Source organism: Panicum virgatum, chromosome 8K (assembly GCF_016808335.1).
Source record: "Panicum virgatum strain AP13 chromosome 8K, P.virgatum_v5, whole genome shotgun sequence".
NCBI classification, from domain to species: Eukaryota; Viridiplantae; Streptophyta; class Magnoliopsida; order Poales; family Poaceae; genus Panicum; species Panicum virgatum.
The window spans coordinates 6,888,606-6,960,694 of NC_053143.1; the positions used below are offsets into that span (position 1 = coordinate 6,888,606).

The 72,089-nt window shown below is 45.3% G+C and overlaps 1 long non-coding RNA gene and 1 pseudogene across 2 annotated transcripts; one reads left to right on the top strand and one right to left on the bottom strand.

Annotated features, from left to right (window-relative positions):
- The first annotated feature begins 18,956 nt into the window (after positions 1 to 18,956).
- Positions 18,957 to 32,489, top strand: LOC120643759 (annotated as a pseudogene).
- On the bottom strand, positions 20,793 to 28,655 carry LOC120643760. Of its 2 annotated transcripts, none has more exons than XR_005663164.1 (8): positions 28,074 to 28,655; positions 27,899 to 27,953; positions 27,390 to 27,471; positions 22,134 to 23,038; positions 21,688 to 22,053; positions 21,478 to 21,606; positions 21,018 to 21,287; positions 20,793 to 20,940 (listed from the first exon to the last, which is right to left on the bottom strand). It is a non-coding gene; the product is annotated as an uncharacterized LOC120643760 (long non-coding RNA). The 2 variants fall into 2 exon arrangements; XR_005663165.1 differs by having other exon boundaries at positions 28,197 to 28,654.
- Positions 32,490 to 72,089: the final 39,600 nt, after the last annotated feature.

Here is a 72,089-nt window from a genome sequence, read left to right on the forward strand (position 1 = left end):
GCCCCCGCCTCCCCTTCTTCTTCCTCCGGCCAAGGGCCTATGCGCAATTTCTTTTTAGATTTCAGGGGGTGTACTGCAAGATTGCAGAGACCCCGGTGCAAAGCTTTAGTTCTTGTTTTCATTCTTTTCAGTGAACTTGTAAACTCGTTTAAAAATAGTATAAAAATCATAAAAATGTAAACTTAATTTATCTGTGTTCCTTGCAGCTATATCTACAACTTTTGTTACATACACTTTTTCTTTTGATTAATAGTTTTTGCTCTATTTAAAATACAAAGAAAATGTAGCTTCTATTGTATCTCAAGTTGTATCCACTGAATGTCTACCATTTTTGGTCAGTATGTTGAATGTTAGAAGTTTAGTCATGTGTAAAAGTTTGGTGGCCAGTTGACACTCCTAGCTATAGGTTTTATTTAGGTCTTGATGTATGCCTAGAATAAATATTTTTATTTATCCATGTTGTTCTGTTATGATTCATGGGTTGAAACTTTTACAGTAGCTTTATCTTGGTTCCCAGTTTCTAAAGAAAAAGTTTGAGAATTTTTAGTTAACCCAACTGGGCCAAATGATTTTTGGTAAGGAGAAAAACATTAAATCATGGAAAATAGTTCCTGTATCTGGAAAAACATGATATTTTGACCATAGGTCTTTTATGTTCACATAATCACTCTGTAAAAATTTCAGGGTCATTATCTCAGAATAATAGTCTATATAAATTAATCTTGATCTATGCCACTATAGTTTGCTTTATTTCTCATGCCTTGTGTAATGCTTAGTTAAATCCGAAATTTTTACAGAAGCTTCATAATAGGATCATCAACACTCAGTTTAAGTTTAATTACCAGTACTTGCATAGTTTGGCCTATACAATTTAATCTTGATTCTAGTAGTAGCAGCTTACGCTAGTTTTAATGATTAATATACTTGATGAAAATGGCTGAAAATTTGACAGCAAGTTTGTACTCACGTAGTGTACTCTGCATAAAAATTTCACCTTCATAATTTATCCCTAGTAGCAGTTTTGTTTAATCCATGCTCACTTTTGAATATGGCAATTCTAAAATTACAACTCCCACTTGCTTAATGAGTTTAGTGAAATTTCTTAACTACTCAATTAATGAATGCCCATGTAATGATAGTAAGGTTATTCCATAGTTATAACTTGAGTGGTGTTGTAAATAGTTATATACCTTTTACCATCAATACAACTCATGCATGAGCATTTCATATAGATACGACTACTCTCGCTAACGGTACGTACGAGCTGGTGCCGGAGTCCGAGAGTGAGCAGCATGAAGCTCAAGTAAATCTAACTGAAGCCACTGAAAACCCGAACCAAGTTTCGGAAGAGTCCAAGGCTAGTTATGCCCAGGAAGGCAAGCCCCGGAGCATGACCTATTACTTTCAACTTTATGCCACTTATTGTTTCTATATACTTGTGCATTTAAGTTTAAAGGAGTTGATTGAAACCTTAGTTGCATGATCCTAGGTACCTATGTTTGAACACTAGTATGTGTAGGTCGCTAGATAGCTATGCTAATGATTCGGTAGAAGTCGAGTGATTTCCTGTCACTCGCGAGCTTATAGGAGTTGAATGTTTACCACCTACTGCAATCATAAGGCTCACGGCGGGATCATGGGACCCCGTCGGTTTAGTGACAATGTACTAAGGCCGCAGTGTGTGGTAGTGGTTGTTAAGCATTTGAACGTACTAATCACATGCCGAGAAATATGGTAATCGGTAAGCTTAAGTACCTAATTGGACCGGGGCATGGGACATACCACCCCACCGTCAGTGGGTGCAAAGTCATCGTACTTGTAGTCGAGGGCGGTGGGCCTGTCCCGCGAAACGAGAAGAAAGGGGAAATGTTGCGTGGGTGACTTCACTCCCCATACGTGTGAGTTAGGTTTGCCTTGCAAGGTTAATAAAATCGATTCGAATTGTTCCGCCGCTCACAGACAATGAGACTGTTTAACACTTTTGCCACATAGAGTAAGACGTGGAACAATGATGATGATGAATATGGTTGATTGATGAAAAATAATTATTTTTCACCATATATGCTATTGGATAGATGCTCACTTAGAAGGGTTAATTGAACTAGAATTTTGAAGCTAAAGTCAAAAATTAAAGATTTACTCTTAGTTGCTTTTCGGCGAAACAAACCCTCCAGTCAAAAGTCTTACATGTCTAGGTAGTGGGCTAAGTATACCCATAGTCGGGTAAGCCTTGCTGAGTATTAGTATACTCAGCCTTGCTTGTGGCTCAACTTTGTTTTCAGGTGATACGTTTGAAGATCAGATAGCTAGCTTGATTTGGCCTTGTACTTTACCTCCTGGTTGGTCGGTGGAATGGGACCCGACTCCGGCCAACGATGACAATGTCGAGTGATGTCATGTACGGGCTTCATCATGACATATTGTATCGTCGTTTAGAACTCGCTTTATTTCCACTGCAGTTGAACTCTGAACTACTTTAATTTTGAATTTCAAGTAACTTTTTGAGATTGCAAACTTGGTTTGTAATAATTAAGACTCTGTAATGTAATATATTTATGAAATGTTGTACTCTCTGGACTCATCTTCGTGTGAGTTGCATATAAGCTTTGGGTTTCGATCGACACATAAGTGGATTCTTCGGGATTTTATCCGACAGCACTGCCGGATTACTCCGTTTGAAGTGCGTGTTAACCTGTATTGCCTTTAGGGTGATGGTTAGCGCACTTAAGCCGGATTAATTTGGGCGGTTCTGCCACAGCTGGTATCAGAGCCGAACAAAGCGCACACCTGAGAGTGCGACAGGATTTCAAAAATTTTCCTTAAGACTTAGCCACAAAATCGAATGGAAAATGCGTTGGTTCGCTAAGGATTGTGCATAGTACGTAAAGCCCTAGAGAAAATTATGGGAGTGACTAGGTGGCTATCTAACTTATGATTTATTTATAACTGACTTCCAGCACCTTTCTTTCAGTACTTTACATTATGTAACGACGCACCTACACGAAGGTAAGATGGTAAGGGTCCTCAGTCAACTGAGAGAGCTTGACCTTCCCGTCGGTGATGTGAGACGAACGCTGCCCTCAAGCAGTGGCTTACTCGAGGTGCTGCCAATATACCAACTATTAGTTGACTATATTGGGAGTAAAGTATACTCAGTCAGCTGAGGGAGTCTGACCTTCCCGTCGGTGATGCGAACCGAATGCTGCGCTCAAGCAGTGGCCTACTTGAGCTGCTGCCAATATACCGACCATCGATCGATTATATTGGGAGTAAAAGAAACCGTGAATACATCGCCTAGGCAACGTATGAGCACTGTCCATGCAGTGTTGGACGCATGGATGCCGCTTCTATAGTGAGCGGTAATATATGGGAACGCTTTCATGAGTGCTGGCATGAAAGGTTCAATGGATATATATCTGTCAATTTTCTGCAGGTACACTAACCACGATTACGTAAATTAAGAACGGATAGAATTCGGCTAGATATATATGTAGGGAGAGACGTAAAATTGTGCCTTGCCACCGGCGCTAACCCCGTAAGCCAAAGCTATTTGGCATTTATTTTGTTTTGTGAGGGATGAGTAGGACGTGCATGCATCATGTCACCTTGAAATTGAATTTAAATTGATCATAAAATGATGTAAAAATGAGAAAGTTTACATGTGGGAACAGTTATAAATCACTTAAGATTTACCTAGCAATTCTATTACAAATCTATCACATCAGAAAGGATGAATTTATTGGATAGAGCAAAGGACCTTATCTACAGAAGTGCACAAGGAGAAATTTACTCCACTACTTGTCTACTGCCTGCTGTTAAAATTTGAAAGGTTTTGGATGAACAGAATGTGAGTTATGAATTTTATCGTAAGCTGCAGCTCCCTGCACACTCGTTTAACCAAGCCTTTTAAATTCTACATCTTTCCGCACATGTCATATTGAACCTTGGAAGTATTAGGCATCACCTTGCTCATGAAAAACTTTCACATTTTAGATGGTTGGAGCAACACGCGGTACCCCGAGTGGTTTTGGAGCAAGTGGCAGTGAACCATCGCCACCGCCACCTGGCTTTACGGAAATATTTGCCACCCAAACTGAGTTGCTTCGCTAGATTGTTCAAGGACAACAGCTCCATCAACCCCGAGCTGCAGGGTATCGAGAATTCCTGGACACTCAGCCCCCTCTGTTCAACCAGACAGAAGAGCCCTTGGATGCGGACGCTTGGATTCGCACAATCGAGTCCAACTTTTCTCTACTTATGGTGCCATGTTCTGATGCAAACAAGGACCGCTTTGCCGCGCAATGACTTCGCGGTACTGCTCGTCTTTAGTGGGATCATTACAATGCTATGCTCCCGGCTGATCATATTGTCACCTGGGATGAATTCCAAAATGCATTCAGAGCCCATCATATTCCGGAAGGGCTTATGGAAAGAAAATTGAATGAGTTTCTGGCTCTTACTCACGGAACTCGCACGGTTATCCAATATGTCCAGGCTTTCAATAATCTATGTCATTACGCGGGCTATCATACTGACACTGATGCTAAAAAGCGTAATCACTTTCGTAGAGGCCTAAGTACCAAGCTCAAAGAACGTCTTAACCCTGTCAAGGCAGATACTTATACTGAGCTAGTCAATCTGGCAATCACTCAAGAGGACTGCATTATGGCTCACCGTGCTGAGAAAAAGAGGAAAGCACCAGCTGAACCCTCTAGTGCTCCGCCACCGAGGTATCGTTTGGTGCAGAATGTTACACCTATAGCTCCTCAGAAAGCCCCTCAACAAGTGCGTTGGGTATTCCGGCCACCTCGGCAGTAGTGCGCCTCACACCCCCTACTCCTCAGCAAAGTGGCCCAAGGTTGAATGCTCCACCATCCCTTCGACCGAGCAGCACCAATCATTGCTTCAATTGTGGGGATCTGAATCACTTTGCTCGTAAATGCATGGAGTACTAAATGAAGTCTATTTGCAAAACCTCTTTAGGGATGGGTGTAACTTTTCGCGACGAATCTAATGGCGGTAATTAATCGATGATTGGCTACAGTGATGCTATAGTAACCATCCTCTAATCACGCGGTCAAAGGCCTCATTAGATTCTTCAGGGTTCCTAACGCAGGGGTTCTGAAGTTGGTTTTGTAAACTGTCTTCATTTAATACCCCTAATTAGCGATCAAAGTATGTTCTTGTACATTCTAGGACAAACCAAACAAGGCCTCCCTGTATCTCTCTCTTCCTTATCTCTTCATTCACCCACGCCTCCTAGTAGCTTCCCTACAGCGCCGCCCCTCCCCCCTTACCCCAACGCCGCCTCCCCCTCCCCTCCTACGGCGCGGCACTCGGCGGAGGGTGCGGCGCCATGTGAGGCTGAGGCATGTGGAGCTAGAGCGAGGTTGGAGGGCTCGGCGCTCAGCGGCGGTGTGGGAGCGAATGGGCAGAGGCAGTGCGAGGCCGCGTCGTGCGGCGCCCAGCGGTGGCACACAGCGGCGGCCCGGCACCCGGCGTCGCAGCGCGTGGAGCGGGATCGATGCAAGCAGGCGGGACGAGGCCGCTAGACCCTCGCTTGGCGCCGGGCGGCGTGGTGTGGAGGTGCGGCTCGGTGGGTGGTGGGGACAAAGGCTGCTAGCACTTGGAGGCAGGCGCGAAGCCCGTGCTCGACAGGGCCGACCTATGCCACCGGTAGAGCTTCTCGTTCGTGACCAAGGCAGGCGGGCGGCGCGTCCGCTTGGAGTGGCTGATGGTTGGAGCTCGGCCATAGCGACGCTGACAGCGTGGCCCTCTGCAAGATCTAGCAACGCCCCCACGTGCGTCAACTGGGGAGCCGCTGCCACCTCCGTGGCATCATCGATCGGGCGCAAGAGGAAGCAGGCCAGCGCCGCGGACGGCGACCCAGCAGGCGGCGCGAGGCTGGGGCGCCTGGTGGCGGCACGCGGCGCCCTTCGGTGGCTCACAGGGCCAAGGTTCACGGCGGTAGCTGTTGGCTTTTTTACTTTTTTATTCGATCTGTAGGGGCGGGTCACACCGTGCCCCGCCCCTGAAAATCTATTTCTAAGGGCGGATGAGAGCACGATCCGCTCCTAGAAATGGATTTTCGGGGCGGGTACGTTACGTGCCCCAGCAAACACAGCATTTGTACTTGCGGAAAGCAGGGGCGGGTATCCCATTCGCCCCTAGAAATACAATTTTACCCGCCTCTGCAAAGTGTTTTTGTAGTAGTGTTCGACTCTCTGACTTGGTGTGGAGCGGCGATGATGGCTTTCTACATGGGGCGTGGAGACTCCCATCCTTCGTGGAGAAGCTCCTTAGTGGAAATCGGGATCAAGGTGACCAAAAATTTTTGCGTGAGCCTTGGTGGCCTAACCTTGGTGGTCAAGAAGTAATACTCTTGATTGAGTGCTTCAACAACATGGAATATGGTGGCTTAGTGCCTATCGATACTATGGAATACATCCTTGTATCAAGAGTTTACTTTCTCTCATCCTCTTCTTTACGTTTCTGCATTTTGTAATTGCAACTTGCGTGCCTTTACTTTTTTAGAGTAGCATCAAGCTAAGATTGACTATAGGTTGCAAAACTTGTTTTAAGATGAGGGCATTACATAGTTGAACCATAGTTGCACATCCAGATAGCACGTTGCAGTTTATATTAGGTGCAATTATAGTTGGAGCCATAAGTTAATTTTTTAGTTTGCTTAATTCACCCCCTCCCTTTATAGGCTACGAGCACTGATTCCTTTCATAAGGATAGCTACGAGCACTGATTGCTTTCATAAGGATTGTCTATTGATGGAGATCAAGACCAGTGAAGCCTGCTCTGTTTGCTCTGTGTGCACGGCAAACTTGCAACGTGACTGACGAAGTACTTCTTCTAAGCTGGTTCTCTGCTTTGTTCTGAAAAATATTTGTGTAGAACATGACCATACCGCTGTTCTTTTGACTTTTATGATACTAGTAGGGTTGTCTGAAGAACGATGTTGTGAAAAAATAACCACATTAAATTTTAGTTGCAACAAGCATTTTTGAGAAACTACATATGGTGAAAACAAACAACGAGATCTCAATTATTATGGTCAAAATAGATAAAATATTCGAAACATGGAAAAATATATAATTATAAAAATAATTAAATAGTATGTATAAGATAGTGTATAATGGTATGTATGAGTATATAATTATAAAAATATGTTCGAAATATGATACCGCTACGAACACGGCTACTTTTCCAATAATGCATTGTGTTCTATTCGTTGTAAACGAACTGAATAACGCTCCAAATAGCAGATCTCGCCGAGTAGGAGGCGAAGTTGTATTATTCCCTAGGCCTCAACAGGCGATGTCTGTTGGCTTGCCACATGCTTTCCCACCGCTCGCTAGCCATGCCTCCCCCGTCCACACCACTGCTCGCCTCATATACGTTGTCACCGTCGATGCATGCTGCTCAGTTGCCGTCGTCAATAGTCATAAGCCACCGGTACAAAAATCTCTTGGGGCTTCCAATGCGTTTGAGGAAGGATTGGCTTCTGATGGAGATCAAGGCCAGTGAAGCCTGTTTCTTCTGCTAAACATGCGCGGCAGACTTGCAACATGCGTGAAGAGTATATTTATTTCTTTTTGTTGTTTATTATAGACATGGAACAGCTTTCTTATTACAGTTGCCACTTCTCTTGTGATAACATTTTTGGTCCAATATCTGTCACCGCGTTATAGTTGCTGCCATTTCTAGCTGTTGAATTTTTTAAAACAATATAATCTCTATCTCTACCTCTCTGCTATTTTTAAAGCAAATAATGATTCCACGGTCCGTCAATCGGAATCCTAATCGGAACCTGAATAACTCAATCGGAATCCTAATCGGAACCCGAACAAATCAATCTGAATTCCAATTGAAACCTGAATTTGAATCCCAATCAGAACCCGTATAATCAATACCTCCCGTGGTCACAGTACGACTTGTACATAGAGTGAAAGAGCACAAAATTGGTGGTATCATATAGACGTGGGTAAATTTTATATGATAATGACTTGTTATACCGGCCCGTACACTCGGCCCATTGCTAGGCCGCAACACCGCTCCCCCGCCCTCCCTCCCCATGTTGGCATATACTTATCCATTCTGTCCTATCCCCCGTTCATCCCCTCTCCATCATTTTTCTTTCTCTCTCCCTCTTGCAAGCTCTCTTCAAAATCCATGGTGGCCCCTCCCTCTCCCCGCCTCCTTCCTCTGCAGCGGCAGCGGCGTGAGCTCCTGCGCGGGGACGCAGCGGCACAGCGCGGCCCCTCCTCTTCCCGCCGCAACCTCCTCCTCTCCTCTTGTCCTCTACGATGCCGCATCGTCCCCTCCTCTCCCCAGCGCCCCTCCCCTGCCCTGCTGTATATGGGGACGCATGTGCGGCAGTGTTGGGGGATGGGGCCGTGGGCCCCTCCCCTCCCCTGATGCACGCGGCGCGCGGGGCCACGGCGATTTGGCTACGGGTGCCGCGAGGGCGGGGGGCTACCCTCCCCTGTCGCGCAGGGCAAATGGTGACTCCGCGTGGCGCAGACCATGGGGCGATGGCGTGGAGAGCGGGTGGCGATGTGTGATGGCGGCGCAGAGCAGCGGATGGTGACTTGGGACAATGACTTTCCACGCCCTGTAAGCCCCCACCCTCCTCGCTGGATCTGACTCTCGCCGCACCATGAGGGACAGCGGCGACGCTCGCGTGACTGTGAGGAGCTTCATAGATCCACGAGGAGAAAGGGGGAGGTCAACGACCATGGTTGCTGTGGAGACCCTCTCAGATCATTTTTGTTGGCACTTTTCATTGAATCATCAAGCAATTCATTCATTTTACTTTAGCATTTTCCATTCTGATTATAGCATTTTTCAAGTGTTCCTACTAATAGTTTTTTTTTTTGGATTTTCATGTACAACTTATGCTAAACCAACATGCAATTTAATTGTACCAGCTAAGAACTTTTGTGTTTTAGATAATAGCTTATCCTAAACCAGTTAAGCAGTTTATGTATCATACCTTAGCCTTTTAAAATTACATGTAAGCAGCTTAAGCTAAATCAACAAACAAATTATTTATATTAGGCTAAGAATTTTTGTGTTCTAGATAGTAATATTTTCCTGTGTTTTGATGGATTAGCCATTGGTTCTACTGGAATTCACTTTTTAGGCAACTTATGGCATGTGAACAAGCAATTTATTCATCTTTTGTCTAGCATTTTTTTTATCTAGCTTTGGCATTTTTGTCAAAGAATTGAATGATGTTTATGCAGTTTTTGAGCAGTGTTGATTTGACATTGTAGACTGGACCAAGATATGATGCACAAAACCTGCTGCAGCTAGAATGGCCCATGATAGACTCACCACAAAATGCTGGCCACAATTTCTTATTCTAACACTACCTAGTGCGAGACTTCTCTTTATAATAAGCATTAAACCTCGAGTTGGCAGAGTTGCTACATGGTGTTTTTGCAAATTACTGATAGGGGTCATGTTCAGCCAATGACTTTTGATTTTGGATGCTTATTTTTCTTTTTTTTTCTACTCAACTTCAACTTCTGAGCCTACTTCTTGTCCTCAGCACTCAAGTCATCCATGGAAATCTTTGAGGAGGGGCTTAACTACCTGGCTATGGCTATGGCCATGGCTTAACATATGTTGATCATGTTAATCATTAAAGAAAGCTTTATAAAGCTGTGAGCATTTATTTTTTCTTTGGTGCCACAACTCATATTTGTAACACAAAATACTCCTTTAGCGTATACAGTTAAAGCATGTTTTTTATAGGGAATCTGACAACAGATTTCATCCACTTGCACCAGTTCTGTCCATATGAGCAACTAGGCACTTTTCGTTAGCGTTTCTGGTTATGGTGCACAAACTTTCGTGAATCGGGTAAGCATATTGTTCCCATTTAGGCTAATCTACTGTTTCAGTTAGGCTATTTCTATTTTTTTATTTGATAAATACACTAGTTCAAATAAGGAAAATATACGTTCTCAATTATTCTATTTTTTACTTTTCAGTTAGTCAAATATACATCCATGAGCATGAACACATCATCAATCCAAGACAACACCTTCTCGACCAATCAGGCACAAGCACGAGGATCAAAGGGCCCATTTGGTAGCCGTGTACAAGGAGGAAATGTGCCATGCATTCTTCTTGTGTGTGGGACCCACATGCAAGCCTCACCTCCAAAGGGGAGGTCGGTTGGTGGCCGAACGAGGCCGGCCGACCCCCCTGGTTGGCCGATCGGGTTCAAGCTCCACCGCCTTTGATCTTCCACACGGCGTCTTTCCATTGGCTCCTGATGTCGGTTCAAGTTGCCCAGCCTTCAACTCGCACCCAAGCAAGCCATGGCCCCCTCCTATAAATATGAGCGGGGGTAGAACGAGGACACACCAACACATCTCTCGTACCTTTCATTCTTCTCCTGACCTTGAGAGCTATTCTTAGGAGCTTAAGCTGCCTATGAGTGTAGGAAAATAGAGAGAGTAGTGAGGAAAAGTTGGGGAAGTGCCGGGTTTGTCGGCACTTTCTCAACGGATGTTTCCCAATCAAAGTAAGTATTCGTGGTCTTCGTTGTGCTTCAGTTATTTAATTTAAGCTTATTTCTAGTCCCTAGCTATTTACTGGATCAATTGTTCACTAATATTAGTGGGTGACTCTAGTCTAAGACTCCTGATAGAGACGGATGTTCCTGGCCGAGGCTAGAGTTAGTAAAGGACAGTGTAGACAAGGTGTCTAGACTAGATTTTACCCCTTGGTTGCTGTATCATCCTACGGTTTGTAGAGGTAGCCTGCAGGTGGTGACAGCCCTGTATTAATCAACAAAATCCTCCATGTCTGAGTATATAACAGTAGCTTTATTATCAGAAGTTGTTTGTCTTATCTAGGGGAAGCTGATAGCCCGAAATAAACAGCTGAGTTAACACTATCTTATCTTAAATTCTAAGCCTTAGAAAATCATCTCTACCCTTGCTCTTACTCAGTGTTATGTCCTTGGATGAACCTGAACCTTAGATAGTGTACTCATGTTCCTTAGTGGATACGATACGCTGGAATACTCCTGGGTGAAAGCTACAGAGGTATCCATGCATTTGTGGATTTATTCATGACGTTCAAAAATACCAACAATCACTTTGACTAGTTTTGGGAATTGGGTAGATTTCTTTGGTGTGAGTAAAGTGTGTATTGATTTTGGAAATTTTGGCAAGTGTGCCATGTGTTACTGTGGACGGGGTGTCCGGTAGCAATTAAAATTTGGATCCTTTATGTAGGATCGTCCCACTCTTTCATAACTATTGTCGTTCTGGCAGCAACTTGTTTTATAAAATTAAGTTACTAGATAAACCTTGCATGTGCATAAAAGATGGCTTTATGCAAAATGAAACCTCAGTCTATTCCTTCAATTATCCTTATACATGTATTCTTATACCTATTGAGTATGTTTGTACTCACCTTTGTTCCTATTATAGAGGAAGATCCAAATTTTGTCACTGGTGAAAATTTCGAGTAGTTCGTCGTGTCTGCACCCAACTTGCCTGTGGTGTTGGGCTAATAAGGATTTTGACACTACCTTGTAGTCCTGAGTGTAAGTCTGTCACTACCAGAGAAAGTGGCTTTAGTATCGGTTGGGAAACCCCACTTAGTACCAGTTTCCCAACCGGTACCAACTCTTTGGTACTAAATGGCTTGCCATTTTAGTACCGGTTGAACAACTGGTGCTAAAAAAATAAAAGGAGGCCCGCTCGCGTGATGTGTAAATGTACATGCGCGATATTCGAATCCACGACCTCTAGCCTCGCGCGAGCCCTCATTACCATCCCACCTACACATCACTTCTGACTTGGAGGGAGATGCTTCCCTCGTGAAGTAACTAATGGAGCACCATTTAGTACCGACTCGTACTACCACCAGGTACTAGATGCCATTATTTAGTACCGGTTGGTACCACTGTACTAAATATCCGAGGCTATTTTGCACCGGGCCGTAACACTAACCGGTACTAAATCACAATATTTAGTACCGGGTGGTGGTACGACCCAGTACTAAATAGACTCAGAGCGCTTCAAAATTTAGAACCGATACTAAATAGCCTCAGGGAGCCATTTAATTTAGTACCGGTTTTAAATGTGTCCGGTACTAATAGGCATGGACGAATGACCATTTTTCTAGCTGTGTGTAAGCAGCTAGTAGCAACTTAAAAAAGCATATCAGTACTACTTTTGAAAGCTGCTTAACTGATACTCTTCTGCATGGCATGAGAATTCAAGCTTTTCTGTCACCTGGCTTCAGGGCTATTTCTAGAAAACTTCTTTAAAGCTATTCTAGTTTCAGACTTGTCGAGTTAGGTCAGTCAAGTCCAGTGGTGGCTGGCGTTTTCATCATCTAATGGACTAATGGTAAGCCTCTCTCAGTTATGTCAGTCAAGTCCACTGGTGACTGGCGTTTTAATCATCTAATGGACTAAAGGTAAGCCTCTCTAAGTTAGGTCAGTCAAGTCCACTGGTGGCTGACGTTTTCATCATCTAATGGTAAGCCCTCTCACTCCGCACCATCGGCTATAGCAGGTAGAAATTAAAATAGGAAAGCAGCTTTTGACTGGGTGTACTATATTGATTGTGGTTCTAGTATTTCCTCTGCTCATTAGCATGGAGGTTAGCTAGACACATCAATGCTAATAATCAGTAAACAGTAGGTGAATCAGCATAGAGAAGAAAAGAAGATGGGTAGCTCGATCGAGCGGTGATGATCAATCTCTGATGGTTCTCTGCCGCTGTCACCGGCTTTTTGCGGTGCCTCCGCGCCCAGTCGCCATTGCACGGCTTCGAGCGACCGCCTAGCAGTATGCATCTATCTTTCCTAACCTTACAAGCTTTCAGTTCATGTGATTCGTCTTGCTCCGATCAGCTTTCTGCCTACAATCTGCATGACGCCACCACAACAAAACATGCTTGTAGAGACATTATTTTTGGGAACTACCTGCGAGGTATATGAGCTGAAACAGGCAAACAGCAGTCATGCATGCCCTTTTAGGATGCGATCGATCTATCTCTTCCTCTCTCCGACCGCCACCACCTTGGTGCGCTCAACTCCCCTCTCACTTCTCTTCGTTTTGCGCTAATTCCGGCAGCCTCCCGTGCGGCGTAGCTTTTTGCTAAGGGAACTCCGGCGATGCACCGCAACGGAGCAGCCGCGCCGCTACCTATATCGCACCGGCTCGGCCATCCGATCCTAAGCCTATATATGGCTCAGATTGAATATATCTTATTCTTGACAAAGCTAAATCTTTAGTCGAGTTAGCATCTAGCCGGCAAAATTTTCAAATCATTGTACGGCACGTCGTAGGCCAAGATTAAAAATCTGGAGTTCTGGACCAATTCTAGTCTTCGGGTGAGTCAGCAACCTTCTCAAATCATCGATCGCACGCCACGTCCTTATTTGTCTGCAAACAAAATTCAGTGGGGACGGTCCGCATATCAGACCTATATCTCGGACAAGGTTTAGCTTCCGCTATCTCCCCCTATAGCTGTTTGAGAGAGATTTAGCTAAGATTTTTCATGTACAACTTAGCTCTTAGCTGTCGCTATAGCCCGTTATAGCCGGCTATAGCCTGTTTTTAGACATAGATCGCTAAATGCCTTAGCCGGCAATTTAAAACATTGATCTCGGATGAACGCCGCGTGCCCGAAGCAAGTATCTGATGCAATGGTTCTCAGGCTTGGCTCTCATGCAGTCAGGCTCGGCGCTCTCCGCCTCTAACAAGCGTGACCCGGCTCACGCGGACCGACTCGACAGCCGCATTGCATCTCATCCGCACACGAGCGCCCCCGCCGTCACCACCGCCGCCGCTTTGGTCCGGCAGACTCGCTCACTGGCGCCCCCTCGCGTCTGGCTTCACCAAGCTGTACTTCTGGCGCCGTTGACTCCATTGTCCTCAATCTGCTATCGCCATCGTCGCCATCCTCTACTGCTGGCGCCGTTCTATAAACACAAAGTCGTCTTCTCTGCACAGTTATGAACTCCTTTTATTTTGTATATATTCTAAGGGCAGTCACAACCCTCCATCTCAGGTAGTGTTTATAGAATTAATTGCAGTGCCACGTAAGCAAAAATCTGCTTTGACAACCAAATTAATGTGGAGAAAGCAGAAAAAATGTAGAAACCGTTTCACATACAGAAAGCGGTGCTGCACAATCTCCAATGAGAAGACACGGCCGTGCGCGGTGCGTTAGGACTGCACGTGTTTCTTCCCCACAAGCTTTGTAGGCTCCACCGCCTGGAGCCCGGCGCAGTGCGCGCCATGGAAGCCCAATGCTTCCACCCGTCATAGCTCATTGCCGTGCTCGTCGGGGACTGACTGCATCACCGCGTATAGCTACCGACTCACCGCCGGTGAGTTGCCCGCAGGGCCGTGAATGCCTCCAAACACTACCGGATTCTAGTTATTTACTGAGTGCCAACGGCACTCGGCAAAGTTCTAAATATACTCGGTAAAGGTTTTGCCGAGTGCCACCCACGATATAGCTTATACGGCAAAGTTTTTGATGGCAAAGAGCTCTTTGTCGAGTGCCTATTCCAGCACTCGGCAAAAAACATGTGAACAGAAAAAAAACTCGACGCCCATCATGGCAAGTCGCGGTAATTTTCACGCAAAATTCACATGCGACCGGCTGGATTGGAACTGGTGACCTCCCTCTCGCGCGTAACCCCCTCTACCACTGCACCACACTATCACTTGTATCTATATTCCGTTTGGATTCCACACATATTATATTAAACCAAGTGTGAATTGTTTGTTTGAGGCTCTAAATGAATTCAAATAAAATGTTATCAATTACAAAGTTTCATAACTTTTCAAGATGTACAACTTTCATTTTGTTAGTTTCTCCATCGGAGGTTTTTTTACAAAATTTGAATTTCAAATTTGAGAAATTCAAACATAGTTTTCGTTGACAAGAAGATTTCAAATAAAAAGTTGTCAACTGCAAAGTTTCATAACTTATTGTGATCTAAAACTCTCAGTTTGGCTGTTTCCCCATCCAAGGTTGTTTGAAAAATTCAAATTTTATTGGCAAAATTAATTAAAATTAAAAAGTGTTCAACTACAAAGTTTTATAACTTCTGGAGATCTACAACTTTTAGTTTGTTCATCCGATATAGTGGTAGTAACATTGTTCACAAATTCTATACATCTCTCTTCTAGTTTCATGAAACTATATCAGACATGTAGGTTTTATGAACAATGTTACTATCGCTTTGTCGAATGAAGAAATGACCAAAATAAAAGTTATAGATCTTGAGAAGTTATACATGTTTGTAGTTGAAAATATTTTTATTTGAATTAATTTACTGCTTCAAAATGTACTTTGAATTTGTAATTTGCCTGAGTGTTAAATTTCAGGCACTTGGCAAAGTTTTGTTTGCCGAGTGTTAAATTTCAAACACTCGGCAAAGTACTGTTTGCCGAGTGTTTATTACGACACTCGGCAAAGATAAGCTTTGCCGAGTATTTTTTGTCTGCCAAGTGTTCTTGGCGCACTCAGCAAAGAGCTGCTTTGCCGAGTGCCCGATATGGTGCACTCGGCAATCGTCAGACACTCGGCAAAGATCCGGTTTCCGGTAGTGAAATCTAAAAGAGCAAAGAAGATAGAGAGAGCAATATTAAATTTTTTGAGCTGCCCAGCGCTGCTTAGTCCAATCCAAACCACGGAAACTTGATGTGAGATTGGGATTTGGTTGAAAGTACAAGGCAAGCTCGTGGATATGCTGCACCCGAAGCAACCTCAAATGGACCCGCCGATGTGAAGCACCTGCATGACGGCTTGCTGCAGCAGCTCGCAGATCCAGCTCATACTCGCGTGAATCGCTAACTTTTTCTACCATGATTGACCTCTTCTCCACTCAAATCGACACCTTCCCCATCAAGATTGAGCTTCATTTTGCCTAAGTACGTAGTTGTTTTCCCAAAGGATCAAGCTACTTTTTGCCCAAATCAGCGTTCTCCCATCGTTGGAGGTATTCGCACCTGCTTGTCAACGCGAGTTTGCCGCTGCAGCCACAACTGCATGCCCCGTCTAGCTCTCCGCCTCTGTCGGCCTGCTTGTCGAATTAAGTCCTTCGCCCACCCCGAGGCGAGGTCACGCACAAAGAGGCCCCGCCGCCTGCCGCCACCGCCCATGCGTGGTTGGTTCAGAGTCAATGCTGGGAGAGAAGGGAGAGAAGAATGGAAGGAGACGGGAGATGATAGAAAGGTGGGAGAGAAATTACTACGGGCCCACGCATATCTTGGTTAGGAAACTATGGGTTGGAGATGTGGTTTCTAGAGTTGGTGTCTTACTAACAGAGTTGGTGTCTTACTAACATGTGAGGATAGACACTAACTATGGACACCGTGTATTGGGATTGGACGACTAAACCTATTGGGTTGGACCGCGAACAAATGAGAGATGAGATAGAAAGAGAGAGAAAGCAAGACAAATAAGCAAATGAGCAAATGGCCAATGGTCCTCTCCTCCAAGACCTAGGGCTCTATGTATACGAAGAAGGAGTTGGTAGTTTATATTTATTCCACTGGTGGGGCTTTACATATTCGTCCCTAAATTTTACAACAAGGTCCCTAATCACTACAACTAAGTCCCTAGACTTCTAACTTATCCTCATTTATACACATAGGGGGTCTCTAGCCTTAGGTAACCTAAAGTGCACCCCCAACAGTGCCCTCGGCTATTCGAACATGGCTGGCATAACGAGACCAAATAGCTGCTCCTGTTAAAAGAGGCATCACATATCTACACCCCAGTCTTCGGTTGCGAGGAATATCCTTTGGAACCTTGACATGTGCGCCTCTCTAAAAACTCCAGCCCAAAAACCCAATGGGAAAAAAGGGCGTGGAGAAAAGAGCATGCACATATTTGGATTTACACAAGTGCCAACTTTAGATCTTCAAAAGCAGATGTAGTCGAAGTAGTCGTAGCCGAAGGTGCTACAACATCTTCATGTCTTATCTCATTTTATCTCACGAGCGCCGGTCAAGACTCCATTGTCTAGGATGGATTGGTCCTCCAATATGCCCCCCAACCCTTCTTGGCTGGTGGTTGTGAGATAATAAGCTTTGCATGTATGGAAGTAGTTGGCGTAGATGATGTAGAATTTCAAGTAGCTATAGTAGTGGTCGAAGGTGGTGCGGTTGTCAAGAATTTGAGCCATTGAACGTAATGATGGGCCAGTGAGCCCCTTAAGCAGAAGCAGCGATGAGGGTGAAGTCGGTGTTGAAGCCGAAGGTCACGGCGATCCCCTCGAGCTGAAGTAGTGACGAGGGTGAAGTCGGTGGTGAAGCCGAAGGCCATGGCACGCCCCTTGAGCTGAAGTAGCAGCGAGGACGAAGTTGGTGGCAACACTGAAGGTCACGTTGAGCCCCTCGAGCCAAAGTAGCTGTAGGTGGCGATGCCAAAGGTCATGGCGAGCCCCTCAAGCTGAGTAGCGGCCGAGGTGGAACTTACATAAGTCAGTGAAGGATCACCTTATATCCTAAGGTGTGAATTCACATACATACTTTGAGCGCCAAGCTTTGTCGAATCTACAACTCAAATGAAGTTGGTCCGACGGTTTGTACCAGAAAAAGGTGATGTACTTTGCAGCGAGTACTGAATGGTGCGACGACCATTTTTTAAAGTTGTTCATAAAAATATTACATAATTCATGTCCTTGTGAAGGTGTCCTTGGACACGAGTCGCAAAAGTAATGTTGCAGAAATGTAAATTTGCAGTAATGTCGAGTGTCACTATTATCTGTTTCTCGGGAAACTCCTCTCCAGACCTTCTTTTCATCTGTTTTAACTGTTTTTTTAGTTGCTACTTTGCCTTTATATGAATTTAACCCCTGATCTTTGCTGTAATCTATTCCAATAATACGTGTGTCCTGCATATATTTTATACTAGCTCCTGTCTAGTATGTAAATTTCTACTTGTTTGAATTATAATCTTCTCATCAAATTCAACCAATATTCATCCAAATTACATAATTTTCATCCTATGACCTGGTGATTTGTATAAACATGTTGAAATTAATCTAGATCTTGTGAATCCATGTAATTCTATTCTATGTTGTTGAAAATTAATAAGAACCAATGTAAAATTCGTAATGAATTAATAAATTAAGTTTGTGCTCATATAGTTTGCCATTACACCATAGTAGAGGTCTAATTTTCAAAAAATGATGGGATATTTTGCATATGGCTTATAGTAATTGTCAAAACAATTCGTTATCTAGAGTTGAAATATAGTATTTGAATCATTAGTTCATTACTGGTCTAGTACATTGTTTTAATTCTAAATTCATGTATGATAAGCACACAAATGAATTTTTTTTAAATCTGTTGGTTAGTGATCAATTAGCCAACTAATGATGTCTCTATAGAGCTGCTAATGCTGATGAGAAACAATCATTCGGATGCTCCCAAATGGGTGACATTCCACACATTTGACATGTATATACATGTAGTCGCAGCTCTGATCAATATAAGGAATGATTCACTTTTGTGATTTGTCTCCCTTACGTTCTCTTTGGGTGATTGGAGAGATAACAAAGCAATTCGGTCAGAGTTGGACAAGTCTGACTTAGGACAAAACAAATGTGACATTAAAAAATGGAGGGAGTAACTGATTAGCACTCACGTTATTGCAGGATTCTGAAGAAATTCCATATATCCAGATATCAAGTAGGTCACTCAAGGCTGCAGTTTTTATATTCACCATTCAGAGGTTGAAATTTCACTTCTGTACAATCTTGCTGATGGAACAGAAAGAATATTTGAAGCCCTGATAGTTGGAGGAGATCCTTCAGGTACTTCCTGTATCAAAAATGATTTTGCTAAAACTTTCTGGCTGTCTAATTAATTTATGATTCATTTGTATTTATCTACGCATATAATCAAGCTCTGAATTTGCGCTAGGTTGCTTGCCATGGAGACTATCACAGTTGGGCAGCTTCTCTTTCTTCTAACTATTTGCAGTGCACATGTTGTCCTTGGCTCCTTTAATGGCAATGAGACGGATCGGCTATCATTAATTGGTTCAATTCAAGAAGGCAATCACTCGTGATCCACAGCAAGTCATGTTGTCCTGGAATGACAGCACTCACTTCTGCAATTGGGAAGGGGTCCTGTCACTACACCAGAACGGAATTACCTTGGCGGTCGAAAACCGCCAAGGAAAATACAAAAACTGCCAAGGAAATGATCCTTGGCGGCCGGCCGCCAAGCAAATTCCGCCAAGGATAGAGGGCCAGGGAAACACAATTTGCTTGGCAGCTGGCCGCCAAGGATCATTTCCTTGGCGGTTTGTCCGCCAAGCAAATGTGGTTGACGGCAAAACTTTCATTGAGCCAAGAAAATGTTATGACCGCCAAGGATATAATTTTCCATGGCGGCTATAAACCGACAAGTAAATGACATTCCTTGGCGGTCAAAAACCGCAAAGTAAATTGCTTTTCTTGGCAAATACTTTCCGCCAAGAGAATATCTTTCCTTGGCTGACATTAGCCGCAAGGTAATTTGATTTTCTTGGCGGACGCTAATAGCCAAGGAATTATGGTTTAACTTGGTGTTGTAGCCACCAAGTTTATTCTAATTTCTTGGCTCCCTGCCACCGCCAAGTTAATTCTGTTTCACCTATTGTTACATTGGCCAAGGAAATGTTTTCAAAGAATCAGAATAATATAACAAAATAATGGGTTGACAGCCACAATTCAATAGGTCCAATTTTGATTATATGATATTAGAAGCGACATACACATCATATTGGAACATCCATTTGTTCATCACAAGTCCATCTTGCATAGGTAAGGCAAACATGCATGTGTGCCATATGCATCATGCAGCCTACATATAATCTAAGTGGCTATACTGTTTGATGCATACATGTCATCACCATATGCACAAAATACACACCTCCTGCAGTAAGTAGCTAGGAGTCATATGTTACTCTACCAAAATAGACAAAAGTCAATACCACATCCTGCAGTCAGTAGCTAGGAGCTGCTGGCTTCAGTTGGGGACTTGACATCACAGTCAATGTCAATGCAATGCTTATCATGGATCGCCTTCGACGGCTTCTTCATCATCAGCATTTCCTTCCATGATTTGCCTGCCATCAACATCTCCTTTCATGTAATCTGAGTAGGCATCAACATTTCCTTCTAAGTACGCATCATCTTCATCATCATCGTCGTCGTCGTCTTCGCTGCTTTCATGGTAGCTGTCGTCATCGTCGTCACTCTCATGCCTGTCATCAACTGAGTGGGAGGCTCCATGTGACGATCCAGTAGTCTGCAAAATTTTTATTTCATGCAAAATAAGTGTGTATCATGTGAGAGCCAACATGTATCAGGTGCAGTGCCAAATTCCAAGCCAAACAAGGGGCAGCAACTAAAGGACCACTGTCCAAAACAGCAAAAATAGATAGAATAGAGATGTTTTTTTTCTATTGACTGAAAATGGTTGCTTTTTTCTATTGGCTCAAAATAGTTGGATCAATCAATGAAAAGATAACAACTAAAATTGAGGGGCCTAGCAATAGATCTTAGCTATAATCGATTTGAACACAAGAGTTGAAGTTTAAGGAGACGGGCACAAGAATTATAATGTATTTGCCAACCAAAACTAAGGGGAATTAACCAAGTCAAACTGATCATAGCTACCTTACCATGGAATTAATCTAAGACTGGCATTTCTAATCAACAGGAAGCCACCTTTTCACTGCTGCAACTCATATTGGCAATCTGCCACCAAACAATATTAATTCCTAGAAATGTCCTCCATATGCAAAACATGAATTGGATAGACAAATATTTAGTTAAATTTTGAACCTGGTGACGACGTGCATCAATACTTGCTAGACGGGACAACGGCTCTGCAAGTGGTTCTTTTCCAAAATCAGCATACATTGTCTGCAATTGAAAAGCATATAAATCAAGATTCATGCATAGGACACATAATTTGATGCAAGCAGTGGAAGAAATAATACCATGATCAATGCACGATTGACACTATTTTCATCAAGGAGTATCTCATTAGTCTGTTTCAGCTACTCATTTTCTTTGAGCACCCTTTCATAATCATCAGGATTGATTGGCTTAAAAGGCACCGACTTTCGATGTACTAGAACAGTTTCCTTATCCACAGCACCATCACCAATTGGAACACGCCCATGCTTCATGCCACCTCCCATGGTGTATAGTGCCTTTCCATCAAAATCTTGAGAGTTCTCGTCTGCAGCTAGTTCTTTGTAGTCATCCTAAAATAAAAGGTACATATTGTCATGATCAAGCTACAATATTTGTACGCAAGTCTTGAAGTACCAGAATGTAAGATAATTTTCTAAGAAATAAAACTGATCATGACATGGTCTTCTATATACTAGAGATAAACTGACAACAATGTTAGAAATGAAGTCAAGGTAATCACATAAATAAAACAAAACATACCAAGCATCTTTGCCCTTTCTGGCTGGGTATTGGACCACTCCTACCAGTGCTGTCTACAGTTTTGTATCTAGATTTCATCACAGCATATGTGTTTAGAGTGCTACCCTTCTCAGGACCGAAATTGTGTTCCTACAAGATCAGAAACCAGAAATTGTGCATGAGAAACTTTGTAGAGCTCAATGGCTTACGAGAGAAAAGGATTTCTTGTACCAGGAGTTGTTGTGTCTCAGAAAAATTCTGTGAACCTCCTCTATTTTGAGCAGTATCTTCAGAATTCATGCATGACTCTTGGGCTTTCAGTCTCTTTCTCTTGTACTCATCACTAACCCAGTATTTAGAGAACCATGCCCAAGTTGCCTTATTACACCACTCCACCCGAGAAGCCAAGTATTGTTCTTCTGTTAGTTCAATGGTGTGTGCTCGTATGTCATCACATTCCTCTTTCCTTTTGTTAAAGTACACCTTCACCGCATCCAAACGAAGTTGGTACACCATATTAGTTACTCTTTTCACTAGATAGGCATCTAATATTCTTGCAGCAGCAGCCCTATGTTTCAGATTAACTGTAAACAAACTCTGCACATCGAGGACAAGGCTAAGTTTGACAAACAGATAAGATATGTGAACCAAAAATTAGAGCTAGATAGTATACTTACCCAGAACTCCTACTTCACTCTTTTAGCATAACAGACTCCATTTTTGTTCTTTTTCCAATAATAATCATTCCAAGACAATGCTAGCTGATGTTTAACAACTGTGCCATGATCATCATAGACCTTTATCATACCTGGGTACTCGCGTTTGAGAATGGCTCCCAGTTGTGAGGGGTACTTGAGGCCTTTAGGGTTATAATTAACATATTTGAACTGATTGTTACAAATAAGTTCACAAGTTAATAAGACTTTTATGTTTACAATTATTAGCAGAATAAAAAAACTATGGTACTGTACAGATATGAGCTCATATTATACACTTACCGATCACCTCTGGGTTCTAGCTCCACCTTCCCACCGCGTGGAGCCATTTTCAATTCTGTACGGGACATCTTTGCCCTCCCTCTCTTTGGTGCATCCTCACGGCTCCGCTTGGATCCAATATTCAATTCAGAGTTACCACCCTCACTAGCACTATTCAGCTGGGAATTAACACCATTAGCAACCCTTTCACCACCCTCACTAGCACTATTCAGCTGAGAATTAACACCATTAGCAACCCTTTCACAGTTAATACCATTTGCACTGGTCCTTTCAGAGTGGTCACCTTCAACTGCTAGCATTGTGGAGTTAATATCATTACTGCCACCCAAGCTGGCATCACCTGCAGCTGTCTTCGAGTTACCACCACTGGTCCTTTCAGAGCTTGTAGCAAGGGCTGCAACCCTTCTGGTGTTAACTCTGTTGGATTTAGTACCATCAGCACTTCCCTTTTTAGATGTCCCAGCATGATCTTCCTTGCTTCTGTTGGACTGAAAACCATCATTGCTGAATCCTGTTTGTTTGCTCCCACCCCTTCGTGCACCCTGTGTACCCGTAAGCTTTTTGTGTCGAAGGCCATGCATCTCCTGCATTATTAGCAAATCAGTTAGTATATTTTATATATTAATTACAAAAACATGGAGCATGGGGATGTAAACAACATCCACTTTAATTTCTGGACATAACATGACCATCCAAACGAAGTTGGATCTGCAGGCAGGTCATCCTGGCACTCCTCGTCTATTGGGCATGTGGTGTTTCACCATTCATACCATCAACTATACAAATTTTAACTACTGACAGTGCTGCTTTAAATTTGAGGACAACATCTGAGTAAAACTAGTCTTCTAGGATACCAGAACCAAATAATAATATAATAGTCAAGGGAAATAAACCTGAAAGTTTTGCTACAGGTTCACTGCTACAAAGATGACATTATAAATAAAGATGCATGTAATTGAAAAGATTATAAATAAAGATGCATGATCAATGCACAATTAACATTATTTTCATCGTGGAGTATCTGATTAGTTTGTTTTAGCTGCTCATTTTCTTTGATCACCCTTTCATAATCATCAGGATTCACTGGCTTAAAAGGAACTGGCATAGAAGGTACAACTACAAAGTTAAGGAAAAATGGTCAATAATCATTTGGATCATAATCTGGATTTTCAGGCAGGTCATCTTGGTCCTCTTCATCTTGACCATCTTCATCTTCTTCATATGTTTCTTCACCGTCCAATGCTTGTTCACCATCACCTTCAGCTTGCAGTTTGGATAAAAATTCCAAATCCTTAGGATCAGTTATCTCATCTGAAACAACCGGAGTAGTATTATCTAGCTCAATGTCCAAATCAATGACAAATGTGCCCTCCAATCCCTCCTCTTGAAAAAATGACACTTCTTGTACTGTCCCAGCAGGAGGGTTTGCATCATTTTCATCTTGGGAAACATAGCCATGTGGACTAACTTTATATGTAACCCACCACTCCCGTAGATCTGCTCTACTCTTACAAGCATAAGGTAAGTAATACACTTGTTTAACTTGATTTGCCAAAACAAATGGTTCAAAAACTGAAAGCTTAGCAGCAGGCTTAATCTCTACCAGTCCCAACTTTTCAGTATATCTAGTTCCACGAGGTGTCGGATCAAACCAATCACAATCAAACAAAACCATCTCTAGTTGCAAAGTCCCTTCCCATTTTATTTTGATGATGTCCTTAATAACACCATAATAGTCCATCTCATTATTATCATCATCAAAACAAGAAACACAAACACCACTATTAATTGTTGCTAATCCTGATTTAATTCTCTCATGCTCCTTTGAACGAAACCTGTATCCATTCACATCATAGCATCCATAGCTGGATACTCTTCTGCGAAAATCATAAGATAGCTGACATAATGCAGTATCAATTCCAGCTGTCTGCATGCACTGCAAATTAGTGATAATTTGGTATATTAGTTTTAGTTAGAAACAAATTGTTGCATTACTTAATGAAGAGGTTTTAGTAAGATTACTTCTTCTTTGAACCAATCAAAAAAACTAGGTCCACGTTTTCCTCGGCCAGTCTTCCACCCATTTAACCTTAAGTCCCTTAGCTGGTCAGGGGTTGGTCTATTTCTGCTCTTCCATTGTTCCTTCTCAAATTTACTAGAAAAACAAACTAAGTCAGAATAGTGCCACCTTGATGTACAAAAAATATATTATAGCTTGCAGAACAAATGTTTATTACTTGAAGTGTTCATCCATCTCCGGTATGTTTGTCAAAACATATAGAAAGACAACTTCATACTCCTCTGGTGAGAGTGCACGAACACCCCGAGGGCTAATGCACTGACCAGGGTATTGAAAGATTTGAAGGTTGCATGAACTTTCAAAGGTAGAAGCACCATCATCATATCGAGGAATTTTGTTTCTAACTGATCGGACTTGGGGCTTAAAATAAAGAGCTAGGTTATTTGTAGCCTCCTCAACTAATTCAGCCTTGACGATGCAACCCTCAACACGAGCCCTATTTCGCACTTTTTTCCTAAGTTGTTGGATTTTCCTACAGGATATAAAAAGAAGTAAGGAAATAATCAGAGAAGGAAGCACAATAATATTTTCTTCTATTTTTTTACCTTTTAAATGGATAGTTCCAACGAGCTTGGACAGGACCTCCAAGTCTAGCCTCATAAGGAAGACGAACAATCAGATGTTGCATAGGGTTAAAGAAACCTGGAGGAAATATCTTCTCCATTTTGCAAAGAAGAACAGCAACTTGCTGTTCCAGTGAGCATATTGTATCTTTCCTCAACTCTTTGGCACACAACTGCCGGTAGAAAAAGCTTAGCTTAGCCAAACACATCCATACATTTTCTAGAAGGAAGCCTCGGAATGCAACAGGAAGTAATCGCTCCATGAAGATGTGATAATCATGGCTCTTTAGCCCAAATATCTTCCTTGAATTCAAGTTCACCCCTCTTCTAATGTTGGCTGCATAGCCGTCAGGAAACTTGAGTTCTTGAAACCACTTAAGGATTGTTGGCTTGTCATTCTTATCAATACAAAATGAGGCCCTAGGCTTATCCCAATTTCCATTAGGCTTTAGCTTCAAATGCTGCGAGGGACGATTACAGATTTGAGCTAAATCTTTTCGAGCCTTAGCATTATCTTTAGTCTTGTCAGGTATGTCGAAGCATGTATTCCATATAGCTTCACCCAAGTTTTTCTCATTATGCATCACATCAATGTTGTGGCGCAGCAACAATTTATGGAAGTATGGAAGTTGCCAAAAGCAACTAATATGGGTCCAATTGTGCAACATACCATAGTTTTTTGTATCAGCCACCAATGTGTTAATTTGGGCTAGGTCTTCCTCCCCTGTTAGTAATCTTGGAGGATCTTCATGCACCACCGTGATCTTTCTAAATGCATTAGCTTGAGATCTGAATTCATGATCTCTAGGTAAGAAGCGCCTATGGCAATCAAACCAACATGCTTTGCGACCATTATGTAAATTAAATGCGTTACTGTCACACAAGCATACTAGGCATGCAAGCCTACCATGAGTGCTCCATCCAGAAAAGTTACCATAGGCAGGAAAATCATGTATTGACCATAAATAAGCTGCTCGCATTTTAAACTTGTCCTTGCGTGAAGCGTCCCATGTTTCATCAACCCCCTCCCACAAGCTTAGTAGTTCATCCACTAAAGGTTGCATTAGTATGTTTAGTTTCTTTCCAGGATGCTCAGGACCAGGGACTACAAGAGCAAGGAATAAGTACTCTGACTTCATGATAACACCGGGTGGAAGATTCAATGGAGTAACAAAAACAGGCCAACATGAATACGGAGCTGCATTTATACTGAAGGGTGTAAAACCATCGGTCGCCACAGCAAGGCACACATTTCTAGGGTCATCGCCGAATTCTGGGAAGTCCTTGTCAAACTGTTGCCATGCTTCCCCATCACATGGGTGCTTCATCTTGCCAGATCTGGACTGCTTGTGAGATTGCATCATCTTTGCTGTCTTTTCATGAGCATATAGTCTTTGTAATCTATCTTTGATGGGAAGGTACCGCAACACTTTACGCGGGACTCTATTATTACCTTCCTCATAGCGTGAGGTGCCACAAACATCACACTTTTCTTTATTTTCATTCCCTTTATAGTAAAGCATGCAATTGTTGTAACACACATCGATTTTCACATATGGCATACCTAAACCCTCCAATAATTTCTTTGATTGGTAGAAGTCCTTAGGAATCTTAGACTCAGGAGGTAGAAGTTCACTGATTAACTCTAGATTTGCTTCAAAGTGTGCAACTGACATATTATATTGTGATTTCAAAGCTAGCAAACGTGCAACAGCAGAAAGAGATGAGTGAGTTGTGTTCTCATGGACTTGTTGATCAGCACTAGCAACCATCCTATAAAAAGCAAGTGCCGAGGCTATAGGCTCCTCATCAATTGTTGGTGCATGGTAAACACCTAGGTCAGCTAACATATCATCCATATGATTAGCTTCACAAGAACTCTCATCACTTCCAACTTCAACATGACTCTCTCCATGTGATGTCCATTTTTACACAAGTGGATCTCTACATCAAATCTTTTGTGCCTAACATAGTTTCGACATAAGGCACATGGGCACTTAATGGTGTCATTTTCAACCAAACTCAACATGGAGAATGCACGATCTAAAAAATTATTTGTGTTTTCAATCCACTCTTGAGCAAGTGCCCACGAGACCAGCCATTATACATCCATTCGCTGTTTGCCATGTTTTGTTTTTTTTAAAAAATGAGCAAGATTATATACTTCACTTTCATAACAATTTGACAACTAGAAACCAAACATAATAGGCAAACAAAAAAGGAAAATAGAATAAGCAGTGCCAAGTAGTATGACTGCAAGAAACAGCTAATAAAGGGAGAACTAATACTTACTGCTAACACGCTAGTTTTGTTTCGAGTCAAAATGCACGGCACAGCTAATACACGGTTGCCTTCTCAGATCTGCAGTTCACAGCTGAAAATAATTGCAAGAGAAAATCAGCCTAGCCTTGTTATGAATGTGATGTTTCACCATTCAGACTATCAGGTATACAAATTTTAACTACTAATAGTGCTCCTTTAAATTTAAGTACATCATGTGAGTAAAACTAGTTTTTTACGATATCATTAAAACTAATTCATGGTACAAAAGACAAAGATCTAATCTCAAAACCTGGCTACTACATTTCCAAATTAAGTTTCAGTTTTGGGTTCAAAACAAATTGACAAAATGAGAAAATTACAGGGATATGGTTAAATCTGAACATTGTGAGGTTTGAGGATTTGTGATGCCATTATCAAGCCATGAGTTTCAATGTATTATAAGAGAACCAATTTTGCCCTGAACTTCAATCACAACTAACACAGATCTTGAACCCCTCACAGGATTGTTGGGAGCTTACCAGCCACACACATGAATAATATTGCAATCTGTCACTTGGGCAAAACTTGGTTGAACTGCAGGGGAAAAAGAATGATAAGGGAAAATGTTACAGACCTAATTGATGCAAGAAGCAACTCGATTCAAGAGGGGAAAAGGATGTGATTTCAGAGGGTCGAAAATAGAACGCAGCTTACCTGCAGGAAATCCTACTCGTTCCTGGATTGGATTGCAGCAGAAGGATGGACGGGAATTGAAGGGATGGGCAGGAATTGGTGGAGGCGCAATCGACAGTGGGGTGGGGTGGAGACTCCCCTCACCAAGACGCCGGAGAAGGTCCCTCCTTCCTGCGAATCCACATCACCGGAGTTAGCCTCCGCCCCGCATGCCAAATCTCCAGGAACTCGCCACTCCAAGCAGCAGTTCGTGATTCCGGCCAGCAGCTTGCGAATCCGGCCCTTTGCAGCCGCCTGCTGCTCACGAATCCATGTCAGAGATGCCGCGCCTCCGCCGGTCCTCACTTCCTCATGCCCCGAGCATCAGATTGTGGCTCACGCTGGCACTCCGGCAGCCATTGGTGGTTGTGGATTTGGGGCCTAGGGTAAACGACCTGAGGAGGAGATGGAGGTGGATCTAGGATTGTCAAGGAAGACGGCACCCGATGAGAGGAGAGAGAGCGAGAGAAGCTGGGCGGCGCGCGTGAAAAAGAGGGGGGGGGGGGGCGGGGTCTGATGTTTAGGGTTTTTCTCTCGCGCGCGGAGTAGATGTGTGCGTGGGATATGGCGATTTGGGATTGGGCTTGCGCGCGCTGCCCGACACTCTCTGAAAATTATCTCGTTTAGTTTATAACTGGTATTATTGCTCAAATAAAAACTTAGTGTTGATAGATACCACGGCTTCACTAGTTGGTTTATTTAATTTACTAATTCTAATAAAAAAATCATACACACACGGTTTGTGTTGATATATATATAATCATATACACAAACAACAATTTCAGATATGATCACTAAACATCATCGAATTCTTGTTTCTGAAAATTGCATTAGTCATGTATGGTTTCATAAATAACATGTGCATGCTTCATGTGGGCATGGTGATGTTTTCAATAAAAAACTTTGTTGAGTGTTCGTGATTGTTGTTTTTGTACTGCAATGGTGGCCATGCATGACCTGCCATTGATCAAACCCTTGTTTCCATCAATTACATGTATACTCGGAATGACACATATATCTAGTATGGTACAAATATCTAATCGGAATGACACATTCCCCTTACACATCTTTTTTTTTATTTAGCGTTGATCATCTGGGATTGCAAACATTTGCCGATTGGTGCTAGATAGCATATACCATGACAACCTAAATGGCCAGCCAGCATCATAATATTTCCATGATTGCAAATATAAATGTGTATGTGTAGATATAAGGAGTAAAACAACTCTTATGCATACTCCTTTCACATTACATGTGTACTAATTTAGGATCAGATATATGTTGTACGGAACCTATGTGTGCACACGTTGTCAGGAAGTTTATTTATCCATCACGTGTCAGTTTTAAAATAATAATTGCAGAACTAAGGTATATTTTGTTTTGACAAAACTAAATATGACCTTAATTATTGCAATCTAAAATGTGCTACAAGAAAATATATTATGTATAGAATGCATATTTTTCTTGGCGGTGTAACAAAACAGCCAAGGGAATGCGCAGTTATCTTGGCGATTTGACGAAACAGCCAAGGAAATGAACATTTAACTTGGCGGTTTGACCAAACAGCCAAGGAAATGCGCCCTTTCCTTGGCGGCCATCTAAAACCGCCAAGGCAACTACAAATTTTCTTGGCTGCCTAAAATATCCGCCATGGAATAGTATTTTCTTGGCTGTTAATAAGCACCGCCAAGATAAGAGCATATTTCTTGGCGGTCCAAACTTGGCCGCCAAAAAAATCCTGGCCGCCAAGGTAATTCAGTTTTGGTGTAGTGTGTGCCGTGTGAAGAATCCACATCGTGTCACTACCCTTAACCTCAGTGGTCGTGGCTTAGTAGGGAACATTTCTCCATCAATAGGAAATCTAACTTTCTTAAGATATCTATTACTCCCAAACAATGGGTTCATGGGACAAATCCCTCCACCTCTAGGTCATTTGTGTCGCATCCGGTATATCTACTTGAGTAATAACGCACTCCAATGGGAGATACCTGATTTCACAAACTGTTCTAGTCTCAAGGGGATATGGCTGGCTGGCAATCGCCTCGTGGGACAAATGCCTACATATGCTAATTTGCCTCCTCTCCTTGAGAAATTGGAGATTTCTCGTAATAATCTTACTGGAATAATTCCACCTTCCATTTCTAATATTATGGCTTTAATTGGACTCGATATCGGAAGTAATAATATTGATGGAGAAATCCCAAGTGAAATTGGGAAGTTTCCAATGCTACAAGTCTTTCTCTCTTTGGGGAATAAGCTATTAGGAAGGTTTCAACCAGCCATCCTTAATTTATCTTCTCTTGTAAGACTCTATCTTGCCTCCAATTATCTTAATGGAGAGTTGCCGTCCAATCTTGGTACTTCATTACCCAATCTACAAACGTTCGGTTTATATAACAACCTCATTAAAGGGCATTTCCCAATTTCATTGGTAAATGCGTCTAAGCTATTCTTGCTCGACATGTCAAAGAATAATTTCACTGGGGTGGTCCCTAGTTCTATTGGCAAACTGAAGGAACTGTCCTTGTTAAATCTTGAATACAATCAATTCCTTGCACATGACAAGCAAGACTGGGATTTCATGTATAGCCTATTCAATTGCACAAAGTTACAAATATTGTCATTACAGACGAATCAGCTTGAAGGAAATATACCAATTTCTTTTGGCAACCTTTCTGTGTGGCTTCAGTACTTGCTTCTTGGAAGCAACAAAATATCGGGGGATTTTCCTACTGGTATAGAAAACCTTCGCAACCTGATAGCTCTTGGATTGGAGGGAAATCAGTTTACAGGTCCCATTCCAGAAGGGCTAGGAACCCTAAACAAACTGCAGAGTTTACAGGTCCCATTCCAGCACTATCCCTGACACATTAGGCAACTGTGAAAGTTTGGAAGACATTGAGCTGGATCAGAATTTGTTTGTTGGTAGCATTCCAGCATCATTCGGTAACATACGCAACTTGGAAGTACTCAATATGTCTTGCTATCAATTATCAGGTTCTATACCAAAGTCTTTTGGTGATCTGCAATTTCTTGAGCAACTAGATTTGTCCTTCAACCATCTTGAGGGTGAAGTCCCAGAAAATGGTATATTCAGGAACGCAACTGCTATAAATATCGATGGAAATAAGTGGTTTTGTAGTGGGCCACAAGTGCTACACCTACCAGCATGTCCTATTACACATACAAGTTCTGCAACTAAGAAAAAAGGATTGATCGTGCTAAAAGTAGTGATCCCATTAGCCAGCACGGTGTCACTTGTTGCGGTCATTGCAGTTCTCTCCCTATTGTACAAGAATAGACAAAAGAGAAAATTTATGACCATCCCTTCTTTTGGTAGGAGCTTTCCCAAGGTTTCCTATAATGTTCTTGCCAGAGCGACTGATGGGTTCTCTGCATCCAATTTAATTGGCAGTGGAAAATATTGTTCTGTACACAAAGGTGAGTGTTTTCAAGATGGAAATGTGGTTGCTATCAAAGTTTTCAGCCTACACACAAGAGGAGCACAAAAGAGCTTTATAGCAGAATGAAGTGCTATGAGAAATTTGAGGCACCGCAATCTAGTTCCTATCCTTACTGTATTCTCAAGTATTGATTCTGAAGGAAATGATTTCAAAGCTCTAATATACGAATTCATGCCAAGAGGGGACTTACACAAAGTGCTATATTCAAATGGAGTTGGTGAAAACTCTTCAAACTTAAACCACATTACGCTAGGTGAAAGATTAAGCATTGTCGTGGATGTAGAAGATGCATTGGAGTACCTCCACCATAATAGCCAGGGGAGTATGGTTCATTGTGATTTGAAGCCTAGCAACATTCTTCTAGATGAGAACATGACGGCTCATGTTGGAGACTTTGGACTTTCAAGGTTCAAAGTTGACCCAACAACAGCTTTATCTATTAGTGATTCAAACTCAACCTTTTCAATTGCAATAAAAGGAACCATTGGATATGTTGCGCCAGGTAATGACAATTTTTATTTTATCTATTCCTTCTTCCGTTCCTTTTGTTGTATACCAACTACAGAATATTCAGGGGGTGGTGAAGTGTCGACGGCCGCAGATGTTTACAGTTTTGGATTTGTTCTCCTCGAAATATTCATTCGAAAGAGGCCAACGGATGACATGTTCAAGGACGGACTGAGTATTGTGAGTTTTACAGAGATGAACTTCCCTGATGGTGTATTGGAGATTGTTGATTCCCAGCTCCTACAAGAATTGATTCTTGGTCAAGACACTCAAACAGCCATCAATGAAAAAGTTGTCCAGTGTCTGACTTCTGTGCTAAACATTGGGCTGTGTTGCACAAAGCCATCCCCGAGTGAACGCATCAGTATGCAGGAGGTGGCTGCAAAGCTGCATGGAATCAAGGATGCATATCTCAGGGGAAACTGAAGAAACATTTCAGTAATTTTAAGAAAACCTAAATATCATGATGAAGACTTATCAATAAAACTCGCACAGAATGTGTGTATTGTCAAGTGGTATCGAAACTGTTTCTAATACACGCAAGTGGTTGTTGTTTCAACTTTCAAGCTTTGTAAGATAATGTACTTCCTCCTTGATACGGACACTCAAGGTTCTGCAGTACATTATTTAGTGTCAGCAGTCTAGTACTTCTGATAAAAGAATAGACCTCAGACGTGTGTGCTAATTTGCATTTACAAATGGTATTTGGCCCTGTGCTTATTCTGAAGAAGATAATCTTCGACCATCCATTGTTTGGGATGTGAGCAATGTACGAGCATGAATGCATGATAAGACATTGCAGCCACATTGTTGATGACCAAAATTGGTATGGCTGTGCAGACTGGTCAGACCGATGTGCAGAAATCGGTCAAACTTGTCTAGATGACTTTGCTAAAATGCAAATTTTACCTAACCGTACCATTGCGTAGCTCTCGTCGAGACGATCAAAATGCATATATAGAATTTCCGATCTGGAGTTCGGATGAGAGAGTTATGATTTTGGAGAAACCTGACCCACATCATGCCGGTCAGACTGATTCGGCAGGCCGGCTAGTTAGACCGGCCCGCCGAATCTAGGCAATATAGTATGAGTTAGGAGTTGTATTTTGACACGTGATTTGTATAATATTCGACTTTTAATGGGGTAAGACCTTCCCTCCCTATAAATATAACGGGCCACGGCCGACTGAGTGTATCCTGTCGATCAAAAACATATCAATATATTATTTTTCATTATTTTTATCTTCTCCAAACCCTAGCTCTTCCAATCCCGTACCTGTTGTTCTTCCTTCGCCTCAACAGCGTTTGAGGACGTTCTAGGTGGATTGCCGACTCTAGAACAACCCAAAGTGTGCTTGCCCCCGACGGGGTCCCTCCTAGGCGGGTGTTCGCTGGATCCTCGTTGGGCTGTCCCGACGAGAGTTGTCTGACCGGTCCAGCATACTGATCTGCCCGATTGGCGTAGCGGCGCCCCTGCGTGCAGCATGTTCAGTGCTCAGTATTTGGCGCGGCACGTTTTCGTGTCAACACACATATTTGAATTTTAGCGGTACATAAATGCTTACAGGGAATTGTAGAAACAATTGAGTTCAGATTTGCATTGCTTGGAAATTTTGGTCAGAGATAAATTTGCATAGCAATGCGAATTTTTATTTCAGTACTGATCGCGGTAAAATTTTAGTAAGATTTGGGCCATCCTGATAATAACCTAACTGGGCATCAGGGCACAAGGCCCAATCCTGAAGTCAGTGAGGTACGGCCCAGTGGTCTCTCTCTCGATCTCTCTGAAATTGGGTCAAAGTTTTTTTTAGGGAAAACTACTGTAGGCAGAAGCCAGCCTTTTCGTACGCCGTTGGGAGATCACTGCAAGTTGGTGCAAGCTTTACATGTCACGGTGAGAGAGCAAGCAGGCAGCAGCTAGCTCTCGATGGGATCCACCAGGAGGGACATGTACAGCTCGACTGGATTGTTCAGGGATATGGTAGCGTACAAGCCGGCACCATGAAAAGAAGATGGCCGGGGGATCCATCCCGCGATCATGGCCACGAGGAAAGGCGGGTTGGAACTGTGTGGTGGTGATGGGGATTGTGCTTTGTGCCGGGGGAAAGAAGAAGAGAAGAGAACCGGAGAAGCAGTGGACGGTGAGGGTTGGGTTGAGGGTGAGGCAGCGATTTCTATTTATCGCGCATGCGAGCGGGCGCTGACCCATCGCCGAAGACTTGCCACAATGCGCCAATGCCCCAGCTCACTGCCGCAAATGCGCCAATGCAGAAGACTTGCCCCAATGCCGCAATGCTCTGTTGTTTTACCAGAAATTAGCACCCAGATGTAAAATTAATAACCAAGATTGGTGGAGCTGGATGAGATCTTATAATTGTTAAAATTGGTTAGCTTGTATGCATCATGATTCTCCTTTGCTCTTAACAATCTGGGTATGCAGCAATTGAAGTTCTTTTTAGCAACTTTTTGGGAACTGTTGGGTGGGAGGTCTTTTTTTCCTCCCAATAACTTTTGGCAAGGTACCAAAAATAAATTTTAGGCTCATGTTTTTTGGGTACTCTTGGAGGTGCTCTTAGCCTTTTAACTTCGTTACTTACGTGGTCCTTCCGTCAGTTTTCACCAGTAACGATGTTAGGAGCCATGTGAAAAGACCATTTACCAATATTTGTATTTGTATAGCCTCATTGATGTTAGTACATGTTTCTGAATGTTTTGAAAATGAGAGTTTGGCATGGGGTACTATAAATGATCAAGGATAGTAACTCATATCACAGGGGGAAACTTTGCACAGAGTTCCATTACGATTAATGGTTGGCTTTGAGATTTCTTGTGGGCACAGGCATCCCAAGTAATTCAGTCTTATGGTTCTTTATTATCTGCATATGGTCTTTTTTTTCTTAGGCGCTCATTTTTTCTGGGCTTTCAGTTTAATGTTTTTATTTATTCAGCGGCCGTGGTTTACCTGGACATGTTGCAATGCACCATTTTCGCATTATTCAATAAATTTTTGGTACATATTAACTTTATTTTTAACAAATAATTGTGCATTACAATTGAGCTGATTATATATTTTTTTGAATTCATGGACATCATCAATACATGCGAGACAATTGAGCATGACAATTGTGCATTTCACGTCATGACAAATACATTAGGATCCCAAATAGACAAGGTCTGACTACTGACAGCCACAAACTCAATCGTCATGTCCCCTCACCCTATCAAAAATCGGTACGACCTCCTCTTTTTGATAGGAAAAAATTTAGGCCAACTTTCCTTGGTAATAGGATGTCTGCATGTTGCATGCATCTGAGGGGTAAGGAAAGAAGAAAAAAAAATGACGTAAGCGCATGCATGTATAACGGAGGGGAGAAAAAGAATGGTGGGTAGCTGTGCATATGCACATAATTTTAAAATAAAATTACCGTACTTTTAAAATTAAGCAACAAAATCAAAATCCGATTATACAGTTGTGTTTGTTTCAATAAAAACTTCGAAACAAGATTTCACACCACTATATTTCAATGTATATTTTTGTGAGAGAAAAATATTTTTTAGTGTATTCTAATTTGCTCATGATGTTTGCAAACATTGCTTATGACATTATAGAATGTTGCTTCACATACCTGAGTTTAGTTAATTGGATATTGGTGTTCGTGTTGTGAAGATAGATGGGTGTGACTGATGGATGAGGGTAAATAAATTTGTTGGGTAGGTGAATGTTTATGCATAATCAATAATAGGCAACTTTAGTAGACCAGTTGAGCATTTTAACTAATTTATTTGGTATTTTCCATTATAGATCGAAATATATGCAAGTGTGGTCTTGTTTCGAAGATCTCTTCAAAAGAGATACAATTGTGCAATTCAAATTTAAATGTGATGAATAGTTTAAGAACTTCAACATTTGCATATGCGATTGGTCTACTATGATAAACACTGTGTGGGCTGGATAGCAAATTGAGGCTGTTGTGCAATAGCGCAAAGGCATGGCTCGCTGGAACAAAGTCATTACCTTTACAAATTTACAAATTTACACAATGGTCTTTTTTCATAAGCTGATGGTCTGCACAGACTAGCATAGATGAAATATTGAAGCTTGTAAGCAGCTAGTAGCAACTTAAAAAGCATGAGTACCTTGAAATCTGCTTTAACTTATACTCTTCTCTCATTTGGTGCATGGTAATTTTCTTGCTCCAGAGTTCTTTCTAGAGAGCTTCTTTATTGTAGGGCGACCACAATATGCTCCAAAAGCAGTCCATAGAGATTAAAATATTCCAATCAATATACTCAATCGTTATGAAGGTGGTTCATATATAGCAAAATATACCTCTAGGCTGCCCATAAAGAATAAAATACTCACTTCTTGCTTGTCTCTCTCCCACTCTCTCCATTCTTCTCTTTCTCCATGTTACTATTTATTTTAGCTGACTGCAATAGCTATAACCTACTGAACGAGCCCACCACTCATCACTGTTTGGTCCAAATACATCGGCGTTTTCAGACTTTCTGTGAGCGTGCCATGTCCATCACTAGAAAAGTCCGACACCTTTGTCGAGTTAGGTCAGTCAAAGTCCACTGGTGGCTGGCGTTTTCATCATCTAATGATAAAGCGGCAACCCTCCTCACCATTGGCTAGCAGGTGGAAAATAGGAAAAAGCTGCTTTTGACTGGGTGTACTATATTGACTGGGTTCCAACATTCCTCTGCTCTGATCCTCAAGTTCATATATTAGCACGTACTTCTTTCATTTCAAATTATAGGTCGTTTGACTATTTTGACCTCAAATTTGATCACTCATCTTAAAAACTTGTGCAAAATATCACTTCTTTTGTTGTGGTTTGTTTTACCAATACAAGTTCTTCAAAAATAATTTAAATTTAACTATATTTGCATAATTTTTTTAAATAAGACGAGTGGTCAAACTTAGTGTCAAAAAGTCAAATGATCTATAATTTGGAACGGAGGGAGTAGGTTAGCTAGACACATAGATGCAATAAGTGAACATGTAAGAGCATCTCTGGCAGACTGCTTATATTCACCACCGATAACAAAAAAAAACTACCATTTGAGAGATTTTGGAGATGAGAGAGAGCTCCAGCAGATTACCAATAGCTTCCCCAATACTAAAAATTTTTAAGCATTGCCAAAACTTCACCTTCTCTCCTCTAGATGTAGGGGAGAAGCAAGCTCTCCCCTATCGATGGTTGGCTTGGCGCGCTGTACTTCTTCGCTTGCCCATCGTCGTTGCTCCGCCGGCCGAGCGCCACAGCTCCACCCCTGCCGCGTCTGGCGCTGGAGCTACCTCCTCTACGGTCCGCCGGGCACTGGCAAGTCCACGTTTGCGGCGGCCATGGCACGGTTCCTGGGCTACGACGTCTGCGATGTGGACCTGTCCCGCGCCGGCGGCGACAACCTCCGCGAGCTGCTCCTGCACACCACCCCACAGTCGCTCATCCTCGTCGAGGACCTGGATCGATACCTACTGCAGGCCGGCGGGGACGGCGATGTTAGATAATTACCCATGCTCTTGCTTGTCATCAATGTTCGTACAGTAGAGGGAGCTCCTGCTCCTGTTGTGCCATGCCTAGTCCTTGACTTGGGTAGCAGATGGCTGTGGCAAATAGTAGTAGGTGCAGTTGGCAGCATGGCTGTGGCAAATAGTAGTAGGTGCAGTTGGCAGCATGGCTACAGTAGCTAGTAGTGGTAGGGACTGCAGAACGCTATAGCACTTTACCTTGTAAATTCTCATCTTGACCAATGTGTCTATAAAGAGGAGAGCAGCTGCAGCTCAGAGATATGAAGCAACTCCACTTCCCGTGTGTGCTCTTCCTGAGTCCTTCTTCTTCCTCTCATCTTCTTCTCCACCTGCAAGCAAGAGGGTGTTGGTTGTGTGTGAGGGAGTGCCAACAACTGGTATCAGAGCTTGAGTGTTCGAGCTTGGTGGCCATGGCTTCCCTGGATCATGAGCATGGGCGCGGGAGTTCTCAGGAGCGTGGCCGTGGGTGCCAGACGACGTACGTCGTGAAGAAGACGGTGCGGGACGTCGGCGGCGCGCAGTACCCCATGCTCACTCGCACGAACTACGCCAAGTGGGTGGTGCCGATGAAGGTGATGCTTAAGGCGAGGCGCATGTGGGCGGCGGTGACTGTGGGCACCGCTGACGAAGAAGATGACCAGTCGGCCATGGAGGCCATCCTAAAGTCCGTGCCGGCAGAGTACATCGTCCCGCTCGGCGCCAAGGACTCCGCTAAGGAGGCCTGGGAAAGCCTGGAGACAATGCGGCTGGGCGGCGACCGCGTGCGCAAGGCGAAGGCGCAGCAGCTCAGGCGGGAGTACGAGGCGATCGCGTTCCGCGATGGAGAGGCCATCGAGGACTTTGCGCTACGGCTCACCTCACTGGTAAGCCAGCTAGAGCAGGTTGGCGTCGACATCGGAGAAGAGGAAGCGGTGGCCAAGTACCTGCGGGTCGTGCCGCCCCGGTTCGCGCAGATTGCGCTCTCAATCAAGACGCTGCTCGACATGAGCACACTCTCGATCGAGGACGTCACCGGGCGGCTCAAGGCGGTCGTGGACCGCGCGGAGGCCACCGCCCGCATGACTGCCGGCGGCCAGCTACTGCTCACGGAGGAGCAGTGGGCAGCGCGCCTGCGCGAGAGGAAGCAGGGGAAGGGCTCCTCTGTTTCGCGCAGCGGCAGCGGAGGCGGCGCGCACGACAGGCGGCGCGGCAAGACACGGCAAAAGGCGGAAGGCACCGGCAAGGACGGCGGAGATTGCACCGCCGACAAGGATCGTTGCCACAATTGTGGCAAGATCGGGCACTGGGCCCTCGACTGCAAGGAACCGCGGTGCCAGGAGCGGGCACAACTCGCCCAGGATGACGAGGAAGAGCCTGCGCTGCTCATGGCACAGGTTTGCGCCATCAACACCGAGGCAGAGGACCGCGGCGGGCACGTCGAGCTCGACGAGCCGTGCACGCGGGTCAACCTCGGGCGAGCAGAGGAGGAGGCAGAGGAGCTGTGGTACCTCGACACCGGCTCGAGCAACCACATGACCGGGAACCGCACAGCCTTCTCCGAGCTCGACACAGGAGTCGTCGACACCGTGAAGTTCAGGGACAACTCCGGCGTCGACATCCAGGGGCGCGGCACAGTCGTGTTCTAGTGCAAGAATGGCGAGCACAAGGCGCTGACGGATGTGTACTACATCCCCAAGCTCCGGAGCAACATCGTCAGCATTGGCCAGCTCGACGAGCGAGGTTGCCAGGTGCTGATCGATGGCGGTGGGCTCCGGATCAGGGACCGCGAGCGGAAGCTGCTTGCCAAGGTCGAGCGCGGCAAGAATCACCTCTACACCTTGGCGCTACGTATTGCGCGCCCGGTGTGCTTGGAGGCAAGGTGCGATGATGCGGCGTGGCGCTGGCACGCGCGCTTCGGCCATTTGAGCTTCGATGCTCTGGCCAGGATGGCGCGGCAAGGTATGGTGCGAGGGCTGCCACTGATCGAGCATGCCGGCGAGCTGTGCGACAGCTGCCTTGCCGGGAAGCAGAGGAGGCTGCCGTTCCCCAAGAAGGCGAGCTACCACGCTGGCAACATCTTCGAGCTCGTCCGTGGCGACCTCTAAGGGCCAATCACGCCGGCAACGCACGGCGGACGGCGCTATTTCCTGCTCCTGGTGGACGACTGCAGCCGCTACATGTGGCTGCACCTGCTGTCGAGCAAGGACGAGGCGCCAGCGGTGATCAAGGAGTTCCAGGCGCAGGTGGAGACGGAGACGGGGAAGAAGCTACGCGTACTGCGGACGGATCGCGGCGGCGAGTTCACCTCGGTCGAATTCAGCCTCTACTACGCGGGACAGGGCATTGAACGCCACCTCACGGCACCGTACTCGCCGTAGCAGAACGACGTCATCAAGAGGAGGAACCAGACGGTGGTCGGCATGGCTAGGAGCATGCTGAAGGCCAAGAAGGTGCTGGCGGCATTCTGTGGCGAGGCGGTGAGCACGGCGGTGTTCATCCTGAACCGCGCGCCCAACAAGAGCCTGAAGGGCACGACGCCATTCGAGGCATGGCACAGGATGAAGCCGGACGTGTCCTTCCTCAGGACATTCGGCTGCGTCGGGCACGTGAAGAAGACGAATCCCAACCTCGCCAAGCTAGAAGACAGGAGCACTCCCATGGTGTTCTTGGGGTACGAGCGCGGGAGCAAGGCTTACCGGCTCTACGACCCGGCCAGCGGCAAGGTGGTCGTGTCCCGCGACGTCGTCTTCGACGAGGCGGCGTGTTGGGGCTGGGAGTCCGGCGATGGGGAAGCGACGCCAGGCGGCCTGAACAGCTCCTTCTCCATCGAGTACATGGTGTACTCCGGTGCGGGGGAGCTGGCTCACGACGAGGCGCAAGGGACACCCTCGAGCGAGGTGGAAGTGACACCCTCGAGCGAGGCGCAAGGGACACCCTCGAGAGCGGCACAGGGGGCACCCTCGAGTGAGTCGCAGGGGACACCCTCGAGTGCGACACGGGGGGGACCCTCGAGGGAGTCGTAGGGGACACCCTCGAGTGCGGCACAGGGGTCACCCTTGACCGAGTCGTAGGGGACACCCTCGAATGCGACACAGGGGGCACCCTCGAGTGAGGCGCAGGTGACAACCTCGAGCGAGGCGCAGGTGACACCCTCGAGAGTGGGGCAGGGGACTCCGATCTCCGCCGCAGCGAGCACCGCTCCTTTGATTCGCTTCGTCACGCCTCCGCCGAGTGCCTCCTTGAACATCGACGCCGATTACTCCGGCGAGCCCCTTCGATTTCGCATGGTGGACGACCTCGTCGGCACGAGTCCGCCCGGGCAGGCGGCCCATGTGCTGGACGACCTCGAGCTGCATCTGGGCAGCGCAGAGGAGCCACCAAACTTCGCCGCAACAAAACAGGAGGTACGCTGGCGGGCGGTGATGCTGGAGGAGGTGGCGGTGATGGAGGAGAACCGTACATGGGAGCTGGTGGATCCGTTGGCCGGTTGCCGGCCAATTGGGCTCAAGTGGGTGTTCAAGGTGAAGCGGAACGAGTGCGGCGAGGTGGTGCGGCACAAGGCATGGCTCGTCTCCAAGGGATTCGTGCAGCGCGAGGGCATCGACTTTGAGGAAGTCTTTGCGCCAGTGGCACGCATGGAGTCCGTGCGCTTGTTGTTGGCGCTGGCGGCGGTGAGGTGCTGGAAGGTCCATCACCTGGACGTGAAATCGGCATTCCTCAACGGAGAGCTTGCCGAGGAGGTGTACGTGCAGCAGCCGCCCGGATTTGTCATCGCCGGACATGAGCACAGGGTGCTCCTCCTATGCAAGGCCCTGTACAGGCTGCGTCAGGCACCGCGCGCGTGGAACATCAAGCTCGACGCCAGCCTCGCGTCGCTCGGCTTCACCAAGTGCGCCACCGAGCACGCCCTCTACACACGGCGGTCAAAGAGAGGCCTGGTGATCGTCGGCGTGTACGTCAGCGACCTCATCATCACCGGAGCTGAGCAGTGGGACATCGACGCATTCAAGGAGAAGATGAAGTCGATGTTCCGCATGTTAGACCTCGGTCTGCTCACCTACTACCTCGGCATTGAGGTGGAGCAGACCGGGAATGCCATCACGCTCTGCCAGAGCGCCTACGCAAGGAAGCTGCTGGAGCGGAGCAGACTGGGCGAGTGCAGGGCGTGCCATACGCCCATGGAGGAGAAGGTGAAGCTGTCAAAGGACAGCATTGCCCCCTTGGTGGATGCCACGAGATACCGGAGCATCGTCGGCGCACTGCGTTACCTCACGCACACGCGGCCGGACATTGGGTTTGCCGTGGGGTATGTGAGCCGGTTCATGGCGGAGCCGCGGGAGGATCACCTCGCCGCGGTCAAGCATCTGCTCCGCTATGTGGCAGGGACGCGCGACTACGGGCTCGTCTACCCAAGGAGGAGCAGAGGAGAGCTGGAGCTGATTGGGTTCAGCGACAGCGACATGGCGGGCGACGTTAATGGATGAAGGAGCACGACTGGTGTGCTCTTCTTCCTTGGAGCGTGCCCGATCTCCTAGCAATCGATGAAACAGAAGGTTGTCGCGCTGAGCACTTGCGAGGCAGAGTACATTGCGGTGGCGACGGCATGTTGCCAGGGAGTTTGGCTGGGGCGGCTGCTGGCAGAGCTCACCGGAGAAGAAGCTCGGGCGCCCGTCTTGATGGTGGACAACCAGTCCGCCATCGCCTTAGCAAAGAACCCTGTCCACCACGACCGGAGCAAGCACATCGACACCAAGTATCACTTCATCCGTGATTGTGTCGATGGTGGACAGATCAAGCTCGAGTATGTCGAGACTGCTTGACCGCTCGGGGACATCCTCACAAAACCACATGGGCGCGTTCGACTCACCGAGTTGAGGACCAAGATTGGAGTTGAGGAAATCAAGCAAGAGCAGTGCAATTAGGGGAAGGATTGTTAGATAATTACCCTTGCTCTTGATTGTCATCAATGTTCGTACAGTAGAGGGAGCTCCTGCTCCTGTTGTGCCATGCCTAGTCCTTAACTTGGGCGGTAGATGGCTGTAGCAAATAGTAGTAGGTGCAGTTGGCAACATGGCTGCAGTAGCTAGTAGTGGTAGGGACTGCAGAACACTATAGCACCTTACCTTGTAAATTCTCATCTTGACCAATGTGTCTATAAAGAGGAGAGCAGCAGCAGCTCAGAGATATGAAGCAGCTCCACTTTCTGTGTGTGCTCTTCCTGAGTCCTTCTTCTTCCTCTCATCTTCTTCTCCACCTGCAAGCAAGAGGGTGTTGGCTGTGTGTGAGGGAGTGCCAACAGTCGAGGCGAGGGTGCTGAGCTTCATGGACGGCGTCGCGTCGTGCTGCGGCGAGGACGGCTCGGCCAAGGCCAACATACCGGCGGTGGCGCATGGGCGGGCAAGGGTGAGCAGCGGGCGGCCAAACAAGACAGAGCGCCGGGCGGCCGGAAAGGGGCGAGCGGCTGGCGCCGGCCTCACGCACCCGCAGTCGCGTCCTCGCACGCCAGAGGGACGCGCGCCGAGCAGGCTGCAGACGTTGGCTTCGCGCGCCGGCGGCGCCTCGTAGGACGAGCACCGACGGGGCAGCGGGCGCTGGCCTCGCCCACCGGCGGTCGCGTCCTCCGCGCATGGCCGCGGGCACTGGCCTTGCGCGCCGGCGATGCCTCCTCCACGCTGGGTCGCGAGTGCTAGCCTCTTGCTGGCGAGTCCGTCGTGGCACGCCTCATTGCCTTCGCCGCGCACCTGGTGGACGGCATGAGCTGGTGGTCCGGTCGGCGTTTTAGATGATAGCTACTCGACGCGCGGCATGAGCTGGTGTACGGCATGGTGGACGCTGGTGGACGGCAGGCCACAGCAGCGTCAGGCACAACTAACGGCTGAAACTGACGGAATGGCATAGAAGGGATAAAAAATTAGAAACAATGGCATTGAAGGGATGGCTATATTTTTAGTGGTAAATAGAGGATGAGTCTAATTCTTCGATGGCATACAGGCAATTAACTCGATAAGGATCCCAGTGTCCGCTCCAGTCGAGTCATGCCGTTGACGCAACTTTTTTTTCTGATTAAAGAAAGTTAACCCTTTTTTGCAACGATACGTGATGAGAAAGCAGAGTTTGCTGGAGTTTTTTTTTTTGAACGTAATTTGCTGGAGGAGTTTCAAGTGCAGGTCTTTTTTTTTGAACGAAGTTTTAAGTGTGATCTTGCGTAGCTGTAGTTTTCTTTGTTTTGTGTCTAGCTCCATGCGGTAGCTCTCTGCAGAAGCTTCGGCTGTCAGCCGGGGCCGATCGATACGTCCGGTTGACCACATCGTCCAACGTCTGCCTGGAGAACTCGGACCAGTTCCAGCCACGATGAGGTGGGGGCGCGCGCGTCGATGGATTATTGCGCGTGACGGCTCGGTCACGCTGGCAGCTGCGATCGAGGCCACTCATAGGCTGTATTATTAGTCATGCTCTTAGGTCTCGTTTGCTTTTTTAAGTTTCAGTCATTAGTTCCGTCACATCGCAAGTTTAAACACCAATTAGGAATACTAAATATAGACTTATTACGAATTTAATTTCATAAGTCGCGACTTAATCACGAGATGAATCTATTGAGCCTAATTGGTCCATAATTTGACCACTAACTGCTATAGTAACCATCCATAAATTATGCATTAATTATATTTAGTAGATTCGTCTTGAGCCCTAATTGCAACTTATGCAATTATTTGTATATTAAGTTGACATCTAAATACTCGAATTGACATCTAAAAGATTCGATATGACAGCTACTTAAAAAACCAAACTAGACCTTAGGCTAGAGGTTTAATTTGCAGTGTTGGTAGGCAGGATTGGAGCAACGCCGCCGGCCAGTACCTACCGGATAAGCTGATGAGTGATGACGCAGTCAGAGTGTCCCCGCCCCCGCGTCGTCCCCGCGTCGGGCAACACGGGCGGTGCTCCCCACCAACAGCCTCCACCCCCTTCCCCCTCTCCCCTTCGCCGCGCCGCCGCCGGAGCTAGCCGCCGGAAGTCTGCGCGACCCGCGATGACTGCGGCGGTGGTGGGTGGGTAAACTAGGGAAAATCGATCCCCTCCCTCCAAGGAAGGTATTGCCCCAAAAAAATTCTTCTTTTACCGGTACATTTGCTTGATATGAGGATGTGTAGGTGTGCTAGGGTTAGGGTAGAAATTTTGAAAAATATTGAAGTAAAAGGTGTGTTGTTTGCATGAGATGTGCGGTCTAGACGTACTATTCGTATTGCCCGCGGATTTGGCGTGTACAATTAAGTGCATATATATATTTTGGTATTTTGCAATTATTTTCTAGGTAGTAACATTGTTGTAGGCAAGGTATTGATTCTTTGTATTATGCCATCTTAGGATGCCTTGGCGTGGAAAATACAGTAAACCCAAGGTGCGGATGGGTAATGCTTACGCCCTTTTGCCACTGCCTAGTGGAGTTCCTGTACCGATGTGCTTCTGCGGTGATCCTTGCAAGGTCGTCAAGTCTGATGAAGAGGAAACATATAGGCAGAGATATTGGATGTGTGCAAATTATGCCTTCGACCCTCCAGCTCGTGTGATCTGTATTGGTTTGATGGTGAGAATGTATTTTGTGGGCTTATTGTTTTGTGACATCGTATTAAATAATGTGTGCTTGATGTGGAACTGTTGAATGTTTTGCAGACTCCCCCCTACTATGTGATTTTGAATAGTGGATCGACACTGAGATCAACGAGGAGGACAAGAGGTACATGGAGTTGTGCAAGAAGTGGGAAGCGGAGCGGCCGGAGAGGTTGGAGAAGAGACGCCAAGAGGAGGCAGCAGAAAAGGAGAGAGAAGAAGAAATGGAAAGGAGGCATGCTGCTGCGCGAAGGAAAGAGAGGGAGAAAAAGCTTGAACGTGTTCGCCGTGCCAAAGCAGCACTTGAGGAGAATTCAGATGCACTGAGGAAGGGAAAGTGGCCTCGTTGCATGCAGTAGTATGCATGATTCGTTTGTTGTGTGATTTAATCATGGGAGCTGTTGTGAAGAACATCTAGTTGTATGGTTTAGTTATGCGCACTATTGTCGTTTTATCATGTAGTAGACTATTTTGTACTACTGGACTTTTAATTATGTTGCTGTTTGTTGAACGTTCGAATGGACTAGACTTGGGAAAGTATCGGAATGTTTCAGGCTTTAACTTGGAGTAAATGACTATCTATGTGTTTGAGACTTTGTTCCGGCGTGGATTCTTTTGAAGTCTTACATACTGTGTATGAAAAGGCTAGCGAATGTATGATTTGTCACCGAAAAGGCTATCACTCAGCACTGAAAAGTCTATTGCTAAGATTAGATTCTTCACTGACGTTCGAAAAGTGTAGTTTTCAACATGTCAATGAGGTTTTTTTTGGCCAGTGAGCCCCTGTCGCGCCATTATCCCTGGCGTGACGAGCGTGGGCTGTCGCGCCCCCCCCCCCCCCCGCCATGTCAATCCAGTTTGGCCCAGGGGCGGCCGGTGCAGCCCCTGCCGCGCCAGTACGAGTGGCGCGACAGGGCCTTATTGTCGCGCCAAGTAGAATGGCGGGACGAAAATGGGCAGTTGTGCCACCCGCCGTGTCAGTCCAGTTTGGCCCAGGGTCGGCCGGCGAAGACCTGTCGCGCCACTCGCAGTGGCGCGACAGAGCCTTCTTGTCGCGCCAAGTATAATGGCGCGACTAAATGGGCTGTCGCGCCACCCGCCTAATCTGTCCAGTTTGGCCCAGGCTAACTCGGTCCTGCCACGCCAGTGCGAGTGACGCGTCAGTTCCTCCTGTCGCACCAAGTTTGATGGCGCGACGAATAGAGTCGCTGGAAACCAGTTTTGTCCACCAGCAACTGTACGAGTACTGGTGCCGTGGTGCGACGAACAGAGTCGCTGCAATGGCTACAAGTAGAACACATCTTTCACATAACTTGCATACACTTGATGCTGTCATGGATCCATCCGAGCCTCCACAAACATCAAGTCGTAAACATGATCATATTGACCTCAAGATATATTTGAGCATGAACTTAAACTTAAAGCAGGTGAGGTGACCTCAACATTTCTGCATCCAGATAATAATCCGCAAGCACTACATCATCTAATAATCCACAGGCACAATTGTTCAAGTTACACAACCAGGACATAATAATAATCCACAGGCACAACATCATCTAAAGGTACTTGCGGAGTGCTCGATGTCCAAGTCCCAAAAGCACAAAAGCTGACACCACATTTGTTTCAACGACGGCGGCGCCGCGGCTGCTCCTGACACCACAAAAGCTGAAAGGGTCGTTGCGCCGGCGCTGCCTTCCTGGTGCCGTAGGAAGAAGATTGCCACTCCCAATGTCGGTGTTGTCACGGGCATGGCGCTGGCGAGGGCGCCGAGAAGGTCCTGCCCCCTGCATCCTGCTCAATTCGTTCAATTGAATATTTTAGAGACATCCTTGACTCGCCGAAATATATGATGTGTTTGTATACCTGGCTCGTCTCTCCCTGGGTCTGAGTAATGGGTGGGCCATCAAACATCTGGGACATTCCAAGCTCGTCCGGCCCAAAGGTCGGGTCATCGTCCTCAGAATCTGCAGGAACTTCTGATTCTTCGCTCTCTTGTTCTGCTCGTGGTGCCTTGCCTCATGATGCTGTTGAGGCTGAAGCCGTACGTGTCCTTGAAGTGGACGTCCTCGATCGTCCACCGTAATGGATGGGTGTCCTTCTGGAAGAAGAAGCACCTCGGGCACTTGACTCAGCTCGTCCAGCAGCAATTGCTCCATATGGAGACGACATGCAGTTCAGCCTGTAGGCCATGCGCTTGCAGCCCCTCCGCACCTGCTGCATAACATTTGAGAGATGCAAAATGAAACCATATGATTCTACATGATTTGGTCAGGTTCAAATTTTGAATATAATGAGATCTGTACTCACTTCAACAAAAGCACGAAAGTGTCCGCCGTCTTGGCCGGATCCGCTGGCGTGAGCCATTGCAACACCGGCCTCATTTGCAAGCCGGCCTAATTGTTGGGCCTGTGTATAAATATCAGTGTTCATTACATGTAGGCATGCAAATTTGAAGGTGGATGATGCAGGTGATTTGGCTTACCATGTAGTTCTGGATAGGAGCTCTCTCTGGCTGCACTCCCGCACGAGTGAGGTCGTCGTAGTCGTCCACAATGTCAGCCTCATCCTCATCATCTGTGTCCGGAAGGTCTTGAATGGGACTATTGTGGTGTGGAGGCTTGACAGACACCCATGTCACTGAGTGAAACCACCGCAAGTAATCCCTGGTGCCTCCAATGCGACAGTAAGGACCTATGGTGGGCTCGACGCGTTGCCGTTGCTCCCAAAGCTGAAGTGGCGCTGCATGGGTAACACGTCAATCGTCTTCGTTGTACCGCTTCTTTCGATCAATTCTATACAAGTAAAAGGGATTTTCAATTCAAGGAAATGTAGATAGGCTTGAAATCATTACTTTTTTGAAGAGCAGCTGTACAAGTAAAAGGGATTGTCAATACAAGGAAATCTTACTTGTGCCATTCTTGGGATATCGAAGGTGTCTCCGGCGGGTATGGTTGTGCCTTGCCAAACTGCCCCAGCACCCGGTTCGGCAGGTGCATCTCGACGACGAAGAAGAAAATCAAAGGAACTGTTGCACGCCACAGTTCTCTATCCCTTGTGCATATTTCACTAAGAACAAGCGCATCGAGCTCCGCACGGTTGGCGTAGGGCGTCCAGAATACCTAGAGTTCAAACAAATATGATACAAGTAACTATCATATAGTTGGGTCAATATGAATGAGTAAGCCATTAAACTTGTAGTAGTCTACAATACCTGAGCTTGTGTAATGCGATCAAGATCATTGGCATAACGATTGTAGCGACGCCGAGGGTTACCACGGACTGCTCCAACATTCTTCCATAGAAAAGCAATAGTTGGGTCAGAACCTTCGTCCTCATAGGGCTAGTTCTGCAAACCAAGGAAGCACCGGTCAGGATATCAAAGAATTGAAAACAAACATCTCCATATAAATGCGGCTGTGCAAGACTAATAGAACTCACCGGAATCGGCCCGCGGTAAGGTCTCCCCACCGGAAATCGCTCCTATACCCATATCTGTAAAAGGTATGCGCACCCTCCTAAGTTTGAATCAGCCCCACTACGCCTGCAACCATCGCAAAGCTGCCTATATAACCATGCAAGTGTCGCGGAGCCCCAGCTGTACTGGCCAAGGTTGTCCCATACTTGTCTAAGTATTGGCAAAACCATCCACGATATTGTGTTGCCCGAACCATCTGGGAAAAGGAAGCCGGCAAACAAGTGCCACATCCATACAAGGCATATCGCTCCACCACCTCTGCGGCTGCTGCAGGCGAGCAGTGGCTAAAGTTAGCCCGCAACCACGCCGAGCTGACTCCCGAAGTCTTCCGATCTCGAACTCCTTCGGGGGGTGCTGGAGGCCTGATCCCAATCATGTTCTCAACCATGTCTCCCCATCCATCTGACTGCACGATGCCTGTCGCTGCAACACCTTCCAACGGCAGCGCTAGGATCATGGCCATGTCCTGTAGGGTCACTGTCATCTCGCCGCAAGGAAGGTGGAAGGTGTGGGTCTCCGGACGCCAGCGGTCCACGAAAGCTATCAACAGGGGCCCATCCATAGCCGGGAGCCCCTCGTTGACCACTCGAGCTAAAGGTAGTAGACCCGCACGCCGAAGGTAGGGCGCGTATCTCTCGTCCCACCTCAAAGGGGAGTGAGTATGAGGTCGCAGTGGCTCTAGTTCCTGCAAATAAATGGAAAACATATTAATTAGTAAAAGACCGAGGAGCAAATTAATGGAAAACATATTAATTAGTCGAAAACCAAAGAGCAAATTAGATTATGTTAATGCAGAATATGTGAAACCACGAACCATGCCCTCGTCGACCATAAGGTGTGCCCTGTGCTTTGCATCATACGCGGTCTCAAGTAGGGGTACACCGGATGCGCCAACCTGCAAAGCAAATACTATGTTAGATTATTCAAAAATATAGCAAAGTGCAATTTTCCGGATATACAAATGGAAAAGTAACAAACAAAGTTCAAGTGGTATTCACAATTCCCGAAATTTTATTAGCAAACTCCTAAACAACTAATTTCATGCAATACCTGGCTAGATGGCGTTAAGGTTATAGCATTGCTGGTTTTTTTCTTGCTTTTTTTTTCTTTTTTCCCTTGCTTTTTTTCTTACGGCACTTGCAGTTTTTGCAGAACTTGTGGCACTTGGAGCACCGATTCTGTGACTTATCCGCTACGAAATCACCGGTCCCATAATCGGCAATAAACCGACCTTGCGATGCATCCATATCGCCTTTCAATCGCTTGGTTTGCCTCCTTCCCTTCTTGTCCTTCAGAAGACCACTATTTGGAACATAGTCCAAACCATTATACGCAGGCCATTGCGTTGGATCAAGATATGGTTCGAAACTTGATTCCCAGACATTCAAAGTGTGCGACCTATCGTACCATGGGGACAAATAGCTTGCCCTCTTGTAGTCAATGCCTCTACACTTACATGCTGTTATCAAATGCAAGCATGGAAGGTGTAACAATTGCGGCAACATGCATGTGCAATGGCCAGAACTTAGGTCAACTCTGTAGTTGCGGCCTCCATGGCTCTCACCACCAATGTTCGTTCCACCAGCGCCTCGAATACCATAGATCATCCTTTCAGGGCCAAATGGAACTCCAATTTTGTTTACAGATCTGAGTTCAGCTGCCTCGATGTGTTCGTGAGCAATTTTCCCCAATGCTTGACCAGTTTCAAGACCACTTCTAGCCTTGTTCCACCGATCAACAAAATACTCGTTGCCTTTTTGAAATGAGTATCCAATTATACCGGCTACGGGTCTACTACGGATACCTTTGAACTCCAAATTGTTGGTCGTCATAATGCCGTACCGCTCCCCCCCCTCATCGAAAGCTAGTGCCCATTTGCTCTTGTCTGGCATTTCTCCCTTTAACCATTCTTTGCCTCTATCATTCAAAATTTTCTCCAAGTCTTTAAGTTTCTCTTCAAATTCCTTCTCTTCACGTACACAACACAATATCTTCAACTTTTCTATGACCTCCTTTTTCTTGTGACGGTGCCACATATTTGCCGCAAAGTGCCTCATGCACCACCGATGGACAAGAGGTGGAAATCCATCTATCTGGTCATTCACACAGTTTAAGAGGCCACGGTGCCGGTCTGAAATCATACAAACTTGCCTTGAAGGCCCAAGTACATTAAGCCGAACTAGTCTCATAAACCATGACCAGCTGTCGTTATTCTCACTTTCTGCCAATGCAAATGCAACGGGTACAAGCTGGCCCTCCGGATCGATAGCCACTGCCATCATCAGTGTGCCCCTATACTTGCCGGTCAAGAATGTACCATCTACTGGAATCACTGGCCGACAATGCTGGAATGCAACTACGCACTGTGGGAAGCACCAAAAGACCCTTTGCAACACATGCTTGTAAACCCCATTCTCGCGGACCATCAACCCTCCAGAGAAAGGGAACCACTTAATTCCAAAGTTGTAATGGGCCATAGCACTAAGTACCCTAGGTACCATGCCGTATGAAGCTTTCCAGTCACCCCACAGCAATGCAATGGCATGTTGCTTCGCTCTTCACGCTTTCGAGTACTTTACACGGTAAGAACTGAAGGCAAAGATGGACTTCACAAGAGAAGGAACAGATGTGTCCCTGTCCGCGCGAACAATACCAAGGATACGACGACCTAGATATTTTGCCGTGCATTGTGCATGTACTTGTATTGACGCAAAAATCAACACACTGGAATCCGAGGGCAAGTGTTCGCCAAGCACGAAAAGTAGACCAAGCGTGCCAGTCAATTTGACCTGAAATTGACAAGGGAGAAAACAAAGTCAAATTCAAGAGCGTATCGGCTAGGATTCCGAATATCTCTCAGACAGGCATATCGGCAAGCTCTGCCGATACTATAGACACCAAAAAGATATTGAATGCGAGCGTGTAATGAACGAGTGCATCGGCAGGATCAGCCGATGCACTAAATGACAAAATCGGCTTTGAATAACCGATTATGCGTATATAACAAGATCTAAGCTACGAATGTGTAACTTAGATGATGTAAACTAAAAACAAATCTAAACCGGCTCTTGAGATAACACGAGTGTTACTGCAAAACCTAAAGCCGATCTATTATGGTTTTAGAGGATAGATCTGATAATGGCAAAAAATTATAGGAAAACCTACAAATCTAGCTGATATCGATAACTGGTGAATAAATCTAGATGAGACGACAGCGATGCGCCCGGAAGTCAAAGCCTAGATGAACTCGATAACTTTTGAATAGATTTGAACGAAGCCACAGCGATGCGCCTGGTAGCTAAAGCTCAAATATACTCGGTAAAATGAAAACTCACCAGCAAACCAAGTCGCTCAAATGTGAGGCGTCCTTGATCAACTTGAAAGAACTCGTCGAAAAAAAGAAAAGAAAAGGCAAAGTCGCCGAAAAAGTGCAAAGGAATTGTAAAGTTTTGTTGTTTGGATGTGTATCAAGTTTTTCCGGTCCCTTATAACTGATATTTATAGCCTAGCGCTACCGAGTCCTAGCTGATTACGGTGAATATTACTTGACTTATAACAAAAGACTAGCTAAAGATAAACTACTTTAAATATTACAACCGAATCATCAAGATTCTCGTAGAGTTTGGATCCTCTCCTCCTTTCTTAACTTCATCGGCAACTATCCATCGGCCGAGCACCAAAACGGATAAATCAGCATCTTCACGGCATATTCCTCTGGTCCATCGGACGGACTCCATCGGCCGATTCCAACACTCATCTTTTGGTTTCTTCCAAATCGGCCACCTTCCCTTCACAAAAATCACCTTTCTTGACACGTGTCAAAAAATGGTGTCAACACATGCCCCCTAGTTTCGGAGTAATGGATCTGTTGCTCCGAAATTAATGTTAATCATCATCGCCAATGTCCAAGTAGATCTTCATTTCTCAAACAAACAGCACATCAAATTCCCATTTTGCCCTTGGGCAATGGCTATAAATATCTCTGTCTTCCTTTCCTTTGGCACATTTCCTGTAGCACCTCTGCCTTCTCTCTTGCTCAAGAACACATCTATTCCGCCGCCGCCATCGCAGTCTCTTAGGGTTTCAAGGATCCAAGTCCAAAAACCACTCTTCCAGCAATGGCGTCCATCTCCGAGATCCTAGAGGTACGTCTCTTTTCCTCATCTGCATCTTCGCTCAACATTCCTTTTCTGATTCCTTCAGTCGCATTTCTTATTTCTGCCTTTATTTTTAGAATCTTAGGGGTAATGCAATCATTCCGCTAGAGAATCAACCCAGCATGATCTGTCTAGGCTCCATGGAAAATCCAGATCCAACTAGCATAATCAATCTAGAAACCAACAGAATCCCTCTGAAGTCTTCCGATATGAACTTGGATTGGTCTCAGGCCTTTAGATCTTGGTGGAATGTTACCCCTGGATGGAGAAATTGGTTCCACAGGATAGCCAACATTCAGGGAACCAATTGGGAACAATATGATATCGGCCAATGCCTGAATTTGTCTTTATCGGATATGATTAGGAATGAGCCGATGCTTATATCGGCTTCTTACTTTTGGTCTGACGCCGTCAATACGTTCATGTTTAACCATGGGCCAATGACGCCTACCCTGATGGATGTCATGATGCTTACTGGCCTGAACATCCATGCCCCCGATAGATCTTTCCATTTGTTAGAAAAAGCCTCTTTCAAGATTGAAACAAAGAACATCGGCGGATGGAAAGGATATATCGGCAAAAACTTGAAGACTGGATCAGTCTCCGTGAGAGAACATACCGCATTTCTTAACATGTGGCTTGAGAAGTTCATTTTCTGTGGCAAAATCGTCGGCCCAACAAGCAACAATCTCAAGCTATCAGAAACTCTGGCCACTGGCAACCCTGTCCCTCTCGGCAAACATCTTTTGGGATCAGTTTATTATTTGATTCCTCAAGTATCATCCAGACTCAGAAAGAACCAGCCGATCACCAATTTGGGAGGTCCCTGGTGGTTTATTCAGTTGTGGCTGCACATGTATATGCACAAGACCATGGTGGTTGAGTTATCTGACACGGAGTTCCCATCAGAGAATTTTGCTGAAGAAGAAGAGACAGTCACTCGCCGATGTACATCATTTGGCGAAGCAGCCATTATGATTGCCAATGACCCCAAAACCTCGGCATTACTAACTTCTTCAAGTGCTTCTACAACGGTTTTCCAGAAACCTCCACCATATGGTTTGCATATCAAGATGAGAAGGTTATTTATGAAAATCCCTTCAAATTGTAGCTTGACTCTTGGAAAACTGATGAAGAAGCCACCAAGATCATGAAGGAGATAATCTCACCAAGAATTCTGCCAACCAATTTCACAGCCGGCAAAGATATCCCTAGTTATGAATTCTATAACCCATCAGTAGCAGCCAGACAACTGGGATTTGGCCAAGTGCCCCCCTCTCTCTTCTTTGTTGGCAAAGTCCAATTCAGAGGAGCTCTCAACAGTGCCCTCTCTTATAGTCGGTTAAAAGACGTGGAGCCTGATGTAGATATGGCACTTCTGGCCGATTGGCAAATTGTACCTTTTGCCACTACTCCTTTCATCCAATGGTGGTCTGAATGGCAAGACCACATCCTCTGCAAATCGTCCAATCTATACTGCATCGCTCTGGACAACAATTATCAATCAGCCGAGAACGAGGTACAAACCAAATTACCTCCCGCAACGTCCCTTAACATCTTTTGTTTGCAGCTTTTGACTTCTACTTCTTGCAGGACGATGATCAGAACCCTCCAACAGTCAGTAGGAGTGGTCAGCCGATCAATTATGCATTGCCGGCCAATAAGCCTAATAGCGGCCATGATGCTCCGACTCTGACAGATGTGGCCACTGGGAGAAAACACAAGGTGTCTTACACCAAAGTAACAACTCGAAAGAAAAAGAAATCCCCCGGCCAATCTTCTACAGCAGCAGCACTTCAAGCAGATACACTGGTCAATCTTCCTTCTTCTTCTTCAGAAGGTAAAATTCTGAATCCCCTTGTGATTTCATTTTATCTGAACACTGATTATATCTTTGTTTTTGTGATCAAGATACCCCTGAACATCAATCTGGAGGAGAAGAAGAAGAAGATCTTCAGAACACACCTCCCCATACATTACCAGATATTCAGGTATTACTTCAGCAAACACCTGAATCCTTCCATGACCCTGAATTCAACATTTCCTATTGATTTCATCAGGTACAACATTCACCTTCAGCTCCCAGGAAATCCAAGGCAGATTCTCCGCTGATACAGGTATAATTTCAGAGCGTTCGTACAATCTCATTCTGCACATCTCTGATAATTATTCTTCAGCTTGCTGATCATGCATTATCTGAATCATTTGGTCAGCCGACTACTACAATTCCAGCTTCCTCATCACAGCCCTTTGTCCCTGCCAGCTCCAACTTAGAGGAAATACGCCTGAATCAAGTAAGCACTTTTCCTCTGGCCGATTTCATCATTCCTTTGTCTCCATCGGCCATCCTAATCACATCTTCCTGTCAGACACAAGAATCCCCAGACAATAGTCTGTTTTCTCTTCAAATCGGAGCTACTTCCCAGGAAGAAGGAGAAGAAGCAACATCGGCCGATTCAGTCATACTATCAGATGAAATCAAGGCCAAACTCCAAGAATCCCTACAGTTTCTGAATCAAGACATCGGCCAACTGATCAAGAATGCATAGCCGATCCGCACCATTTTGGAAGAACTGGAGGGCAAGCTTCCAAAACCAATTGAAGAAGCATTAACTCCTGCAGCCTTCATCGAGAGTCATCGTGCACAATTCAACAAGGCTCAGAAACAACTTGCTGATCATCTTCAGCAGGAAGAAGTCATCAAACAGAGGGACGACTTCAAAGCTTTGGCAGAATCGGCCATCGGCGAGATCAAATCTCTGAATGACACCCAAGCCAGCATTCTGAGAAACAAGGCTGCATTGGAGGCTAAACGTGATCGTATTCTGCAGGAGCTCAGTCAAGTAAATCAAGCAATAGACACTGCAGATCATGATCTCTCTCAGATCCCACCGGCCATCTCCAGACTCCAAGAAGATAAGCAGAAATACGCTCGTCAAGCATATCAACTCCATAAGAGCCTGTGGCCGGTTTCTGGTTCATCAGTAGATAATAATCAAGTAATTGAAAACATTGATCAAATTCACCTGCGCGCGATAAAAGTGATCCGGGAAGCCCTAGGATTACTACAAGATTATCTCATTGCATTGTAATTCCTAGAACTGGCAAACAACTTGACTTTATCCAGAAACTCTGTCTTTGTGATTTATTGCTCTAACTGCGACTCATATCGTGTCGGCCATATTACAACCGATGCATCCAAATTGCGAATCGGCTTTTACATATTTTTTGCACTAAAGACAATACTTCCTGGTATTGGCTATAACTTACAAAATCCGGCCGATACTACAATCGGCCATATCCTTCATTGATCAAGACTCATCCGAAGAATCTCCCGACTTTGCCGATGTGACTTCATAATCAGCCATCCGAAAGAAATCCTTCTCCCATGCTTGACCAGAAAGACAATTCATCCGATCATAACTCACTATATGGGCTTCAGCCGATGCCACACTGAATGACGAATCGGCCGATACTATTTCAACAGTATCATCAACCCACTAAATCAAACATTGATGCATAGTAGATGGAATGCAATAATTGGCATGTATCCAATCCCGACCCAACAGCAAACTGTATGAACCTTTGCCATTAATAACGAAGAAGGTAGTAGGAAGGGTCTTACTGCCAATTGTGAGATCGACGCATAATGCCCCCAAAGCAGGAGACACGACTCCTTCGAAATCCTTGACCATCATATCAGTCTTCGTCAGATCATCTTAATTCTTCCCAAGCTTGCGTAGCATAATATAGGGCATTATGTTCACAGCTGCACCTCCATCAACCAACATCTTTGTAACAGGCTTGCCATCAACAAATCCTTTCAGGAATAGTGCCTTAAGGCGCTACCTCTTGTCATCTTCCAGCTTTTCAAATGTTGCTAGCAATGGTTCCAAGTTCAACTGAGCCATAGCTTCCTCTAATTCTGGCTCATGGCTTTCATCACATGGCGCCATAAACTCCTTTGGCATTATGAAAACCATATTAATTGGCGCAGCCGATGATTCAGAATCTTGATCACCATCGGCTCTGGGCTTAGCACGCCAAACTTGTGATTTGACTCTTTTCTTACGCAGAGTCTGTTCTTGCTCTTCTTCGATGATCTCCAGTTGGCGCAGCCCCTGAACACGTCGCTTCTGAGACCTGGTCAAACCCCCTGGACACCATTGAGATTGATCCATATGATCAGATTCATGCTCTGGATATCTTCGCATCGGCTGATCGTCTTGCACCCTGTCATCGGCCATCTATTCTAGCCGATCGTGTGCAGGTATTCTTCTTCCAGCAAGATCACGTAGCATGGTCCTGCCCCCCAGTCGATCATGCACCGATACCTTTTTTCCTAACCGATCATGCACAGGAGTACGCTCACGTCGATAGGGATCATGACGTGGCCTTTCATATGATCGGCTGTCTTGACCATTGCATTCGGGACAATTATATGCCGATCGCAATGTCAACCCTTCTTTCCAGCAGTAGACAAAGAAAGGACACCTCCAATGATCTTGCTCGCATCGTTCTTTTTCTTCTCTACGCTGCCGCCTTTCACGATCACGCTGAAACTTGTTCAACAGCATTTGAGACGTGACACATCTACGTGGCGCCGATGAACGTCCAACATCCTCTTGTAAACCCTTCCCTTTGACCTCATTGGCCGCTATCTATGCCTTGGGATCAACAGCTCCAGATCTCTTGGCCGATGATGACGTCAGAACCTTGGCTTGAGAAGGACCTTTGTCTCTGGCCACATCAACCATATTTGTGGCGAAAGGATGCCCGTCGATCTTCATCATCTTCTTGGGAGCCTCAAATTTCAACCTCCCTTGTTTGAAAGCCATCTGAATCTGCTGTCGGAAAACTTTGCACTCATTGGTGTCATGTGACGTGGCATTGTGCCACTTGCAATACTTCATATTCTTGAATTCTTCTTCCGACGGGATCTTATGATATGGCTTCAACTTGATCAACCCTTCCGACAATAATAAGTCGAAGATCTTGTTGGCTTTGGTGATGTCGAACCCATATGACTCCGGCTCTTTCTTCCCAAACGGACATGTCACCGGCTTCTTGCTGCTCTGTATCCACTCAGCCGATGCGACCGTTTTCTGCTCCTCTTCAGGATCATCATTGGTAGAATATTTCACATAATTTATCTTCTTCTGAAAATGCTTCTTAGACTCATAGGATCGAGTCTCTCCTGACATCCTGGCTGCAATCTGGCTAATGCTCTCAAATTCTTGAGACGCATATTTGAATTTAATGTGCGGCAAGAGCCCATGAAATGCCACTTCTGCCAACTGCTGATCAGACAAAACCAGACTAGCATCGGTTCTTGACATCTCTGAACCTCTGAATGAAAGCAGCGACCGATTCATCGTTCATTTGCCTTAAGCCAGTCAAATCGGTCAACTTCAACTCAGTAATCCCAGAGTAGAAGAACTGATGAAATTGTCTCTCCAGATCGGCCCAATATAATATGGAGTTTGCTGGCAAAGTGGTGAACCAAGCAAAGGCCAATCCCGACAAAGACAAGGAGAATAAACGGACTCTGAGTGCATCATGGTTGTCCGCTTCTCCCAACTGTAGAAGGAACATGTTAACATGCTCCATCGTAGAAACCTCCCCCTGCCCCAAGAACTTTGTGAAGTCGAGCATCTTGTACTTGTGTGTGAGAGGAATCTGATTATAAGCCGGAGGATAGGGAGTCTTGTACATAATAGATTGTTGCTTCGGCCTTAAGCCAAACTGCTCCCTCATCACTTCAGCTATCTTTGTGCCCCAATCAACTTGCGGTTCAACTATTGGCATCTGCTGAGGAGAAGCCATGTTCGCTGTGTTGGTCATCATCGCAAGCTGTTGTGGTGTATGCATCATCGGCTGTCCAGCTGATTGCATCTGATGTGCTTGCTGGGATATCTGATTGGGCGTCTGCTGAGTCATCGTCGGCTGTGGAGCTGATGGACTAGCCGATTGTTGAATAGTAGTATCTATGTACGGCACTTTAACATACTGCAACTGCCCAGTCGCCTGATCATGGAAAACCCAGTTGACTCCTTTCTGATGAGGGGACTGTGAAAGAACGAATTCCGTAGGAGACTGGGATTGGAGCATAATTGCAAGACACTGCTGTGGGGTTGTCGGCGGTGGTGCCGATGCATTAGCTTGCGCAGTCATCTGTGGGCTCCATGTGCCTTACGCATTCGGCTGCATTGCCGATGCATCCTGCTGTGCACCCATTGGCTGAGTGGCCGATGGATCAGGCTGAGAAGTTATCGGCTTAGAAGCCGATGCATTAAATTGTGCCTTGACTGGTGTAGTAAAGAAATCTGGATGCATACCATACCCAATAGCAAGATTCCATCCTTTAGGAAACACGGACGCTGATCGATCTTGCACAGATGTAGTAACAGTCGAATAGATAGGATCTGTTATAGCCGTCGATGCTGTAGTGGTAGCTTGTGGTGGGGCTTGACTGTTTCTTGTCCCTGCCTGGCTATTTGGAGCCGACAGAGCTACCGCCATGTACACTTCCAAGAGAACATACTATATCTAGTCTGATTGTATGTAGCAAGGACCCATGCACCATGGAAATGTACCTTCAGCAAAAGTCTTAACCACCGCGTTGTGTACTGTGTTTCCCATGACTGTTGCACTCTTGATGAAGGCTTGTGCCACAGCTTGGTCAACTGCGCCCATCATCTTGCTTTCACGTTGAGTCTCTGTCAATGGCTGAAAAGATGGAAGATTAAACTTCTTGATCACCTCACCAGATTTGTTGACGCTATATGACTTGAGGCATTCACGTTTGAATTTCTCCACCAGCTCCTCATATTCCTTCCTTTGTTCTTCTTTGAGTTTGTCTTCAGGAACAGTAATCTGGTTTTCTTCAATGACCGCAGATTTATCTGTGATATCCACCATGTTGAAGCTTTCGGTCCCACCAAGCGTGCCAAAAGATGTGTTGACGCAAAAATCAACACACTGGAATCCGAGGGCAAGTGTTCGCCAAGCACGGAAAGTAGACCAAGCGTGCTAGTCAATTTGACCAGAAATTGACAAGGGAGAAAACAAAGTCAAATTCGAGAGCGTATCGACTGGGATTCCGAATATCTCTCAGACAGGCATATCGGCAAGCTCTGCCGATACTATAGATGACAAAAAGATATTGAATGCGAGCGTGTAATGAACGAGTGCGTCAGCAGGATCAGCCGATGCACTAAACGACAAAATTGGCTTTGAATAGCCGATTACACATATATAACAAGATCTAAGCTACGAATGTGTAACTTAGATGATGTAAACTAAAAACAAATCTAAACCGGCTCTTGAGATAACACGAGTGTTACTGCAAAACCTAAAGCCGATCTATTATGTTTTTAGAGGATAGATCTGATAATGGCCAAAAAGCATAGGAAAACCTACAAATCTAGCCTATATCGATAACTGGTGAATAAATCTAGACGAGATGACAGCGATGCGCCCGGAAGTCAAAGCCTAGATGAACTCGATAACTTTTGAATAGATTTGAACGAAGCCACAGCGATGCCCAGTAGCTAAAGCTCAAATATTCACGATAAAATGAAAACTCACCAGCAAACCAAGTCGCTCGAATGTGAGGCGTCTTTGATCAACTTGAAAGAACTCGTCGAAAAAAGAAAAGAAAAGGCGAAGTCGCCGAAAAAATGCAAAGGAATTGTAAAGTTTTGTTGTTTGGATGTGTATCAAGTTTTTCCGGTCCCTTACAACTGATATTTATAGCCTAGCGCTACCGAGTCCTAGCCGATTACGGCGAATATTACTTGACTTAAAAGAAAAGACTAGCTAAAGATAAACTACCTTAAATATTACAACCGAATCATCAAGATTCTCGTAGAGTCCGGATCCTCTCCTCCTTCCTTGACTTCATCGGCAACTATCCATCGGCCGAGCACCAGAACAGATAAATCAGCATCTTCACGGCATATTCCTCTGGTCCATCGGACGGACTCCATCGGCCGATTCCAACACTCCATCGGACGGACTGCTCCAACATTCTTCCATAGAAAAGCAATAGTTGGGTCAGAACCTTCGTCCTCATAGGGCTAGTTCTGCAAACCAAGGAAGCACCGGTCAGGATATCAAAGAATTGAAAACAAACATCTCCATATAAATGCGGCTGTGCAAGACTAATAGAACTCACCGGAATCGGCCCGCGGTAAGGTCTCCCCACCGGAAATCGCTCCTATACCCATATCTGTAAAAGGTATGCGCACCCTCCTAAGTTTGAATCAGCCCCACTACGCCTGCAACCATCGCAAAGCTGCCTATATAACCATGCAAGTGTCGCGGAGCCCCAGCTGTACTGGCCAAGGTTGTCCCATACTTGTCTAAGTATTGGCAAAACCATCCACGATATTGTGTTGCCCGAACCATCTGGGAAAAGGAAGCCGGCAAACAAGTGCCACATCCATACAAGGCATATCGCTCCACCACCTCTGCGGCTGCTGCAGGCGAGCAGTGGCTAAAGTTAGCCCGCAACCACGCCGAGCTGACTCCCGAAGTCTTCCGATCTCGAACTCCTTCGGGGGGTGCTGGAGGCCTGATCCCAATCATGTTCTCAACCATGTCTCCCCATCCATCTGACTGCACGATGCCTGTCGCTGCAACACCTTCCAACGGCAGCGCTAGGATCATGGCCATGTCCTGTAGGGTCACTGTCATCTCGCCGCAAGGAAGGTGGAAGGTGTGGGTCTCCGGACGCCAGCGGTCCACGAAAGCTATCAACAGGGGCCCATCCATAGCCGGGAGCCCCTCGTTGACCACTCGAGCTAAAGGTAGTAGACCCGCACGCCGAAGGTAGGGCGCGTATCTCTCGTCCCACCTCAAAGGGGAGTGAGTATGAGGTCGCAGTGGCTCTAGTTCCTGCAAATAAATGGAAAACATATTAATTAGTAAAAGACCGAGGAGCAAATTAATGGAAAACATATTAATTAGTCGAAAACCAAAGAGCAAATTAGATTATGTTAATGCAGAATATGTGAAACCACGAACCATGCCCTCGTCGACCATAAGGTGTGCCCTGTGCTTTGCATCATACGCGGTCTCAAGTAGGGGTACACCGGATGCGCCAACCTGCAAAGCAAATACTATGTTAGATTATTCAAAAATATAGCAAAGTGCAATTTTCCGGATATACAAATGGAAAAGTAACAAACAAAGTTCAAGTGGTATTCACAATTCCCGAAATTTTATTAGCAAACTCCTAAACAACTAATTTCATGCAATACCTGGCTAGATGGCGTTAAGGTTATAGCATTGCTGGTTTTTTTCTTGCTTTTTTTTTCTTTTTTCCCTTGCTTTTTTTCTTACGGCACTTGCAGTTTTTGCAGAACTTGTGGCACTTGGAGCACCGATTCTGTGACTTATCCGCTACGAAATCACCGGTCCCATAATCGGCAATAAACCGACCTTGCGATGCATCCATATCGCCTTTCAATCACTTGGTTTGCCTCCTTCCCTTCTTGTCCTTCAGAAGACCACTATTTGGAACATAGTCCAAACCATTATACGCAGGCCATTGCGTTGGATCAAGATATGGTTCGAAACTTGATTCCCAGACATTCAAAGTGTGCGACCTATCGTACCATGGGGACAAATAGCTTGCCCTCTTGTAGTCAATGCCTCTACACTTACATGCTGTTATCAAATGCAAGCATGGAAGGTGTAACAATTGCGGCAACATGCATGTGCAATGGCCAGAACTTAGGTCAACTCTGTAGTTGCGGCCTCCATGGCTCTCACCACCAATGTTCGTTCCACCAGCGCCTCGAATACCATAGATCATCCTTTCAGGGCCAAATGGAACTCCAATTTTGTTTACAGATCTGAGTTCAGCTGCCTCGATGTGTTCGTGAGCAATTTTCCCCAATGCTTGACCAGTTTCAAGACCACTTCTAGCCTTGTTCCACCGATCAACAAAATACTCGTTGCCTTTTTGAAATGAGTATCCAATTATACCGGCTACGGGTCTACTACGGATACCTTTGAACTCCAAATTGTTGGTCGTCATAATGCCGTACCGCTCCCCCCCCTCATCGAAAGCTAGTGCCCATTTGCTCTTGTCTGGCATTTCTCCCTTTAACCATTCTTTGCCTCTATCATTCAAAATTTTCTCCAAGTCTTTAAGTTTCTCTTCAAATTCCTTCTCTTCACGTACACAACACAATATCTTCAACTTTTCTATGACCTCCTTTTTCTTGTGACGGTGCCACATATTTGCCGCAAAGTGCCTCATGCACCACCGATGGACAAGAGGTGGAAATCCATCTATCTGGTCATTCACACAGTTTAAGAGGCCACGGTGCCGGTCTGAAATCATACAAACTTGCCTTGAAGGCCCAAGTACATTAAGCCGAACTAGTCTCATAAACCATGACCAGCTGTCGTTATTCTCACTTTCTGCCAATGCAAATGCAACGGGTACAAGCTGGCCCTCCGGATCGATAGCCACTGCCATCATCAGTGTGCCCCTATACTTGCCGGTCAAGAATGTACCATCTACTGGAATCACTGGCCGACAATGCTGGAATGCAACTATGCACTGTGGGAAGCACCAAAAGACCCTTTGCAACACATGCTTGTAAACCCCATTCTCGCGGACCATCAACCCTCCAGAGAAAGGGAACCACTTAATTCCAGAGTTGTAATGGGCCATAGCACTAAGTACCCTAGGTACCATGCCGTATGAAGCTTTCCAGTCACCCCACAGCAATGCAATGGCATGTTGCTTCGCTCTTCACGCTTTCGAGTACTTTACACGGTAAGAACTGAAGGCAAAGATGGACTTCACAAGAGAAGGAACAGATGTGTCCCTGTCCGCGCGAACAATACCAAGGATACGACGACCTAGATATTTTGCCGTGCATTGTGCATGTACTTGTATTGACGCAAAAATCAACACACTGGAATCCGAGGGCAAGTGTTCGCCAAGCACGAAAAGTAGACCAAGCGTGCCAGTCAATTTGACCTGAAATTGACAAGGGAGAAAACAAAGTCAAATTCAAGAGCGTATCGGCTAGGATTCCGAATATCTCTCAGACAGGCATATCGGCAAGCTCTGCCGATACTATAGACACCAAAAAGATATTGAATGCGAGCGTGTAATGAACGAGTGCATCGGCAGGATCAGCCGATGCACTAAATGACAAAATCGGCTTTGAATAACCGATTATGCATATATAACAAGATCTAAGCTACGAATGTGTAACTTAGATGATGTAAACTAAAAACAAATCTAAACCGGCTCTTGAGATAACACGAGTGTTACTGCAAAACCTAAAGCCGATCTATTATGGTTTTAGAGGATAGATCTGATAATGGCAAAAAATTATAGGAAAACCTACAAATCTAGCCGATATCGATAACTGGTGAATAAATCTAGATGAGACGACAGCGATGCGCCCGGAAGTCAAAGCCTAGATGAACTCGATAACTTTTGAATAGATTTGAACGAAGCCACAGCGATGCGCCTGGTAGCTAAAGCTCAAATATACTCGGTAAAATGAAAACTCACCAGCAAACCAAGTCGCTCAAATGTGAGGCGTCCTTGATCAACTTGAAAGAACTCGTCGAAAAAAAGAAAAGAAAAGGCAAAGTCGCCGAAAAAGTGCAAAGGAATTGTAAAGTTTTGTTGTTTGGATGTGTATCAAGTTTTTTCGGTCCCTTATAACTGATATTTATAGCCTAGCGCTACCGAGTCCTAGCCGATTACGGTGAATATTACTTGACTTATAACAAAAGACTAGCTAAAGATAAACTACTTTAAATATTACAACCGAATCATCAAGATTCTCGTAGAGTTTGGATCCTCTCCTCCTTTCTTAACTTCATCGGCAACTATCCATCGGCCGAGCACCAGAACGGATAAATCAGCATCTTCACGGCATATTCCTCTGGTCCATCGGACGGACTCCATCGGCCGATTCCAACACTCATCTTTTGGTTTCTTCCAAATCGGCCACCTTCCCTTCACAAAAATCACCTTTCTTGACATGTGTCAAAAAATGGTGTCAACACATGCCCCCTAGTTTCGGAGTAATGGATCTGTTGCTCCGAAATTAATGTTAATCATCATCGCCAATGTCCAAGTAGATCTTCATTTCTCAAACAAACAGCACATCAAATTCCCATTTTGCCCTTGGGCAATGGCTATAAATATCTCTGTCTTCCTTTCCTTTGGCACATTTCCTGTAGCACCTCTGCCTTCTCTCTTGCTCAAGAACACATCTATTCCGCCGCCACCATCGCAGTCTCTTAGGGTTTCAAGGATCCAAGTCCAAAAACCACTCTTCCAGCAATGGCGTCCATCTCCGAGATCCTAGAGGTACGTCTCTTTTCCTCATCTGCATCTTCGCTCAACATTCCTTTTCTGATTCCTTCAGTCGCATTTCTTATTTCTGCCTTTATTTTTAGAATCTTAGGGGTAATGCAATCATTCCGCTAGAGAATCAACCCAGTATGATCTGTCTAGGCTCCATGGAAAATCCAGATCCAACTAGCATAATCAATCTAGAAACCAACAGAATCCCTCTGAAGTCTTCCGATATGAACTTGGATTGGTCTCAGGCCTTTAGATCTTGGTGGAATGTTACCCCTGGATGGAGAAATTGGTTCCACAGGATAGCCAACATTCAGGGAACCAATTGGGAACAATATGATATCGGCCAATGCCTGAATTTGTCTTTATCGGATATGATTAGGAATGAGCCGATGCTTATATCGGCTTCTTACTTTTGGTCTGACGCCGTCAATACGTTCATGTTTAACCATGGGCCAATGACGCCTACCCTGATGGATGTCATGATGCTTACTGGCCTGAACATCCATGCCCCCGATAGATCTTTCCATTTGTTAGAAAAAGCCTCTTTCAAGATTGAAACAAAGAACATCGGCGGATGGAAAGGATATATCGGCAAAAACTTGAAGACTGGATCAGTCTCCGTGAGAGAACATACCGCATTTCTTAACATGTGGCTTGAGAAGTTCATTTTCTGTGGCAAAATCGTCGGCCCAACAAGCAACAATCTCAAGCTATCAGAAACTCTGGCCACTGGCAACCCTGTCCCTCTCGGCAAACATCTTTTGGGATCAGTTTATTATTTGATTCCTCAAGTATCATCCAGACTCAGAAAGAACCAGCCGATCACCAATTTGGGAGGTCCCTGGTGGTTTATTCAGTTGTGGCTGCACATGTATATGCACAAGACCATGGTGGTTGAGTTATCTGACACGGAGTTCCCATCAGAGAATTTTGCTGAAGAAGAAGAGACAGTCACTCGCCGATGTACATCATTTGGCGAAGCAGCCATTATGATTGCCAATGACCCCAAAACCTCGGCATTACTAACTTCTTCAAGTGCTTCTACAACGGTTTTCCAGAAACCTCCACCATATGGTTTGCATATCAAGATGAGAAGGTTATTTATGAAAATCCCTTCAAATTGTAGCTTGACTCTTGGAAAACTGATGAAGAAGCCACCAAGATCATGAAGGAGATAATCTCACCAAGAATTCTGCCAACCAATTTCACAGCCGGCAAAGATATCCCTAGTTATGAATTCTATAACCCATCAGTAGCAGCCAGACAACTGGGATTTGGCCAAGTGCCCCCCTCTCTCTTCTTTGTTGGCAAAGTCCAATTCAGAGGAGCTCTCAACAGTGCCCTCTCTTATAGTCGGTTAAAAGACGTGGAGCCTGATGTAGATATGGCACTTCTGGCCGATTGGCAAATTGTACCTTTTGCCACTACTCCTTTCATCCAATGGTGGTCTGAATGGCAAGACCACATCCTCTGCAAATCGTCCAATCTATACTGCATCGCTCTGGACAACAATTATCAATCAGCCGAGAACGAGGTACAAACCAAATTACCTCCCGCAACGTCCCTTAACATCTTTTGTTTGCAGCTTTTGACTTCTACTTCTTGCAGGACGATGATCGGAACCCTCCAACAGTCAGTAGGAGTGGTCAGCCGATCAATTATGCATTGCCGGCCAATAAGCCTAATAGCGGCCATGATGCTCCGACTCTGACAGATGTGGCCACTGGGAGAAAACACAAGGTGTCTTACACCAAAGTAACAACTCGAAAGAAAAAGAAATCCCCCGGCCAATCTTCTACAGCAGCAGCACTTCAAGCAGATACACTGGTCAATCTTCCTTCTTCTTCTTCAGAAGGTAAAATTCTGAATCCCCTTGTGATTTCATTTTATCTGAACACTGATTATATCTTTGTTTTTGTGATCAAGATACCCCTGAACATCAATCTGGAGGAGAAGAAGAAGAAGATCTTCAGAACACACCTCCCCATACATTACCAGATATTCAGGTATTACTTCAGCAAACACCTGAATCCTTCCATGACCCTGAATTCAACATTTCCTATTGATTTCATCAGGTACAACATTCACCTTCAGCTCCCAGGAAATCCAAGGCAGATTCTCCGCTGATACAGGTATAATTTCAGAGCGTTCGTACAATCTCATTCTGCACATCTCTGATAATTATTCTTCAGCTTGCTGATCATGCATTATCTGAATCATTTGGTCAGCCGACTACTACAATTCCAGCTTCCTCATCACAGCCCTTTGTCCCTGCCAGCTCCAACTTAGAGGAAATACGCCTGAATCAAGTAAGCACTTTTCCTCTGGCCGATTTCATCATTCCTTTGTCTCCATCGGCCATCCTAATCACATCTTCCTGTCAGACACAAGAATCCCCAGACAATAGTCTGTTTTCTCTTCAAATCGGAGCTACTTCCCAGGAAGAAGGAGAAGAAGCAACATCGGCCGATTCAGTCATACTATCAGATGAAATCAAGGCCAAACTCCAAGAATCCCTACAGTTTCTGAATCAAGACATCGGCCAACTGATCAAGAATGCATAGCCGATCCGCACCATTTTGGAAGAACTGGAGGGCAAGCTTCCAAAACCAATTGAAGAAGCATTAACTCCTGCAGCCTTCATCGAGAGTCATCGTGCACAATTCAACAAGGCTCAGAAACAACTTGCTGATCATCTTCAGCAGGAAGAAGTCATCAAACAGAGGGACGACTTCAAAGCTTTGGCAGAATCGGCCATCGGCGAGATCAAATCTCTGAATGACACCCAAGCCAGCATTCTGAGAAACAAGGCTGCATTGGAGGCTAAACGTGATCGTATTCTGCAGGAGCTCAGTCAAGTAAATCAAGCAATAGACACTGCAGATCATGATCTCTCTCAGATCCCACCGGCCATCTCCAGACTCCAAGAAGATAAGCAGAAATACGCTCGTCAAGCATATCAACTCCATAAGAGCCTGTGGCCGGTTTCTGGTTCATCAGTAGATAATAATCAAGTAATTGAAAACATTGATCAAATTCACCTGCGCGCGATAAAAGTGATCCGGGAAGCCCTAGGATTACTACAAGATTATCTCATTGCATTGTAATTCCTAGAACTGGCAAACAACTTGACTTTATCCAGAAACTCTGTCTTTGTGATTTATTGCTCTAACTGCGACTCATATCGTGTCGGCCATATTACAACCGATGCATCCAAATTGCGAATCGGCTTTTACATATTTTTTGCACTAAAGACAATACTTCCTGGTATTGGCTATAACTTACAAAATCCGGCCGATACTACAATCGGCCATATCCTTCATTGATCAAGACTCATCCGAAGAATCTCCCGACTTTGCCGATGTGACTTCATAATCAGCCATCCGAAAGAAATCCTTCTCCCATGCTTGACCAGAAAGACAATTCATCCGATCATAACTCACTATATGGGCTTCAGCCGATGCCACACTGAATGACGAATCGGCCGATACTATTTCAACAGTATCATCAACCCACTAAATCAAACATTGATGCATAGTAGATGGAATGCAATAATTGGCATGTATCCAATCCCGACCCAACAGCAAACTGTATGAACCTTTGCCATTAATAACGAAGAAGGTAGTAGGAAGGGTCTTACTGCCAATTGTGAGATCGACGCATAATGCCCCCAAAGCAGGAGACACGACTCCTTCGAAATCCTTGACCATCATATCAGTCTTCGTCAGATCATCTTAATTCTTCCCAAGCTTGCGTAGCATAATATAGGGCATTATGTTCACAGCTGCACCTCCATCAACCAACATCTTTGTAACAGGCTTGCCATCAACAAATCCTTTCAGGAACAGTGCCTTAAGGCGCTACCTCTTGTCATCTTCCAGCTTTTCAAATGTTGCTAGCAATGGTTCCAAGTTCAACTGAGCCATAGCTTCCTCTAATTCTGGCTCATGGCTTTCATCACATGGCGCCATAAACTCCTTTGGCATTATGAAAACCATATTAATTGGCGCAGCCGATGATTCAGAATCTTGATCACCATCGGCTCTGGGCTTAGCACGCCAAACTTGTGATTTGACTCTTTTCTTACGCAGAGTCTGTTCTTGCTCTTCTTCGATGATCTCCAGTTGGCGCAGCCCCTGAACACGTCGCTTCTGAGACCTGGTCAAACCCCCTGGACACCATTGAGATTGATCCATATGATCAGATTCATGCTCTGGATATCTTCGCATCGGCTGATCGTCTTGCACCCTGTCATCGGCCATCTATTCTAGCCGATCGTGTGCAGGTATTCTTCTTCCAGCAAGATCACGTAGCATGGTCCTGCCCCCCAGTCGATCATGCACCGATACCTTTTTTCCTAACCGATCATGCACAGGAGTACGCTCACGTCGATAGGGATCATGACGTGGCCTTTCATATGATCGGCTGTCTTGACCATTGCATTCGGGACAATTATATGCCGATCGCAATGTCAACCCTTCTTTCCAGCAGTAGACAAAGAAAGGACACCTCCAATGATCTTGCTCGCATCGTTCTTTTTCTTCTCTACGCTGCCGCCTTTCACGATCACGCTGAAACTTGTTCAACAGCATTTGAGACGTGACACATCTACGTGGCGCCGATGAACGTCCAACATCCTCTTGTAAACCCTTCCCTTTGACCTCATTGGCCGCTATCTATGCCTTGGGATCAACAGCTCCAGATCTCTTGGCCGATGATGACGTCAGAACCTTGGCTTGAGAAGGACCTTTGTCTCTGGCCACATCAACCATATTTGTGGCGAAAGGATGCCCGTCGATCTTCATCATCTTCTTGGGAGCCTCAAATTTCAACCTCCCTTGTTTGAAAGCCATATGAATCTGCTGTCGGAAAACTTTGCACTCATTGGTGTCATGTGACGTGGCATTGTGCCACTTGCAATACTTCATATTCTTGAATTCTTCTTCCGACGGGATCTTATGATATGGCTTCAACTTGATCAACCCTTCCGACAATAATAAGTCGAAGATCTTGTTGGCTTTGGTGATGTCGAACCCATATGACTCCGGCTCTTTCTTCCCAAACGGACATGTCACCGGCTTCTTGCTGCTCTGTATCCACTCAGCCGATGCGACCGTTTTCTGCTCCTCTTCAGGATCATCATTGGTAGAATATTTCACATAATTTATCTTCTTCTGAAAATGCTTCTTAGACTCATAGGATCGAGTCTCTCCTGACATCCTGGCTGCAATCTGGCTAATGCTCTCAAATTCTTGAGACGCATATTTGAATTTAATGTGCGGCAAGAGCCCATGAAATGCCACTTCTGCCAACTGCTGATCAGACAAAACCAGACTAGCATCGGTTCTTGACATCTCTGAACCTCTGAATGAAAGCAGCGACCGATTCATCGTTCATTTGCCTTAAGCCAGTCAAATCGGTCAACTTCAACTCAGTAATCCCAGAGTAGAAGAACTGATGAAATTGTCTCTCCAGATCGGCCCAATATAATATGGAGTTTGCTGGCAAAGTGGTGAACCAAGCAAAGGCCAATCCCGACAAAGACAAGGAGAATAAACGGACTCTGAGTGCATCATGGTTGTCCGCTTCTCCCAACTGTAGAAGGAACATGTTAACATGCTCCATCGTAGAAACCTCCCCCTGCCCCAAGAACTTTGTGAAGTCGAGCATCTTGTACTTGTGTGTGAGAGGAATCTGATTATAAGCCGGAGGATAGGGAGTCTTGTACATAATAGATTGTTGCTTCGGCCTTAAGCCAAACTGCTCCCTCATCACTTCAGCTATCTTTGTGCCCCAATCAACTTGCGGTTCAACTATTGGCATCTGCTGAGGAGAAGCCATGTTCGCTGTGTTGGTCATCATCGCAAGCTGTTGTGGTGTATGCATCATCGGCTGTCCAGCTGATTGCATCTGATGTGCTTGCTGGGATATCTGATTGGGCGTCTGCTGAGTCATCGTCGGCTGTGGAGCTGATGGACTAGCCGATTGTTGAATAGTAGTATCTATGTACGGCACTTTAACATACTGCAACTGCCCAGTCGCCTGATCATGGAAAACCCAGTTGACTCCTTTCTGATGAGGGGACTGTGAAAGAACGAATTCCGTAGGAGACTGGGATTGGAGCATAATTGCAAGACACTGTTGTGGGGTTGTCGGCGGTGGTGCCGATGCATTAGCTTGCGCAGTCATCTGTGGGCTCCATGTGCCTTACGCATTCGGCTGCATTGCCGATGCATCCTGCTGTGCACCCATTGGCTGAGTGGCCGATGGATCAAGCTGAGAAGTTATCGGCTTAGAAGCCGATGCATTAAATTGTGCCTTGACTGGTGTAGTAAAGAAATCTGGATGCATACCATACCCAATAGCAAGATTCCATCCTTTAGGGAACACGGACGCTGATCGATCTTGCACAGATGTAGTAACAGTCGAATAGATAGGATCTGTTATAGCCGTCGATGCTGTAGTGGTAGCTTGTGGTGGGGCTTGACTGTTGCTTGTCCCTGCCTGGCTATTTGGAGCCGACAGAGCTACCGCCATGTACACTTCCAAGAGAACATACTATATCTGGTCTGATTGTATGTAGCAAGGACCCATGCACCATGGAAATGTACCTTCAGCAAAAGTCTTAACCACCGCGTTGTGTACTGTGTTTCCCATGACTGTTGCACTCTTGATGAAGGCTTGTGCCACAGCTTGGTCAACTGCGCCCATCATCTTGCTTTCACGTTGAGTCTCTGTCAATGGCTGAAAAGATGGAAGATTAAACTTCTTGATCACCTCACCAGATTTGTTGACGCTATATGACTTGAGGCATTCACGTTTGAATTTCTCCACCAGCTCCTCATATTCCTTCCTTTGTTCTTCTTTGAGTTTGTCTTCAGGAACAGTAATCTGGTTTTCTTCAATGACCG